Source organism: Harpegnathos saltator, unplaced genomic scaffold (assembly GCF_003227715.2).
Source record: "Harpegnathos saltator strain DR-91 unplaced genomic scaffold, Hsal_v8.6 scaffold93, whole genome shotgun sequence".
NCBI classification, from domain to species: Eukaryota; Metazoa; Arthropoda; class Insecta; order Hymenoptera; family Formicidae; genus Harpegnathos; species Harpegnathos saltator.
In genome coordinates, this window is record NW_020230721.1 from 1,872,505 (window position 1) to 1,941,918 (window position 69,414).

Below are 69,414 nucleotides of genomic sequence, written 5' to 3' on the forward strand. Positions count from 1 at the left end.
ATTCGACTCGCGAACACCGAAAGCGCGGCGCTCGGAATGCGCCGTTTTCGCGCGCGACGACACGACGATTCGCACAGCTCCTTCGCGCGTACGCAACAGCGCAACATTTTCTGTTTACGAACGCATTCACCTCAGCAGCAGCAGTAGCACGTGACTCAGCCAGTTCCCCGCGATTCGTCGGTGTAAAAAAATAATTTTGTCCTTCGCGCGCGAGCGAACTTTCGCAGGGACTCGAGACTTCGTGCGAGTCGGCGGCAGGCAAGCTCTCCTCGCGTCGAAAGCGCAGTGTGCGCTAACGTCAATATGCCTTCCCGTAACGCACGCTGGTGACTCAAAGCGGGAAAGGGAGCGCGTAGTCATACAAAGGGCCGGGTAAAGGGCGAGGGTGGAAAGCCCAGGAGGGGTTCGCCGGAGTAGTAGACGCGGCAATCGATAATAAAACGGCACGGCGACGCGCAGCATCCGTGGCGCTACGACGGAGGCGCCGGACGTTTGAGGCTCGCTGGATTGCGCCCTTTTAGCGAAAGCGCGCAGAAAATACGAGCGAGAAGAATCTCTCAGACGTTGGCGCAAGAGTGCAATTTGCGAGAACATGCGAGAACACGACTCTCTCTCTCTCTCTCTCTCTGCAAATTGAGCCTTCGGGAAAATACGTCTCTTATAAATGGCGGAGACGCAATGTTTCGCGGAAGCGGAGATTAGGGACGGATCGAATGAAGCGGACAAGACGAGACACACGCGGAATTGAAGCTCTCCGCTGAAAATTGCACCTCTTGTCTGGGATAAACAGGGAGGCGCAGGAGACCCTCACAATTATCGTAAGTGCCGTCCCACGAGGCAGACGACGAGAGAGAGAGAGAGAGAGAGAGAGAGAGAGAGAGCTTTGTCTCGGTCGTCGGACGCACGTCGTGTTGCACGCGAAATTACGAATTGTTCTCTGCGAATCGTTAAGCGATTCGATGCCGTTCGTAGAGCGTTTAATGAGTCGAGGTAGCGGAGCGACAGTGATCGTCTTTAATTTGCTCGAAACGATCGGTGGACACACCCATGTCAATCGTCATTACATGTCTCGATGTTCTCGATGTTAGGTGTGACCGATTGTCCGTGCGAGACAATCCGCCGCTGCGCGCGACGGAGAAAGAGACGGAGAAAGAGAGGGATATCGCCTTACCGTTAATTTTACGACAAGCGGCTAATGGACCAAATCGTCGTGGTCCCGATCGTCCAATCGTTCGTGCCTTATTGGCTCAACCGGCGCGAGCTGTCCGCAATGTCAAAAAAAGCCCGCCTCAATTAGCAGTCGTCGCCATCCTCCCCCGATTGTTTTTGCACTAACGTAAACGAGCGTGTGCGCGTTACTTTATAAGGGCCAGCACGGAAATTACGAAGGCGCTATTTTTAAGGCGGTTGCGCTCTTCTCTGCGAGAAAGAAATATCACACACACACACACACACACACACACAAGTGACACACGCGCGAAGCCAACTATTCAGACAATTCGAATCAAGAGACACAGTTATCGCATCGTGTATTATAATTGCAAATGACGACAGACGCGCAACAGCGGTTGACCCGCTGTCCTTTGCGGTCCTTTCAGGTACGCCGCAAGAGTAACACATGCGACATGAAAATCATCCGCGCGAACCGGAACGATAATCTCAGAATTACTGCCTGTCGAGCGTCAACGCTCGTTGAAAATCTAAATTACCTTTGTAATTAAACAAGACAAGTTTCGCGCGACGACAATCGATACGTGCGATCTAAATGTGGATGAAAAGCGAGAAAGAGAGGGAGCGAGAGAGATAGAGATAGAGATAGAGAGAGAGAGAGAGAGAGAGAGAGAGAGAGAGAGAGAGAGAGAGAGAGAGAGAGAGAGAAGCACATGCGTGAATGCGTACGTGCGTGCGAGATTGCGTGATTGTGTCTCACAACGTGAGAGCGTCGAATCCGACGGCTTTAAACAGGTAACGGTCTACCGGTCTACACGCCAAGAATAGCGACGTGTCACCTTTTCGTTATTCACCGACTAATTTCCGACGAGATGCATTATAAATATAGTGTCCTGTTTGCTAGCCGCGCGACACGTCTTCTGTCCGTCTCTCACGTCTCCCCGAGCGCTGTTTACGCCGCGATTTTTCCACCGACAATTCCATTAGACCGCCGCGCCGCATATCGCATATACGCTACGAAAACATAATTGGAATGTTGGGAGAAGGTTCGAGGGAAAAATGGAGCAACCTCGACACGCCTCGTCAGAAGCGGCTTTCCCAGCTACAGATTCTCACAAACGCAGCGCGTTGGTCATATAATTAATCCTTGAACGCCCGACTTTTTTATAATTGTTTTAAGAATAAAATTTGAGTTTTTTTTTAACTGAGACTATAAGTAGTGATAACCAAAAAAAATATATTAGAATTTTATATTGGTTTTTTTATCGTTCATTTTTTGTTTATTGATAAATATGACTTGGATCCTAAAAGCATATACGAAATGAGCGACTGAAAGTTTCCTATATTTGTGTGAGTGAAGTTTATCATTCAGAGCGTCAAGCTTATTATTTCAGAAGAATATCTCATAGATCAGCATTTAGATAGTCAATCGTCCCTACATTTTTTCGCCGCATAAAAAACTGTAGGTCACCAGATTTCACGAAAATAAGTTGATTTCTTGATTTTCGTGTCCACCATATTGGATTGACCATTTTGAATTTCTATATTCTTTTAATTTCACATTTTGCATCTGAGAAAGCTTCCACATGTATAAAATTATAACAAATACCAATCTATTCATTTGTAGCGCACTTCTAGATGTCAGTAACAATGTTAACTATATGCCTACTTGAAATTTGACAAAACATGTTATCATTAAAACTGAGCTAAAAACAGACTACATACGATCGATCTATATACCATTTTTTAGAAGAGGAATTCACCTTTACAGTGCGGGTGCAAAGAAAACGAAAATATCTCCTTTTGACTAAATTATGGATTCTTAGATGCATTTCTGGTAACTGCAGTTACCAGTAGGCGTTAAAGGGTTAAACATCGAGCTGACATGTTGAGATTGCATATGCATCGAACTAATGTATAAAATAAGCGCAACAACATCAACGGAACGATTAAATTTTGTGACGCTAGTACGACAACGGCGTAAATATGCGCGGTCGACCTTTTTCACGACGTTACGCACGTTGACATTATGTGAACGATAAGCGCGTATTTGGTCGCGTCGACAGATAACAGACTACGCTCACGAGTTTGTTATTATTCCGCGGCAGGCGATTATGCGCTGAAAATCGTCACGCACGGGCAGACGTTTAACGCGCGAATTTTTCGAGGACGATTATAAAATCGTCACATGTCGGGGGGTATAAAAAGATCACGGTCGCAGGAATCGCCGCTCCGGGTATTTGTGGAAGCGATCTGCCGTGCTTTCGCGACGACTTGAAAATCCGACCGACTTATCTTGCCTATCGGAAGGGGATTTTTTACTCGTTGAGCGTGGTGCGAAGGTGGTAATCGTCATTAGTGCCTCGCCTTGCGGGGAACGTCCAAAATATACGATACGACATGGAGAGTAACGTTGTATAAAATTGTCGGGTGTACCGATATTTTCCGAGGTGAAAAAAGCGAGAGAGCTGAAATATCGCGCGATATTCAGATTTGTTGATCCGCTCAGGGAAGCCCAAGCGCGGAGATATCAATTTTGCAGTCTGCCTTTGGCTTACCATGTAATGAATATCAATAGCAAGCTTTCTAGCTGTGCTGCGTCCGCAAGGGTAAAAGACGGCCGAGACTATCGATTCTCATCGATACGAGAGAGGGAGAGAGAGAGAGAGAGAGAGAGAGAGAGAGAGAGAGAGTGTGTCCGTTGGTTTAAGAGGGAGGGGACCTTGCGGGGCTTCCATCGGGGTAGATTAACGCTCTTCGAGTGAACACAAGTCTACGGCACACGGCGAACACACGACGAGACGCTTTCCTTCGGTTATTCTCACTTCTCGAGGCAAATTCAATATCCAGAGCGCGCACGTCTCAGCGAAACTACGCTCGGGAAAAATTCCGGGCGCCATTAGGGAGAAGCGTTCGTCTAATTGAAACGTGAGATCGATGAAGACACTTGGTCTACCGCGAGATACGCCTAATTGTTGCGTCGATTATTATCGCGGTACATTCGCGTCGTAATGAGCACGCATGGCAGTTAACCCTTTCACTGTTGTTAGTGGGAAGTATACTTCCCATCTTATCTCGATTGAATTTTGCGTTGCAAATCGCATAATTTTGAAGAACTAATCGAAGATTTGAGTTCTCCAGATAACTGAATAGTTGTTCAACGCACTTCAATAGGTTTCTACACACAATTATTCACTTGTGATTATTTGTGATAACAAATCAAAGTTGAGAAAAATGCTTTTTTTTAGGGAAAAATCGATTCCTCGGGGAGCATTGAATGTAGAGGTCTGAAATTTTCACCAAATATTTTTCTAATGTTGCACAAAAATATATCTTTTTTCCGTATCTTTTGCAGGTCAGATTTTTTCTTTATAAACAAATATTTCTACAAAAAACGGCCGAAATTTGATTTTTCTGCACCTTTTAGCTCTATTTTCCTAGTTTTTTCGTTCTGTATCTCCATCTTATCTATACTATCAATATTATTTTACTCAGGAATGAATGTTTAATCTCTAGCAAGCATAAATATGCAGTATTGAACATTTTCCCATATAAATTTTTCGCAGCTCGATCGAGCTCCATCGTCTAGAATCATATGTTCTTATTACGACCTGGTCATTATATCCAATAATAATTGGAATTTTCATTAATTTTGTACATCATGATCGCCATATTGAGTCCGCCATTTTGAATTTTGCAAATCTGACTTTAGATCCGAGAATCAGCGACCCGAAAAACGTAGGACTACCAAATATTTTAATAATTTTCTCAAGAGAAGTTAATTCAGCAGTAAAAGGGTTAATGGCACACGTTGCATAAAATGCGTTCTCCATCAGCGTAACAAAGCTACAAAAAGCATAATCGAATTAGACGTTTCCAAGAGAGGTCAATATTATTTCCCGCTTGAAAATAGATGTGGCGTCGAGTACCTTTGGGGAAATGTGTCATCACGCGTTTACCGAGCGTTTGCCCGGCGCTAGTCGTATCGCACCGATACTCCAGGTAACTCACAGGTATCACGCGCGCGGAAGCTCTTGATACGCGAAAGCTCTGCTGTAAAAGCTCCGTCGGTATCGCGCCACCTGTTCTGCTCGGCTGGTATACGTTTTAAATATTTAAACTCGCCGCGAGCCGAGCTTTCCTACCGAAGCACAGTTAGAAAGTTCCCTATTGACCCGGCTTCGCCCCGACTGTACGCTAACAATACCGTGCGTGGATCTCGCAGGTGAAGCATCGTCGCGAGAAATCAATTGCCTTCGTGAGAGGAAACGTTAAAAAAAACATTCACTTTGGAGCGCATGAATATTAATGATCAAACTCTTTCATTTTCCCTACGGCCGGCACGCAAGGTCAATTATCAGATTCAGCAGCCTTGTAGGTTTTGCGTTTCTCACAAATATACGTATTTATTGTTAAGTGCGCCACATAAATTACAGTCTCGTCGCGACTCGGTAAATAAATTTCCAGTTTATTCCAGTCCGGCTACGAGAGGAGCCACGAGATCACTCGGAAATTACTTGAACGGAGATTTGCGATCGTCACGAAAGCTTTCGTCGAATTCTCCAAATGTGCTTCCGCTTTATTTCCGTTCTTTTGCGTTTCTTGCTATCCGCGCTATCGCTAATTGCTAACGATCGATCTGACGTGACAAGATGGTGCAAACCGACAGTGGAAACTCCAGTCGATCGTTCATCCTGACGACGCTCACTGTCATGCAACTGACAAGGGCCAAATTGTTCGCACATAGCGGAACTTTTGCTCTTCCAATGTATATCGCAGGCAGGCACGAATTGTTATTTATAATCGTTATTTATAACAGAGGTCGGTCCCATGGGACTCTTCAAGATATATATATATATATATATACTATTTCCTACCGATACGTTATCGCGCAGAATCGAGAAATCAATTTCTCGATGCGTCCGATAAACATCCCTCGTGCTACTTTTAACGAAACATTTGGTTTATCACTGAAAACTGAAGTTTGGTTTGGTAAAATGTGCTTGGAACGCTTGGACTGTTTGTCGAAATCTTGGAAGACAAAATGCCTCTTGGCGAGGTCAACACATATCTTTGTACACAATATATATATATATATATATATATATATATATATATATATGCGCGAGGGAAATTACGAATGTGTGAATTCCCGATGTGTCACTAGGTCACTATTACTATATACTATGTACCATCGTGTGAGAGTAAACGATTTTCTCCGTGTTAGCGTTCTCACTTCTGTCGTGCGCCCGGCATCGATTTCTTAACCACGACATTAACATCATTCCAATTTCGCACGGCGCTTAACAGCCGTCAACTAGCTGCGTTCTCGCGCGCGATTTTACCGCTCGGCTTTACTGCGACTCGCAGTCACCTTACGTGCCACTTTCGCGTTCGCGTTATCACCGACATCAGCACAGCCGACTCTGATAGTAAGAGAGAAAATTTCTTTTTTTCCAGGTAAGACGAGCAAGCCGGTTAGCCGACTTCCTTCGGTCGGATGTACGTCACCGCGCGCGAACACCGAAGCAAAGTCTCGACTTCCTCTCTTTCTCTGTCTCTCCCTCCCGACGAGACGAGAAAAGAGAGGAAAAGAGGGAGAGGCAGAGAAACAGATAAACGTGTCTCGTGGTGGAGAGGAAACGCCGGCGGATCGATCTCTCGCCACGTTCCGCCGACGAGATGTGGCGACTCCAAGACGCGACTGCACTGGCAAGTCCGCCCGACGATAGCATCGTAGCTGAGGCAACCACGGCGAGGGTTGGAAGGCCGAATGAATGGCTGGATTGTCCTCGTGCGGAGAAAAGTTTGGCCTCCATACGCGAATACCGACCTGTCGCGCGATAACGCACAACGACGAGGTAATATGGCGCGATGCAAGATCGGCGGGGCGGCTCGGACGTCGTCCCGCGTCGATGTCGAAAGACCTCAACAAGCATCATCGATGCTTGATCGCTGACGATGGAAGCTCTCTACCCCCCCACGCAGTCACGCAGTCCGCTCTTGGCTGAGAATTAGCGTGTCTGCGTAATCGTGTTCTTAGGATAACGTTGCTTCCGAGGAGGTTTGAAGATGGAACGATTATTATTTAATAATAGACTCGATGGAGAGAGGCGACGGTGTAAAAGTGCCATTATATTCCTTGCGTCTGAAACGTTTCAATATCTGGATGAGGCGCTTCTTCGGATGCGAAGAGACAGAACTTTCCGGAGGAAAAGATTTGCTTGAACCACGACGTGACAATGAACGAACGAAATTCAAGCTTCAGTCGAAAGAAACAGAATCTTCCCAGTTTTTAAGACTGAACCGCATTTGGCTGACAAGAGTCGGAAATTCTGTCCCCCGTCGGACGAAATGCGCTTGATTCGTTTATTGCCGCGTTAATCCGACCAATCCTTCCATCTTTTCATCAATTGAGAGTGACAAACTTGGCGCGGAGCAAGATTCTAATTAACTTTCTTTCAAATTATTCTCCGCGAGGCACGGAAATATTACAAGTTAATCGTAATACAAAGCACGTTCTTTTTCCGTAAAGACGGAGAGGAAGCAGAGAGTGTTTCGGATTAATGCGGACGCGAGTAAACGCGAGCCGTTTCAGCGGGTGGAAAATTCCGCTCCCCCAGCCGGATACAATTCGTAGGAGGCCGAGATTGCGAATCAAAACGCGCCTGGTTCGTTCGTCGCCACGCCGAGTCACTCTTCCTCGGGCGCGATTGTCAAAAATTAAATCGCGTTAAATCGCTCTCGATCGGAGCTCGCCTGCGGGAAGAAGCCTCGTTGTGCTCCGGTAACGACCTCGCCAGTTAAATCGCTCGTCGTAACAACGCTCGCGAAGACGCGAAGGCGCGCAATTTTTCCGGCCATCTCCGTGCCGCGTTCGAGCTCCTCCCACCTAGAAGGAGATCGGACGGAGGCGACCGTGCCCGACGCATTAAGGTAATAACATCGGAATTGAAGTGGCCGCGCGAGGGTGGGTCTCTGACTTCATTCACGCCAGCAAATATCACTCGCTATTACTCGCGGGAGATAAGCGGCCGGCAAGCGAGCCTGCCTCGGAAGAACGGAAGAGCTCGGCCGCTAATTGAAGACCCGGTGAGAGTTGGCCGTTTCCGGAGCGGACAATTCCGCCGCCGCAGCCCGGCGCCGGAGCGCGGCGCCCGTAGATGCTGGTGAATGTCCTCGGAGGGGGCGGGCGGAGGGGCACGGCACGCGGAGACTCTGTGCAATCGCGAGGAGGAGAGACGTTCCTGAGGCTGTCCGTTTCATGGGACTCCCTCGCGTCTACGCAACGCCGCGGTGCCCGTGGTGTCTTTGCGCATGCGACGCCCTATTGTACAAATGAAGACTCATGCAAGGGCTGCAATATAAATAGTGTCTCCGACGACGACGACGACGACGGCGGCGGCGTCAGAAATCGTCCATCTCTTCTTCGAGACGACGGGTATCGCGGAACGGATCGCTGCCGTTGTTGCGCCGCGCGACCCTCGCAGGACCGTCTCGCCGGCCGTCTCTCATTTCGGAGAGAGAGAGAGAGAGAGAGAGAGAGAGAGAGAGAGAGAGAGAGAGTCGTCTCGCGTGAAAAGCCGGATCTCGGCGGCGCGGGCGGGGAGACGGAGGGGACGAAGGCACGCCGCGAGAAGGTACATAATTTATCGATAGATTGTCTCTCCCGCTGGAGAAGGCCGCCGCGCCGCCAGTCCGGCCTGGCTGGCTATACAGCGGATCCGCCGTGTCGAGTGCGCAGGGTAAGGTTGAGTCTGGCTGGGCGTTGGAGCGCAGGAGCGGAGCACGGCAGGACAAACGGACGGCAACGGGCCGAACGTGTGCCGAGCGAGAGCGACGCACCTCGCCGAGGAAGCTCCTCCGGGCTGTTACGCGAAGCTTTTAGTGAGTCACGAGCCGACGTAGGTCGTGGAGGCTCTCGACCAGCGGGAGGAGAGAGACCGACGTGGCCGACGTGGTCGTCCAGGTGAGTCGACTTTCCCGACGGGACCAGGCCGCGACGTCATCGACGAAATCCAAAAGTCTCGTTCCAGAGATCGCGCCCGGATCGTTCCCTCGCGGCTCCTTCGCGTCTTCTTCGCGTCCGACTCGCGCGCGACTTCGGGCCACGTTAGAAACCTCGGCTCTGTCCTTCCCGGCTCAACCAACGCCGCACTGCGAGTCCCTTCCTGATCCTCCTTCCGACGTGCAGAAGCGCGGCCTAGTTCAGCTGAGAAGAATAGATTGAGAACGTGCGTCGAGGACGTGGCCGGGACGAGGCGAGTCGGGACCGTCTCGACGAAGTCGGCAAATCGCTCGCGCGACGAGCGAAGCTCCGTCTCGCCGCTTCGCTCTTCCTCTCTTCCTCCCCCACGACGGAACTCTCCGGGCTCGGAAAAATCGGACGCTCGATCTGTAGCGCTGGTGAAACGCGCATGAGACGCGCGATACCCCCGGCTGACGGTGTGATGACGTGATCATTAAGAGCTGTGGCTTCGAAAGCGGGACGGACGACGTGCGCGAAGCACGTCGCGAGAGCGGCGAGAGCGTAATTGTCCGCTCCGCGACGAGGCTAATCGACGCAGATGACCTCTTGGCCGTGTCCAAAAATTGAGCCGGGGCGGCTCGTGGACGGCGTATTAGACGCCACGCGTGCACACGTAGGCACACCACGTATTAGAGCTTGTTATGCGCGCGAGAGCAGGAAGTAGTCGCCTCCGCTGAGAGCTAACTAACGTCAGAGAGCGAGCGAGAACCGCGCGCGCGCGCACGTTCGATCAGAGCGCGGCGGCCGTCGCGATGATCGATGCCGTTTTCTCGCGGAGAAAACTCCACCGCGGAGAAGCTGCACACGCGACTCGCAAATAGCAATTCCCCGGCGATCAACCGCGCCGTCAGATTGACGCCCCGGTCTCGCCCACCGTAGCGACGATCCTCCTAGACACGCTGCGCACCACGTAGAGGACATTTGGCGCATTGACGTACCGCCACAGATGGGCCATTGTCGTCGGGAACGTCGGCATTGTTAGCGACTAACAGGCACTTTTCCTTCCCTCCCACGCTCTCTCGCGAAATCCCATCGGCCGGTCTCCGCTGGCTGGTCTAGCCCAGCCAGCGCTTATTCGAGTAGATTCCGTGCGGAATACGCGAATCTTCGCGTGCCTCGCGAGATTGGCGTGGACAATCGATACGCCTTTCGTCTCATTCCCAGTCGCTTAATTATGCATTCGCGCACTGCAACCATCGCCGTATCGGCAATGGCGATAAGCGTCCGGCAGGCGCGATCAGGAGGTCTCTCCGAGACGCGACATGGAGGTCACACACACACACACACACACACACACATACACAGCGGTTGGGAGAGCAAGTCGTAATTCCGAAAGTGGCGAAAGTGCAGCTGCCAACCCTCTCGCCTCTTCACGCACCCGTGCGCCTTCGGCGACGTAACGGTGCGTAAAACCGGCCGACACCGCGCGACGATCGCGCGTCGGCTTCCCGAAATAATATCATCTGACGATTGTGCGCGCGGCAACGTGTATGCGTAACGCATACGCGCAATAACGTTGAAACAGGATGTGTATCCACGGCTCGAGGTAGCCGTTGGTGTGCTATACGATCGTCGAGACCGCGGGGCGACAATCGTAAAGTCTAGGGATTCGACGACGCTGCTGGGCGCCGAGCCCGTCGATTCCGCGGCCCAACGAGGTGCCGTTCGATAAGCCGTTCTAAACGATCCGAGAGAGGCGCCGCCGAAGAGCCCTGTACCAGCTGTACCTACGAGCAGAATTGACTCGGCAGGCCGATCATCATCGATTATCGACCGTACCAGTCTCCCTGTTGGCACTCGAAGCCTTTTCAACCCGGCGCTTCTTCCGTGACTCCGCCGCCGCCGCCGCCGCCGGTTCGTGGATAGTATTATTACCCCATCGGCCTGCCGTTAATCCCCGCGCGGCGGCCGCCCTCCCCCCCCCGCCCCCCGCGCGCTTTGTTTTTGATCGAGAACGAAATTGTGTCACGCCCCGAAGAGCGCGCATCGAGCAGGAGAACGTCAGCGTTGGCGTCTCGCGGGACTGATCAATCATGGAAGATTCCGATCGCCGGCTGCGTTTTATTATTATTGCACTCGTCCCGCGTATGTTCCTCCCCTGAGCTGAGTCCCCCCTCGCCCCTGTTTACAGCCCCGCCGCGTTGTCCAGGTGTGATTTCCGAGTCTAACGTGTCGTCCTGGCGATTCTTTCTCTTTTTCCGGAATACGTCAGCTTGTGAAACTTTCATGCACTGCGCGCACGCTCCTATCCGCTACGCGGATCTCATTGGCGAAACGCTCGTAAGCTCGGTAAATGGGTTAACATCCAGGAAGTGTTGCTACACTATCGATAAACCGCCGACAAACACGCACACACACACACACACACACACACGTGTGACAATTGCACGTCGCCGCGGCAGGTGATTCGAAGATGCTGCTGAGCGATAAGTCGACGTCGCTCGCGATAAACCATACCTGATGCATCATCCCCACCGTTGCCGTCGTCGTCGTCGTCGTCCTCGTAGTCGTCGTCGTCGTCGTCGTCGTTATCTGTCGTTAACCCCGATCAGCCTTTTCGTTTCGACAAGAGACACCGCCTCGTAAATTCCAGCGATACACGCGATCAATTGGAATCCGCACGGGCGGAGACGGCCGCGAGAATCGAAAACGGCATCTCGCTCGGCGCGACCGAAATACATTTCGTGATAGCAACGAATCGCCGGTAACGCCGCTTCTATCACGAGATACCGCGTGTATGGCCGACCGCAAGCAAAGAAAGCAAACGAATTTAATTAAATCGACTGTCCGCCGTGCGTGCGACTCGTAGCGCGTAGCGCGCGATTCGACTCCTCGCGGTGGAACGAGAACGCGGCGCGTCGCTTGTTACATAATCGCGCCCGCGGTATCTTCGCGTATATCGCCGTGCGTCACTTTTTCCCTGAATTAGATGTAATTTGTTAATTCAAATTACACGCCCCCGTCTCTCTCCGCGCATTGATCGCGCGCGCGCGGCGTTATCTCGGGTTCTATTTATACGAGCCAGGCATCGGGCGACGTAACAGCGACGCGCGATAACGAAGAGTTTTACTTTTTTTCTTTGCGCATCGTTAGCGGCAATTAGAGTCACGAGCCCCGACACTGCGCGATGACACAGCGATGTGACCGAAAGTGCATTTGCAAAGAGTGACTCGGCGCTCGAATTTGCTTCGCGGCGAGCGAATTTGCGCTCGGGCAAAATTCTCCTCTTTCTTCGTTCTCTTCTCGCCGCCGCCGCGGCAGGAAGCCTCGTCGTTGTGAAAATTGCATCGCGTTACTTACGGGTGCGATTCGATGACCTGAATGTAGGTCCCTCAGAATTACATGCGTTGCGTGAGCTCGCCATCGATCGCGTGCAATCGACAAAAAATCAAAATTAGCGCATGCATGTCTGTCGCACGCGCGAGCGCGATACGTCCTCCCCCTGCGCGGAAAGAGAGGAAAAAGGGGGAGCGCGCGACGTGTCGCTAATAAATGAATGATTTCGTGCCCGACATTCCCTGGAATTAACCAGACCAATCCATCTCACATCTTATTATCAGTCGAACGTGCAGCAAAATTATCCAGTGTTCCCGCGGGACTCTCCTCCTGACGGCACTCGTGACGTCGCGATTCACAACGCGCCGGCGGCAGCATTCGTGTTCTTCGATCTGCATCTCGCTAATTTATTACCATCGATCAATAATGAGCGCCCCAACGAGAACACAGATCGATTTATTTTATTCATTTTTTTAAACATGATTTTACAAATTGAAAAAAGTTTAATTTTCGATACGTTTCTTTTTTTTCGTACAGTCATTATTCTTCGAAACTTGGTTCCGATAACGTATTTGAAGTGAATTATTCGGACGAGGATAAATCGAAATTCGGTCGTGCGTAAATAGGCATTTCGCTTAGATTTATATCTTTAGATTTTCAAATTAGCTCGGATGAGAATAAGATGAAACGTGTAAGTTCCTCTTAGCACCAACGCAAATTCACGTCTACGACGTGAAAGCAAATAGTTCAACGTCTCACGCATCTGCAGCGATGATCTGCGGACGTCACCCTGGAGAATTTTGCAAAGATAACAATCTTTTCCAAGACGTAGATGAAGATAATGTGTCTGTATATCCGGATGAATGATATATCTCGTATTATCCGGATGAACATACGTTAAGGAGGGAATCATATGCAGAAGGCCGTAAGGCTATTCCTTTCAGGCTTTCAAGGCTATTTTTACGGATTTTTTTAACAGAAACGATAGGAGCAATGAACTTGAGATTTTCACAGTGTATTCGTTAATGTACAAAACAAAATAAATTTTATTGAATCACGATAACCGATCCAATTTGTAATTATAGTAATTATAGTAATTTGTAATTATAGATAAAAATGCAATCATCCGTTTGCGAGCTCTGTGTTTGCTGTCGACATAATTCCGGACTTCTCACTACTCTGAAACCAAAAGCTGAGAAGGATTTTTTAAATATACGGCTGCCATTATAGCTCGTACTAAAGTGAAGGCAATGAAGCCAAGTTTGGAAAAATAATGACTGTACAAAAGAAAAGTATCGAAAATGAAACTTTCTTCAACTTGTAATCATGTTTAAAAAAATGAATAAAACAAAATATAACTGTGTTCGAGGTAGGGGCAAAAATTATGTCTACTACATATCGTGTAAAAATTTCAAGTTATTCGGTTTAGTAGTTTTTGCGTAATCGTGTCGACAGTTTAATGAGAAAATGGTGTTTCCACACACTGAGAAAAATATCCGAAATATCCGATTGTTAATTTCGTTATCCGATCAAATGTCCGGTATGTATTTAATCGAATATGTATTTGATCGGATAACAAAATTAACAATATTTCTGATCTTTTTCTCCGTGCAGATAAACGTTTAAAAAGTTTTATGTGTATTTTCTATATAGATGGAACAAATTTATTTTATACTTTAAACATTAATGAACACACTATGAAAATTTCAAGTCTATTGATCCCACCGTTAAAAAAATTCATAAAAATACCCTTGAAAACGGCCTGCTCTGCATATAATTCCCCCCTTAATGTCGGAACTTTATCTGAACGATCATTTGTCGATAATTTTATCCGGATAAGAGCGGAGCGCATAAACTCCCAAAGTTTCCGCTCGAACCAACGCCGAGTCCAACATTCACGGCCGGTACTCGCAAATTCCTCATCGCGGGCTCTCCGTTCCAACTCGTACGATTAATCGCTCCGACATCGACGCGACCGATGTGTCATCGATCAGTTCGACGACTAATTAGTGCGGCGCGTCAGACACACACACACACACATACACATACGCAACCTTCCACCTTTAATAGAATCTCATTTTCCTCAACTTGCTGCTAACGGGGAGATCGTCTCGATTACTTCGTATCGCAGCCGCGACCGCTCCTTTAATTAGAAGCCGGCCAAAGCTGCGCTCCCTCAAAATCCAAGTCGAGGCTGGCCACTCAGGGTGTCGACGGCGCGCTCGGCTTCTCCTCGGAGCAGGCTGCTGTCGGCGCTCATTAAACGCGTCAACTTGGCCACGTTCTATGACGCACCCATGTCGCGCTCACGTGAACGATAGAGTCGAACACGCTCAGCGGGTCGGATCAATAACGCCGGGCATGGCTAGTCGCCGGCTCGCGGCAGCCGCGTGCCGCCGTGTGCAGCTCGTTTCTGCTCTTCCTGTCGGAAACGAAAGCGGAAGTGGCCGGGGCGCTCAGGAGTTCCAGCCAGACGTGCCCCCGCGACACCTTTCGCGCGCGCGCGCGCGTTTGCTCCCTGGAAAAGCAGCCACTGGGTCGACTCCGTGTCGCGAAAATTCTCACATGGCCGGACAATTCCCTCCTCGCTTCTAAATCGCGCCTCGCAAAACGGCAGGATGTGGTAGCCTAATATTCAGGGAGGGATCCTCGATAAAATAGGGCTGGTCGTTTGAAAAAGCGCGCGACTCCCCGCGATGAGCCGCTGACCCGGTTGATTGTCGCGCACGCGATGATCAAGATTGTCAGCGGCGAAAACGGGGCCTGCAATCCGCCGGAACGAATTGCCTTCGCCGGTGCAGTTAGTTCCAACGATCCGATGTTATTACTCCCGGCCATGTGTTCGTCGCGATAGAGTCCGCGCGAAGTTCCCACCGTCTAGATATTCCTGGCCGGAGAGAGACGGCAATACGGGCGAGCGTGGGCGCGCGCGAAGGTATAACGAACGGAGGATATTTCCTCGGGAGCTCCTTCGCTTCGACGCGAGGAAAAAAAACAGGACGATATAGGACTACGCGGCGTGCCGGTCGTAATGCCGAAACGTCTGGAGGTTGCCAGAAGGTTAAAAACGCGACTGGAAGCCCTGCGTGTACGCGCAGTGACCGCTTTAATCCCCGTCTCTCACGGCGAGCGCGATATCGCCCGGGCCACTCGGGGGGTGGAGGGGGGAGGGGGGGGGGACTGTCGTGTGTACTTGCGATGCGTGCGAGTCGTTACTTTCAGGCTTATTTCGTGTCTCCGGGGCTTAATCGTGGCGAGCCGGGGTGACGTGACCCACCGCGACTAATCCGAGCGGCACCCTCCGAGTCGCATGGCATAAATTGAAAGTGAAATTCGTAGCCGCATTCCGCGAAAGTCCTTATCTCGCTCGGCGAATTAGCCCGGGGCGGAGGAGGGAGGGCGGAGAGGGGAGAAGGAGGCGCCTTTTCAGCGGGAACTGGCGACTCGCGAGTCGCCGCATCGCCATCCGTCCACCGCGCGCTCATTCATCATCGGGGAATTGGGTCTCCTTAGATCTCGCGGAACTTCGGAACGGACATGTTTGTGGGCACAATTAATTTCACCGCGCGACACACGCCGCTTGCTTTCGCGGGACGTGCCGCGCACGTACACACGTATAGGCGGCGAGTGTGTTTGTGCGTCGGGACGGATGAAAACATGCGGCACGGGAAAAAGGTCAATGCCGAGTCCGAATGCAAATTCAACGCTGACGTTGCACGCTGACGATGTCACAGCGCAATGATTAATGGACGAAAGCAAGAAAATTGCGGCGGATCTCGCGCGGAGTCCCCAAGAAGGATCGATGCGCTTTCGATCGCTAGGTGAAGCGAGCGGCTGACGTCGTCGGGCCTCTTCGGGACGCGGAGCGTTGCTCCTTCGTTCATCGTTCCGGGGTGCCTTTTGTTGTCGCACGACAATCCAAGGTTAATCGCCGGCGATACACGCTAATACGATCTCCGTCTCGTCGTCTCCCATGCCGGTTATCATCTCGTTCGCGTGTCTTCCATCGTTTGCATTCAACTCTCTCTCTCTCTCTCTCTCTCTCTCTCTGTCTCTCTCTCTCTCTCTCTCTCTTTCGCGGCTGCTTTTACCTTCCAGCTCTTTCATGTTAGTCTACGGACGTGGCGCGCTGTATGGCTCCGAAAGTTCGGAGCTTTACTCGCAAAAGCTGCCGAAAGTTCTCATAACGTTTGGTCTCATAATGTAGAATCCTCCAGCGAAGCGAGCCAGGATCACGCGAGTCAGTGCGACAGCCCAGCCTCCTTGATATCGTAATGATTTCCTCGATCTCGCAATCTCGACGTTCCATAACGCAGTTTCTCATTCTTCAATTTGCCGAGCGGGGAGCTAACTCAATTCGACGAATCCGCTTTCTCCGGAGGCGACGCAACACCGACGGAGTCTGAACTCCGCTGTCTGAAATCCAGCTGTGAACCGCTCTTTCTTTCTTTCTTCCTTTTGGATCACGCGAGACTAGAAATATGAAATACGATACTGGTCTCGCGTCGAGCAAAGCGAAATATTTGTCATTCTCACTTCCGCAATGTCCTCCGTCTTCCGCATCTTCCTGTCTTTCATCTTCCAATGCGTTTCAGCTGAATCCTGAATCCAAAACTCGCGACGCATCGTTGCTGACCTCTGAAATTGGACGATTTAGACTCTAGACGATCCCGCGCGCGCGCGCGCGCACACCTCTGGCTGTTCACCAGTAGAGTACTCGCACCTGTAAAACCTGTCGTTAGTAATTATTGCCGGTATTTGATTGCTGTAATCTCGCTGTCGTCGGCACGTAATCTCTGTACGGCACGTAGAGCGCGCGGAAATAAATCGTAATTGAAGGTTTCCATCATTGTGCACGCACCGTAGGATTATACCAAAGTAAGCACAGCTGTAAAGGCATATCGTATTTCGGTCATGAATTATTCACGGCGCATCAATGTCCCGGCCATTCCGATGACTCGCGGCTGCTACTTTGAGCGAGTCCGCGAGTCTCGCTATGAGCCGCTCGACGGAGCGCTCGTTCAACGACGAACGCGAGGAGGGCATAATAGATTACAAGGGCGGTAAACAACGCGAGCGCGCACAACGGTAATCAACGGTTCGCGAAGGCGCAGCGCGTTCATTTACCGTTCAGTGTCTTGCAATAACGAACAAGCGAGCAAGCTTCTCGTGAAGTGCCGTAATTGCAATTACCGTTCGCAGACTTCGTGAGTGAAATTTCGATGTACAGTCACGGCACAACACAGTATATATATACGACACGAATTCCATTCAAAATTAAACAGCGAGGGAGGGGGTGGGTATGGGGTGAAGGGGAGAGCCAAATACTTCGGGTCGCTTCGCCGCTCGTGCGAAACGCACGCGTGTCCTTCGATGCTCCTCTCGTCGCTTGGACCACGCGCGCAGCACCGCAATGGGCGATGCGTCTCCTCCTCGTAGCGCTTACCGGGGTAGTCTTGGTCGCCACATTGTCCGACACGCTGCGACACTCATTCACCACGTAGAGAGCAGCGGCGCATCCACGTCAATCGCTTCGTTCATGCGCGCGCCCAGCCGCGCTTCCTTCAGCAACAGTCGTTTGCTCACATGTTTACGCAACAGGTTTACGGGGAACCATATTGTCCGAGGGGACGGGTTGTGACGTATGCCGTAGGGCTGTCATACGAGAGAAATCTGTATGGATTCGCAGGAAACCGCAAACAATATGGCCGAGCCTGCTTCGGGCCACGGAGAGACGGTAAGCAACAAGCTTGACGAGCGTAGAATAGAAGAGCGCTGTCTGTCGCCCTTCTGTTTTTCTTTCTCCCATTCGCCTTTCTTTTCGATGATTCCGCGCGACGTCCACACACCGTGCAACGTCTATAAATCATCCGCGAGTCCTCCGGGAAAACGCGTAACGCCGCGCCACGTCGTCGCTGAGGGCCTCGCGCGCGCGAGGTGAAGCGCGCGTCGGAAGAAGTGGGATGATGATACCGCGAGTGATTCGTGGCTCGATCCCATAAGCGGGCCGAAAGTAAGACGGTGGCAGGCACGGTAGAAGCGGCACGACCAGACGTCACCGACCCGCATTATCGAAAGATCGATAAATTCAGGGTCACTATCGCGGATTTCGGCTGCCCCGCCGCGCCGGGGCTCCGCGTTTCCGCGTGGCGTCTCGTGGAAATCGCCGCGCCGCGAGCTTCGCCAACGGCGACGCAGGCCCCGGTGGGTCGCGCGTCCACCACGGCGACACCAGGATGTCACGAATGTTTCCTCCAACGTGAGCTCGTGAAGAGTGAGGCCGAAAGTCTGCCGACTAGCGGAAATATCCATTTTTCACGAGCTTGCTTCAGAGGAAGCAGACCGCCTCCCCCGCAGCGTCCTGTTCCGCGCGTCTCTATCGAACGCCAAATATGACTCCTCCTGATTCTCTGGGAAGCAAGAACGTAGCTGAAGCGACGTGCGAGAAAGCCGGCTGATCGGAAGGGCGTACTTAGCGCTCGCTACGCGTCCGGAACAGGTTCCCTGTAGGAAGCACGACTGCGGGCAATGCGACCCGCAAATCGGAATCGCGACGCGACGGAAAGATCGATGGGGTCAAGGTGAAGGTTAATATTGTCGATCGCAATTTGCCACGTTGCGCCCCGCGACGACCTGCGGCTTCGTGTGCGCTCCGCATGCCAATGTCGCTCGATATTAGGAATCGGATCCGCGACGTAATCGCCTTCGTCGTCGTCGTCGTCGTCGTCGTCGGGAGCGCTTTCGGCGGCGCGATATTGTGTGTCTGTGTGTGTGTGTGTGTGTGTGTGTATGTGTGTATGTGTATGTGACAACGAGAGCACACACGTCGAATTAAGGTATCATGACTCACGCGGCTAAACTGAGCCGATGGTAAATTTGCTCGGCTGCGAACGCAAGATAGGATCGTCAACGCGTCTCGCGTCTCATCATCAAAGTCGACCGATCTAAATTGCTCCGCGCAACATCGCCGGCCCGGTGGCCCTGCTACTATCTCCACCAGGTGGAAACTGTAGACGGTAATGGCCCCGGCGAGTCGCGAACTTCGTTGCGCTACGGGGATCGTCTCGACGGGATTCGTGACGGGATGCGCGGCCATCAGCTGTTCTCCGTGCTTGCAGCGTCGGCGATTGCCTGGCCCGCGGCGGAATGACACCGAAATTGGAAGCCAACCCCGTTGTTGTGCTTCGAACCGCGAGTTTACCACGCGAACATTTGACATTTGACGTGCTCGTGCTCGCGCGCGTACCAGAAGATCCGTCCTCGGCCAGGACGATCAAGCGAAAAGCATTCTCGAGATCACGGGCGAGTCCACGCGACGTAGAACGAACGTGCAAAAGATGCGGGGGGGGGGTTGCGAAAGTCGCTCGCCTCCCCCAACGTGCGATTTGCGAATCGCGTCGAAGCGTCCCCCCATCACCCTCGAGGTCGCCTTCTTGCGCGAGTATACGCAACATGAGCTGTTCTTCCGCAGGTGAAGCCAAACGCTCCTTCACCGCCGCAGGGCTTTCAGACGCGACCGCAGGGTCCCCCTCTGTCCCCTCGAAATTCGATAAATAATGGTCCCATAGGCGCGCCTCGACCAGGACCGCCGCTGCGCCGACTGGACAGTCGTTCTTCCCTGGGCCCGCCAGCTGCGGGTCAATTCGTACAGCTCCGGCCTTACGGTCCGCCGCGGCCGCCGGGAGGATCATTCCCTCCGAGATCGCCGCAGCCCGGCCAGCTGCCGCCGCAGAACCCGCTGCACCCTGCGAGTCAACGTTTCGCGTATTCCCCGGGGATCCGAGGCCCCCCGCCGCAGGCAGGCGGTCAGAGGCCGCCGTTCGTCGGCAACTATCAGCTGCAGCAACAGCAGCAGCAACCGCGGTTTCAGCGCCCGGACATCGCGGCCCAAAACGGACCGCCGCGGAGCACCGCGGAGGCCGCCCAGTACCGGCCCGGTAGCCAGGACGCCGCTTTCCCCAGGCATCTGCTGCGAAATGACTCCTTGCTGAACCTGCAGCGTCAGCACCTTTTGTCCAACGAGGAGATCAAGCAGCCGACGCGACCGCGTATAGTCATCGAGAGGATGGCGGACGTGAACGAGGGCAGCGGCGACGTCGCCAAGCTAGCCGAGGGCTACCCGCAGAAGAAGAAGCCGGAGGCGCGGGAGAACGGCGAGAACGACGACGACGACGACGACGACGTCGTGATGGACAGCGAGAAGTCGCCGCGGCACGACGCCAACGGTCTTCCCACCGAGGCGCTGCTCAACGGCTCCAAGTCGACGCCGTCGACGCCCAGGAAGCACGAAGACACCGCCGCCAGCCGGCCGGCCACCGCCGAAAGACAGGATGTGCCGTCCAGGCCGGTTTCGGCCACGAACGACGACAAGCCGAAGACGAACCTGGCCGATGACGATTCGGCGCCGGTCACTACCCAGCGCAGACCTTCCTCCGCGGCGGCGAGCGGCGACCAGGACGAAGGGAGGGAGGAGAAGCCGCCCAGCAGACCTCAGTCTAGCAAAGAAGCCGACGTCGTGAAGGAGTCCTCGGGAGAATCCACGAAGAGCGACACCGGCGCAACCTCGCCGCCCGTGGACGACTCGAAGGTGGACGGCAAGGCGTCTCCTCGTCCGCCGAGCAGCACGTCTATAGCCGAGGCGGCGGAGGAAGCGGAACAGCCGCCCGCAAGTCCATACAGCAACGAAGCGCTCGGGAACGCGGAGGCTAGTCTGAAGGCTCCCTCGAGGTTGTCGGACAATTCGCGGTCCAGCACTCCTTCGTACCTGGAGACGCCCCAGAACGCGGAGCAGACAGCGAGGACGCCGTCCTCCAGGAGTTCGGATAAGTCGCGCTCCAGCACTCCGGCCGGGCTGGCGGAGCCGGAATCGAGGACGCCGGTGAAGACTCCGGACAAGTCGCGCTCCAGCACTCCGGCCGGATTGGCGGAACCGACCGGCGCCGCGGAGCCGGAATCGAAGACGCCGATGAAGACTCCGGACAAGTCGCGTTCCAGCACTCCGGCCGGGCTGGCGGAGCCGGAATCGAGGACGCCGGTGAAGACTCCGGACAAGTCGCGCTCCAGCACTCCGGCCGGATTGACGGAACCGACCGGCGCCGCGGAGCCGGAATCGAGGACGCCGGTGAAGACTCCGGACAAGTCGCGCTCCAGCACTCCGGCCGGACCACTAGAGCCGCCTCAGAGCGCGGGGCGGGAGTCTAGGCCGCCGTCCAAGAGTCCGGATAAATCGCGCACGAGCACCCCGGCCGAGCAGACGCCTCCGCCGCGCGCGGAGAGGGAGTCGTCGGCGACCCCGGCGACTAAAACGCCGGACAGGTCGCGCTCCGCCACGCCGGTTGCCGGCTCTGGAACAGAGCCAAGCAACGAAGTCGAGAAGCCTCCGGAGAGCCTGCAGCGCGACAAGTCGCGAGATGAAGACACTCTGCAAGTGCTGAGGGACCCCAGCAGGCCGGCGTCATCCTTGGGCTCGTTGGAGAAAGACAGCAAGTCGCCGAGATCGCCCACGACCCCGGATAGTCAGGGCAAATTGTCAGTGCCGGGGTCGCTGACGACTCCGCCGAGGTCGCCCGAGGAGACCGTCAAGGGCTTCGATAATGGCCGCCAACGGTCCTTGTCGTCGAGGACGTCCGCCAGCGGCAGTCCCCGGTCGCCGAGCTCGCCCAAGTCGCCCGCCGGCAGCGTGAAGCAGCCCGACGGCGAGAAAAAGCGAACGTCCTTCGCCGAGGACACGACTGTCGTGAAGAAAGCGACGGAGAAGACGCCGTGCCCGACGACGGCTACGTCCCCGTCGAAGCCTACCACCCCCGCGGCTAAGATTCCAAGAACGGCCACACCGGCGAAGCTCGGCCACGAGAGAGCGGAGCTCAAGTCCTCGGAGAAAAAAGGTCCTCGCGCTCCGCGAATTAAGGCTGATTCTCGTTATGGCCGTCGAGCCCTTCGTCAATCCTTCCTCGAGACATTCTTCTTCTGGTTCTGCATTGCTCGCGGTGTCCGTCGCACCGTCGCGTCTTCAATCGGGATTCAGGCCTTATTTTTCGCCTAAACTGTTTAACATGTTTCAATCCTAGAGGATCAATGGAGATTTAATTTACGCATTTAGGAACGGAAGTCACTGTTGTAGGCTCTTAAGAGGACGAAGAGCTGTAGATTAAAGTAGAATCAAAGTAGGTCGACGTTGTTGGCGTTAAGTGGATTATTGAGGTCGAAAATAGGGTCGAAGTTTCGATTCGAGATATTAATCGTTTCAATCGAGAAACGTTCGAAGAATATTTCGACGGAGGGAATTGACGGGCTGCTGCTGACGGGAAGAGGATTGCTTGCATCAGCGCGACGATGAACGAAGCAAACGCGTGTTGCTGAAGAGAGACGGAATTTCTTGGAGCCGAATTTGGCTCGTGAGAAACGGAAATTCTCTTGGCTCCAAAACTTGCTTCGTTCACTGTCGCGTTAATCCAAGCGATCTTCTCTCTCCGAGTATCCGCCGACGGAGAATCAATCTTTAGGCGAAGAGCCTGTCGAACGCTGTCGATTTCTTCGCTTCGCGAACATTTGCTCAATTTTCTTGTGTAACATTTCCGACTGTTCGGAGGCACTATTTTGAATTTGCAGCCCGGCCAGCCGGAGTTCGTCGCGAGAATAAAATTCTTATGGACCAAATTCGGTCCCAGGAACCAGATATTGCGCTTCCACGCGCAACGTAAATTTTACAGCAAGAAAGTGCTCGCTCCTTCTGTCGATGCAGATTTCAAATTCACTCTCTAATCTTTCCAAGACAGACGCGGGCAACTTGCCGTAATTGGGACGCTTCGTTAATAAATCGGTTTGCAAAGTTGAGCCGTGTGTATGTATGTGTGCGTGTATGTGCGCGTGTATGCGTGTTAAAATTTTCATACTCGAGACTTTGCTTTCGGTACGACGCGTATCTGCGAATCTGAATCATTATAATTCATCAATAAATTCTGCTTCCACAGCGGTCCAAAACGGCAGCGCGAGCGAGTCGCAAGCTAATGCGGTGAGTAGCCAGCGTGTTACACATCCGTGTCCTCTCTCCACTCTCTTTCGTATGCATTAACCTCTTAGGCACGGCTGAATTTTGCGCGGGGCTGTTTTTCCGTACGGCAGAGTTCGACGCGAATTACGCGTAAACGAGTATATACAGCGCTGCAATGTGTGACGGACAATGCTGTTCTCTACGCGAGCACATCGGAATCTTCTGATTCGGACGAACTTAGTATTCTCAATTTTTTTACATTCTTCCTACCACGCATGTTTTTGTTTATGTCATTTTCGATTTCCGAGTCTGTTTCTGAATTGTAGCAAATTGCTCTTCGTTTTCTATTTTGAAGCGACATTTTGAGGTTAAAGATTCTAAAAGATTACAAGGATACGGATCGGCATGTTGAAAAGAGCAAATGGTATACCAGGTGTGTCGGTAATTCCTTTCCGGTTTTTTCGCTAAAGAAAACACGGTATTTATTTAAATGAAAAGCAACAATTCATACCTGACACCTGGCGTGTCAAAAACAAAGACTTGTATATTCTGTCTGTCTGTTATTGTTAACACTGTTATAAAACGTTGCGAAGGCAAAAAAAGTGTGAAACAAGACACATGAAAACGATCAGTTAATTCAAACGGTGAGCGCGAGTGAGTCACTAGAGTGAGCCACTATAGTGGCGCGTCGTAATATAAGATGACATCCGCGAAAGCCACTATAGTGGCGCATCGTGCCTAAGAGGTTAAGAACACGCTTTACCCGATTCGATGAACTGAAATCGCCCGAACGAAAACAGGTGCCGACTACAAACGGAGTCGCGGAGTCGCCAACTAAAAAGTCTCCCTCTAAGTCCAAAGATTCCGACAAGAGGTCGACCGCTGGATCGCCCACGAAATCACCTAGCAAATCCTCCAAGTCGCTACCACGAACACCCGAGACGCCTTTGTCGACTGCCCAGGAGAAAAAGAGTAAGTGCTTTTCGTTAATTCATAAATAATAAGGCTCGCGCATATCGTGTCGCTTCCCCGCCCGACTTCCCGCCTTTTTCGCGCGGCCATTTTCTACGTTGGAGGCGCAATAAAGTTCAATTCGACTCAAGGGTCGTACCGATCTCTTTGAATGACTCGCATCTTGAGCGAGCCAAATTTATAACGCAACCGAGAGTAAGCTGTTTGATCAATATCCCCGCGATATATTTCCAACTTCTTCTTCCGTTTCCGTACAAACACGACTTCGCGTCCTTCGCAAGCGTCTGGAGTGGAGCTCAGCGCGTCGCGAAAAAGAAGAACGAGAACGTCGAAGTAATCTCTCTTTGTAAAAATCACACGACGTCGACGTGGCGCTTGCTCAAACGAAATTTGTGTCTTCTGAACGTACAGAGGTGCCGATGAATAAAGTGCAAGTCGGCGCGGCGCCCTCGCCGAACCTGAAGACCGTACGGTCGAAGATCGGTTCTCTAGACAACGCGAGCTACAAACCGGGCGGCGGCAAGGTGAAGATAGAAAACAGGAAGCTGGACTTCAGCAAAGCGCAACCGAAGATCGCCGCGAAGAACGAGAAGTATACGCCCAGCGGCGGCGACAAAAAGGTTCATCTCTTTCGACTTCGCTGTTGATTTATTTTTCTTTTATCATTATATTGCGATATTGCGTTGTCGCGTTTCTCCTCGAGAGAGGAGCCGCCGCGCTCTTCTCCGTACGCGACGCGTTTGCCAAACATTAGCCAGGAGCTAACGAGACTCGCCACACCGTGCCATATTACAAGCGTCGTCTTCGAACTTCGGCCGTAGATCTCCCAGGTGAAGCTCCAATGGAACGCCAAGCCCAAAGTGGGCTCCTTGGAGAATGCCACTTACAAACCGGGCGGCGGCGACAAGAAGATCGAGACGGTGAAGCTCGATTTCAAGGACAAGGCGAAGCCAAAAGTCGGATCCAAAGAAAACGCGAAGCACGTGCCCGGCGGCGGCGCCGTCAAGGTGAGCGAAACCCGGCGAGAAGTCTACCGGTCTTATTACGTATCTGCAACTCGTAGATTGTCAAACCGAGCGACCAGTTGTTCGACAAACCTCCTATCTTGTCAGTCAGTTCTTTGCTCACACGTATCGCCGATTGACGGCGTCCCCAGCTGATCGATAGCTCTCTCCAGTTAACACGCGAAGAGTGTCTCTCTTTCTCTTTTCCTCAGTCTTTAATGATTTTGGCCTTTCTGCCGTTCGCGGCCGGATTCGATTTCCTGGTCTAGACGGGCGGATGGAGTCGTCGTTCCGTAGAATTTGTTTTTGAATGGGAATAATCGAGAGGCGAGTTGGCGGGTTGGCGTGGATGTTCCGACGCAAAAACGTCGAGGATTCGATAGAATCCATAGAAAAGTATACACTGTCTCTGAATAAGTCTGTTTCGAGTACTTTCATGAGTTCATCGAAAGCATCAGAATACATCTTGAATCCTAGCAAATTCGTTTAACGTTTTCATCAGGGATATTAGACGAAAACGAGAATGCTGAATTAAAACAAACGCTCGCTTTGCTTTCGATACAGTATGTCCTAATTTAAATGGATACACTGGATTATTTCTTAGAAAATTAAAGATACAAAAAGAATTGTTTAAACAAAAGTTGTTTGATTTGTAGGAGGATATAAGACAGCGATAGCATTTTGTTTACAGATGGCGCCACTTTCGAGATATTCACTGATCCTCAATTTTCTTAAATGGAAATCCCAACTTTTCATTACGTCATCTTTTTCTACCAATTAATTTGACAACTTTTGTCTGAAACATTTTTTTATTTGCCCAATATTTTTTTAGATATTTAAGGATAACTTGGTAACTTTTTCAACATTTAACTTACGACATCTCGCTATTTACCTCGAAAGAAAAAATGGTGTTAGACTTTTTTACTCTTTTTGACGTCAAGAACATATTGTATATGTATTGTAAGAATATATTGTGTATTATCTGCAAACAAAATGCTATCGCTCTCTTATGTCTCCCTTCAAATCAAACAACTTTTGTTTAAACAATTTTTTGTATCTTTAATTTTCTAAGAAATAATCAAGCGTATCTACTTAAATCACTCGCGCTCTGCCTACCGCGTAGGCAGAGCGCGAGTTTTATAATATTCTTGAAAAGAGGATAAATTTTTTTCTCAGTACATGACAATGAGAGTTTTCCCAAAGTTTGTAATTTTATTGTGAGGAAAAAACACTCTTTGCTGGAAGTACAAGTACAATTACTTAAAAAAGCGGACGCAAATGCTTCTCCCAGCAGCGGAATGATCCGCCTTGCCCTGTGCGCGCCTGCCGCCACCTAGACCGATCGTGAGGATTCGACCTTGATTAGCGAGATTAGCATGAAAGTGTTACTTTCTTCTGCATCATGCCCGAACTAATCCCGCAGGCGACCTAACGTATGCATTTACATGTATCCATTTGCGTATACATTTTAGTCGTTAGTACTTGTTTAATAATTACTCGGATAAGGGACAAACGATACACGCAACTCTCTCCTTCTTTATGTGTGTTTAACTCAAAGAACTATTACATATAATACGAGGGCAGCCTGAAAAGTTCTCGGCCTAACAATGAAAGAAAATTCTTTTTGCCGTGAAATATGTTTTACTTTTCAATATAATCTCCTGAAACTTCAATACATTTATTCCAACGTTTTTTTTCCCAATAATTCAATACCATCATTAAAGTGTGATTCCGGAAGGCTCTTTTCGCTCTGATGGTATAGTGGTGGATCCAAGTTTCATCAACAGTTATGAAACGACGCTTGAAATCCATTTTATTTCGCTTAAAACGATCCAAACACGCTTGAGAAATACGCATTCGAACGCGTTTTTGGTCAATTAGGTTAGCAAATGCGGCACCCGTCTCTGCACAAAGCTTTTTCAACTGGTGCTACTACTCGAATGACTTGACTAGATCGAATAAAATTTTACATGGGTTTATATCAGGGATGCCACTTTCCAATACGATTATAGTTTGACAGTTTCTAATGCCATGTGCGTGTCAGGTCGAGAACTTTCCAGACTGCCTACGTATATATGCATATACATATATATACATAAATTTTCATCTATTTACACAGATACTATCGCCTCGTAACTCGCAGCTGGCTGACTCGACGGCAGAAGCTTAACTGCGTTTAGCATTTATTTCATCGGTAGAACCCGTTACGAATGCAATATCCTCGCTTCGTTCTCCATTGTGTATCCGCAAAGTATCCGAAATAATTATACTTTCACAATTATGCGCTACTTCGAATTTTATTGAACGATTGCATGCGGAATGTGCTGGCGTAGTCGTACGATAGTGCGAACGGAGTTGTCACTTTTAAGTCGTAAGAATGGCGACGCGGGGGGCAGTGCTTTGAGCACACCGACGTGTCGCGGAGTGAAGTCGACGATTCCAGTTTCGGATCGCGCGACCTGGCATGGCTGATTTCACTTCGCAGTCGTCGAGACTCCGAGACGCGTCGATTACACGAATATGCGCATTAATTTCCCTCAAAGTCCGAAGGGCAAATATGTGTGACGCATTGCCGCATCACGGGAACGTCACGGGGGCCAATTGTGTGCAGCTAATTCGTTTACGCATGTGTCGTATCTCGTCATTATTAACAAGCCATTGTTATTTCTTGGTGTTCAGTCCGCGACTCCACCTAAGACACCGCAGGAAGCGAAGAACGACGTAAGTATATGCCCATATCAGCTAATGAAAACTTCAGACTCTCCAAGTCGAGCGTGATACATATACGTCGCTTCTCTCTTTCCTCTTCTTCTCCCTCACTTTTTCACTCTTTTTCTGCTCCGTCCGATCCGTCGTCCGGCCGTGACGTAGAGTCGTCCCGTCGTGCGGGACGAAATTAATTCCTCGAGTCTCCGCGGAGTCGAGATCGTGGGGGTGAAACACGCGAGAGCGCGGCGATCGCGCATATAACATGCAATAACCCTCCACTCTGGAAATCACTATTTACAATCGGATCGAATCCGCCCCGCCTCCACGATTTACGAGATTCGCGAGAAAAGGTGCTTATCGACACTTTGTAAATCGCTAAAGTTGTTCCATATCGCGCTCTATATCTGGACGTAAGTACGTAAAGTGTACATTGGACGAAATCAATTATCTCAGCATGGTTCTGCATGTCTCAAAATTTACATAGATTCTACTAGAGAGAGAGAGAGAGAGAGAGAGAGAGAGAGAGAGAGAGAGAGAGAGAGAGAGAGAGATCTACGCGAATCGAGGACTCTCTGTGTCGAGTCGAATTCAATCGCATCGAATCGACGAAATCCCTTCATCCGAATCGGACCGAATCGTTGAGATTTAATTTGCAATCAACAACGTCGTTGATAAAACAAGGCTCCTGTAGGAGTCAGTCGTCGGATATCATTGCGAGTCATTACAAGTTCCAGAGGGATAAGAATAAGAGATAAATCAACCGACCTCGGTTACTGTCTCGGCCAGGAATCGATCCTGAATCGAAGCTCCCCACTTGCCGAGTCTCAAGCGCGTTTAAATTTCCACAATTCGAGTAGAGTTCAAGTAGAGTTGGAATGCCAACGATAAAGATTCGATTCGATTCGATTCGAATAGCTCGCATGTCTCATCGGCATCGAGCGAATTGCGATACTACGCAGTATACTTGCGACCAATTTTGTAGCGCTGCCTATTCGCGGGAATGAAATTCGTGAGAAAGAAACGTGAGAGAGAGAGAGAGAGAGAGGGAGAGGGAGAGAGAGAGAGAGAGAAAAAAAGACCTGTCCTTTCAGCTCCTTCACCTCTATTCTCTTTCTCTGCTTGCTTCACCGACTGCGACTTCACTGACCGATGGCTGACACGAAGTATCGTTTCTCTTTCCAGATTCCGACGCAAAAGATGGATATCAAGGCCGAAAGCAAGATTGGCTCGTTGGATAACATGAAGCACAAGCCGGGCGGTGGCGACAAAAAGATCTTCAACGACAGAGACTATCTCCGACAGACGAGTTCCAACGTGGAGAGCTTGAACGGTAGCGGGTCCCAGGTATGTTCGCGATATGAAGAAGCCTTGATAATCAATCGCGTCGTTTCCCAATCGTGCACGGCAGAGGCTCCAGCGCGGTCTCCTCGCGATCTCATCGACGATGAAGAATCCCACAGAATCCGACGAGCCGGCCACACTTCTCGAGATTTGTCGCATTTAATATACGCACCGAGTGCTTAATCACGCGTTTGTGCATGAGTCTTGGAGATGCCACATGCAGCACGTAAACTAAACTTGGCTCGCACCTACAGATATGTTGTAGGAGGGGGGCGGGGTAGTGTCTAACAAGCAAGTACACGACTAGAAAAAGCCGTAGAGCATCGCGCTGAAAATTGCCTCGCTTCGGTGAAACGTCGAGATTTCTTCGCGAAAAATCCCCTCGACGAAATTGGCGGTCGAATTTGCCGAACTTTCCTGCCGAATGTTTCGCAACATTCTCACAGGACTAAGAAAGCACTCGAAGGGGGTGTTATAACGCAACAGAAAGAGAGAAAGGGAGATAACGTCGTTCGTTGAGCAGACTGATTCTCCGCATTGCCCGAATCCGAACTTCTCCGGGAACGCGCTTTCTCCAACGCCTCTTCTTCCACCTCGCAGATCACTTTCTATTCTGTTCTATCGAGTTTCTGCTGGTTCTTACCTTCGCAAAAAAACGCGTCTACCGCCGTGCGTAACTGAGATTAAGGGCCGCTTCCTTCGCCGTTGATTAAATTACGTGACCGCAGTATGAGCTCCCATCTCCCTTCGTCCCTTCTCGGATTTCGTCTCTGAGGAGACGGGGAGGAAGAGAGACGCAGAGGGGCGCGAACGGAAATTTGCGGAAGTGACCACTCTGGGTGGAAACTTCACGTGCGGCGAATTCATCGATGCGAAAGATTATTCCTCAAATAATAGATCCACTTTCGAAGTTTGTCCGCGCGTTGCGATGGCTTCCATTCAACGCACGCACTGAGAGAAAAGTATATGATATTTGGAACTATAATGATATAGTAACTAAATTATTGTCCGAAATATCATATTTATAGTAAGTATTACCATAATATCGGTAATAATTACGATATAGGCATAGTGTAACCAAACATATAATATTTTTACTGAGAATTATAGTAAGTTAAACGAAAATTATTGTATGAATACAAATATAAAATGGTAGGTAAAGTAACTCTTTTATATAGTCAATATTACCAGAATATTTGCTAAACGATGACAGATGTAACTATATGAATATTAAATCTCACTATATTTGTGAATGAGAAATTACCATATATGTGGTAAAAGTAACTAAACAATTATTTAAGACAATCATTGACTATATATTTGTGTTTATTCTACTATATTTTGCAAGTTCCACGAACTATAAAAATATGGTTGACGCCAAAATGAACTATAAAATATAGTGAGATTATAGTTAAATTCAACTATATTTTTCTATCAGTGCGAGAGTCCTCTTTCAGTACCGACGATAACATAATTTACATATTGTCGTGTATATTAGCACAAAAAGGATGATTAAAAAATTGGTCCGGTAAGAATAATTCATTTCCAACGTCCGAGGACTTTAGTCGACGTCGAAGGAACCAGGCCGCGATCAAGGAACAAACGCGATACCATCACGGACTGTGCGCATTAACCCTTTGTTGCACGTTTTCTTCTAATGAATATAATTTTGTGGAACTTGTTACTCGGGAGTTTTTAGGGTCGCTGAGTACAAATTCGGTGTGAAAAATACGACATTCAAAATGGCGTATCCAATATGGCAGACGAAATTCTCAAAATCAGCCAGATTCGCTTGAAATTTGTTATTTAAGGGTTTTCGAAGTTGCTAATTACAAATTCGTTATCGAAAGTTCGAAATGCCAGAGCTATGACGGATGTATACGACAAGGTTCGGTTGACATTAACATTTTCAAATTGAATTGTTTTACTTCTATGATTATGTTCGCCATATGAGACCCGTCATTTTGAATTTTTATTTTTCACACCGGATTCGCATTCAGAGACTTCAAAAACCCCCTAGTAACTAGTTTCAAGCGAATTCGGCTGATTTAAAAATTCCGTCCGCCATATTGGGTCCGCCATTTGGAATTTTGTATTTTTCACACCGGATTTGTATTCAGCGATCGCAAAAACCCCCAGATAATGACTTTGAAGGGTACGTTATTACTTAAAATTTCATGTAAACGAATTTATTCTCTAAAAACGACAATTTTGCTCACAGTATATGCTTATTAATAACAAATTACTTATTTGAAATGACTCTAGAAGCTGATGTATTAGTTAGAGAAACATTTTAGTAGTCCAACAATACCAGATATGCTAAAGAGATATGTGAAAAATTTAAATTATTGGAGAAACAAGCCTGGATGATAGATGGCACTCTGGGAGGACCACTATGCAGCAAAGGGTTAAACAGGGCAAAGCGCACAAACTGGCCCTTCCTCCGCTCGGGAGATCGCTCTGATCGAATCGTGAGAACAATGATTGATAACTGCATCGCGCGGTGGTGTGAGATGCTAGCTTGCCACACGCGGTCGCCTCCGCGAAAGGGATGAACGCGCGTTGAAAGAAGGACATTTATTTGTTGAATTTGCTCAGCTCGCGCAAGGGTTGATGCGCAGGCTTAATCCTGATACCGTGTCTTGTGCCCGCAGAGCCCCGTGCCTTCCGGCGCGATCACCGACGGCAAGAACGGCCTGCCAGCCTCGGACGAGAACCTGAACCAGGAATGCTAGGTCACGAAAAGTCGGCCGATAGACCCGCTTTACTATACCATTTGCATATGATTAATCACGTTTACCTATCACCCCCTCCCCGAACCCCAACCCCCGGAGGACAAACGAGCGCGATCGAAAGAGCCAGAGAGGGAGAGAGAGAGAGAGAGAGAGAGAGAAAGAACGATATATACCGTTGAGACACACGGCGCACGGAATTCTCCTCGAAAAAAAAAAAGAGAAAGAGTACCGGAAAAAGAGAGAGGGAAAGAGAGAGAGAGAGAGAGAGAGAGAGAGAGAGAGAGAGAGAGAGATGGGGAAAGAGAGAAAGAGAGGGGAAGCAAGGAGCGTCGCGATCGATAAACGTACCGCGAATGACGAGATTTGCGCGACGGGCGAGCTCTTAGCTGACGAACGCAGCAATACGTTTTTATCGCAACTGATTTGTCGTCGAGTCGAAAAATGCGAGAAGGGGAGAACTCCGAGAAACTCCACCCTGCGTTTACAGCGACCCCGTTTCCGTTGCCCTTCGAGAGAGAAACGAGCGCGCGATTATTACGTTCATCGTGAGCCGCACGCATAAAAGACACCCTCGAACGCACGTGACGATATCCAAATCACGCGACACCGTCGAGAGGAGTAACAAGAGGACTGAGAAAAATATTTCATTTTTTATCGATATACAACAGTAAAAAAAACAGAGAGAGAGAGAGAGAGAGAGAGAGAGAGAGAGAGAGAGGAACGCAGAAGAAGAAGGGTGAGGACAATGATTTGAGAGACGGCTTTCACGCGCGCATGAAAGTTCCTGATCTTTTTAAGCGATGACTTTCTTATCGGCAGCCGCGTTCCTCTGCGTCGTAGTTACTCCTTGCGATCATTCGAATCATTGCAATCGGCGTGCCCTCGCTCCGCGTGCACACTCGCATGTTGCCGACTTATCGATTTTTGATACGTATTTGTGCCATAATCCCGACGTCGTCGCGAGAGCCACGCTCGTCTACGCGACCCACACGCGCGTCCATTCAAGCGACTGCAAAACGCATCGCGCGTAGTGCGGCTTAATCGCTTAAGAGGTTCCAAGGATAACGAACGTGCTCGTCCCCGAGTCGCCGCGCTGTCGCGAACGACTGTTGCCTCGTAATTGCAATTTCGAGCCTTCTTTTGTCGTTCCGCGGAAGACGAACACACCTGCCGCGTTCATCGCTTCACTCACGGCGGTGAGTTTCACTCGACCAAGTATCGCTGACCGCGAGCACCCGGTTTCCTGGCGACGTCGACGCCATTCCACCGTTCGTTCAAGCGAGCGCACAGCTAGCGTTGTTAGTCCTTTCAATCACTCTCGCGTAGACGCATTCGCGACAAATTCTGACGAGGATACGCCACCACCACCACCACAATACACACCCGTGCGTCGTTGTAGCGTGTGAGAGAGAGAGAGAGAGAGAGAGAGAGAGAGAGAGAGAGAGAGAGAGAGAGAGAAAAAGCACGTCCTCTTCAGGGGAGAAGGAATAGACGTTAGAAGCGCTCGTATATTAATTTCCGTGCGAGGAGGTCTCGACACCCGACAGTCCCAAATGTCGTGCGGCACGTTGCGCATTTCGTCGGCGCGATTTCCGCGTCGTCGTCTCGACCGACCGTTCCGGGGGGTGGCGAGCGGAGCGCGAGCATAAACACCGAGGAGGACCGCACTCACGGTGGAACGACGGTGCGTTAGTTACCTGTTCGCGTATTCGTAGTCTTCGTTCGACGTGGTCCGTCCGATGCGATCGCGAGTGCGAGTCGGAGGTTCCGGAGGAGGAAAGCCGAGCGACTGCTCGGGGAACGAGAGCCGAGATCGACGTGGACGGTTTCAGGCAGCCGCCTCGGTTGCGCCAGCATCGATCATAGTCGCGGAGGGGAAGCTTGCTCTTGTGCTCTCTGTCTGCATTACGAATATAGAGAAAGAGAGAAAAAGAGAGAGAGAGAGAGGAGAGAGAGTCGCGAGAGTGAGTGTCGTCATCGACACGGCGATCACATCGGTGCGCAATGGGACAACGGGGAGTTTCGGAGACGAGACGAGAGAGAGAGAGAGAGAGAGATGCGCCAGAGGTGACCGCACTCGCGTTGACTTGAGATTGAGCTTAGGCACGACAAGGTGTAGGTACTTGCGAGGTATTCGTGTAAACGTGTTTCACTGTAGATACGTCGTAGACCGATCGCGCTGATAATCGCTCGTTGCCACGTGAAAACGCGCGGTAAAACGCGGCGAGAGTTCGTCGACGGGAAAGGAGGGATCGATAATGATGATGGTGATGATGATGATATGATGATGATGATGATGATGACGACGACAATGATGGTGATGATGAGGAAAGAGGAAGATGTTCGGATCGTGCGACCACGCCAAAAAGTAAAAAAAGAAAAAGAAGGAAGAGTCTCTCACTTACGTCACACTTACCTTAGGTACCTCGTGCAATTTACACGTCGCTAGAGAAAGATATGTAAACGACACATTATTTACACACTGTATTGCTTCCACAATGGATTATTAAGGATATACTTTTGATTCAACTTAACATTGCGATATCTCACGGAATACAGAATGATGAATAATTAACGTTAGACCCTCGTAATTGTCACACAAGTTACCACTTCGTACGAACGCAATAGTGTAACTACCATCCGGCGTATGTCCTCCCGAGGATCGCCGGACGGGCATTATAATAATATTTTTGTTTTTAAATTTACATTGGCTCCATTTTTTTATCTGCGAACACGCCCCAAGCGCATCCCCCTCCCCAGTTCCCTCGCCCCGAGGGAGAGACAATGGCGTCCTCTTTCCCCTCGTCACTGTGAAGACTCGCGATCGCTTCTTCACCCGAACTGTCATCCTTTTAAGAACAGTGTGCACATCCACGAGAGAAAAAGAAATACTAAGGAGTCGTCATTACGCGATCGGTAACATCCAGGAGCGAAATCTTACGACCCTTCAATTTAGCCCTTTGCCGCGAATAATTCGTAATTCCGCGCGCAACGAGGGAGATTCTCGCGAAAGATGGGCGAATTAAAGGGCGACTATTGATAAACAGAGATTACGTCCTTGCAAAATCGCGCGCAATCGGATCCTCTAATTGGACTGAAGATTCATTAGAGCGAATTTCCCGTCCCCTCTGCACATTCGGCCTAATGAATTCAGTCATAATAACCGCAGCTCGAGCCCGAAGATTGGGGATCCAGTTTTGCAAGAGTAAAAACCTGTCAGAGTGCCTTTAAATTCGACCGCTTCGTGCAAGACTTATATCACGCATACAACGAGACCCGACATCAACGTAGCCACAGTCCTGATACCAATCCCCGCTGCAGTTTGGCACGAACGGTACCGGCGAACACGAATCACCCGTCAGCCCTCCTCTTCCTTAACGATGTCTCTACTAGACGTAATTAGACAAAACTCGCCACCTTAAGGATAATACGCACCGCGTGTGCAACTCACTCTCACGTGCAATTCTCACGTCGGTCCCCAATAAAGCATCGCCACCATTCACCACCGCCTGCCGAGTCAAGGTCAGTCTCAGCACACGCTATGTAATTCAACGTGATAATAACAGCGTCGTAACAACGGGGTGCATCGAGTGCGCGCTGATCGGGGTCGGTGAGCAGTACTAGATGCGCCCCAGCCGCATACACGTACACATGATCGTTGCGTCAAGTACATAATCGAAGTGAACTGTCACCGCGATTCCAGGCTGAGACGCCGTTGGAGGACAACCGTCAGCCGCCGAGCGACTCGAAGAGCAACGCCACCGAGATACCGCAGCCTCAGCCGCCACCGTCGACGCCAACGCGCGCCCGCAACGTCGCGTCACCCTCGTCCACCGTCGTGACGCCCCGGGCGGTGAGGAACGGTTTGGCCAAGTCTCCGGATGCCACGACACCCAGGAGGCAGCTCGCGCATGAGACGGACGGACGCGCGTCGAAAACACCGTCGCCGGACGCGACGGAGGGTGGAATCGCAGCGAAGGGCCGATCGCCGAGGTCGCCGCGCCCACCCAGCAGCCTGCGCGTCAAGTCCGCCACCGAGAGATCCTCACCCGCCACACCTCGCGCGTCCCCTAACACGCCCCCCAAAACATCCCCCGGCACACCGAGGAAAGCGTCCGCCAGGGAGCTGCGTCTTCCGAAGCTCGCGTCGTCGCCGGCACCGCCGCAGGAAGCAAGTCCGGCACCCGACAGCCATTCAAAGATCACCTTGCCCAAGCTGATCGAGCCGTCTTCGCAGGCCGCCCGGATGGCGTATTGAGAGTCCGAGAACGGTCTTTGTAGCGTTTAGCGCGCGCCTAGGCGCTTCCGCTCGCCTTACTTCCGCGCGCGCTTTCTCTCGTATCCGCGGCTCCTCCGCTTGCTTTCGCAGTAGATCGTTCCGTCTATCGGCGAACGTTTCTTCGGATTTGTTTCCGTCCTGGTGATTTTTCGTGCCACTTGCGTAATCTCACGCTGTGCTGTGCTTTCCCGAAGAGTTATCACACGGAAATAATAGCCCGAGGTGCATAGGGAAAGATTTTTTTTGTTCTAAATATTAGTACTCGATAGTTAATGATTATACGTGAGGAAAATTATTAACTCTCGAATACTAATATTTAAAAAAAAAAAAATTCTCTAATATTCGAAAAATATTAGTATTAGAAAAATTTTCCTCGTGTATAATTGTTCCGAGGGGAGGGAGGAACTGTTACTCCGAAGAATCGGTAAACATCTAATTTTCTCAATTTTCTATAAGTAGAGAGATTCGGTGTTTCGATACTTTTTCCAAAGGAATATCTACTCGAAATTTACGCACAGGAGCTCACATACGGAAGAGAGCGCGAGACATGAAGCACCTTGTATAGTCGGCGGCTGAAGCATAGCAACGCGTTTTCTTCGGTGTGTTTTGAGACAGACGGAAATCGCCGGAGCCCCATCAGACGATTTTCACCTGTTTTGAATCTCGTTAAATTGTCAAAGTGTCGCAACCTTCACGCCGTCGATTATGCATCTCACAAAGAACACGCAGAATTAGTAATAACTTAGAAGGAACAAGGCTAGAAAATTATAACAAATCGCACATTTTACAACAGATATCTTCCTTCTATTAATGTGCAGTTACGAGTAGAGTTGAGCGATGACCGATCGATGAATCGACTTTTCTTCTGTCAAAAGATCAACTACCCTTCCAGTGTTCTTTTCCAAGTTTTTCTTTTCAATTAATTTCTACGTGGAGACAACGTTTCAGATTAGATATTACTTTTTAACAGTATGATCCATCGCTGAGTTGAGAGAAATGTTTCTTGCTGTTAAATAGAGACAAAAGCTAAATCTTTCTCCACACCACATGTTCCTAGCTCCAAGTGGAGATAAACTTTTTTATTGTAAAAATAATCTCTCTGTCATGAAGTAAGAATAATTCGATTTGAAAATAAGTTGAAGAACCGAGACGAAACGGAATAGGGGCTTGATCCTTTCTCGCAAGTCCTACTTTTCCAACCAAATCATGTAATTTCCAACCCCGTGTCTTCCTCTGTGTGGAAGATTGACTTTTAACGGGCGTCGGAAACAAGAGCGTCGTTCGGCATCAATTGACGTTAGCAAATTATTAACAATATTAATTCGATGTTATGAATTAAGTTGCAATATTCTAAACTCCGTCCTTCCTAGCTGTCTTATATAACAAAATTGGTCGAAACTAGATTTTTTACAAGGCGTTTCTAACAACTCGCATCACTTAACGCCGGAGAGCAGCATTTTCAAAAATAAATTTAAGATATATATGATATACTTGAAACGCGATACCACGGGCGCACGTTCGTGCGTCAGAGTAGTAAAAAGAGTGACAATTTGAGAAAGGATATGGGAGATAATATGAGAAATTGCGAATAACATACGCAAGATATATAGAAGTAAAAATATATAATGTATTTAGACATGTATATTCAGATAATATAACGTTGTAGTATAAATGAACACACTTTCATTAGTCCAGTGTTAGGAGCTCTTTCTGGAAATATGTTACGCAAAATCAAGTTTTATATAAAAACCTATGAAAAATATATATATGTATATATATATATATGTGTGTATATATACATATATATATATATATATATATATATATATATACCGGTCAGCCATAAATCTACGGTCAGTTTTTCTTTGGCAGTGGTGGTGGAACTAATTTAACTCCCTTAAAGTAAGGATGAGTTAATCCTTTCTTTGCGGTTATCCTCTGGTTGGGATCATACGTCAGCAGTTTCTACGAACAAAAGAAGAAAAACTCATAAACACACGTCATGAATCCCTGCGTCACAGCGAAGAAGTACACTAATAGCTATTTGTTGTGTTTCCGTTCCTTTCTATCTTGTTCCTTACCGAGAGTAAATCTTTGGCGTCGTCGTCGAAGGACGGTAAAACGTTGCCTACTTCGGTCCCTTCCCATTTCGGAAATCTCGAGGTGTAATCGGACAGTTGCGAGACTCCCGGCCAGATCGTTTCATCCGGTGTGCCGAGTATACGGAATATCCTAAACAACTGGTCTATCTCGGAGTCGCCGGGGAACAGGGCTCTCCTGGTAGCCTACAAGGAAAGATAGCATGTCCTAAGAAGTTTACCTTTGACAACAGTTTTGATAACAGTTCGAGATAACAGCTCGAGTGAATATTTGTACCTCACAGAAACCCCGACATTTCGCGATCCCGCGACAGATTCGCGGGACGGGACGCTTTTCGCATGATTCACGTACCATTTCCGCGAATATGCAGCCGAGACTCCATATGTCCAACGCGCAGGTGTACAATTTGGTCCCTAGAAGTACTTCTGGCGCACGATACCAAAGCGTTACAACCTCGTGCGTATATGTGCGCACGGGTACACCGATCATCCTGGCTAAGCCGAAATCGGCCAGCTTGATGTGGCCTTCGCGGTCTATCAAGAGATTTTGCGGTTTTAAGTCTCTATGCAATATACAACGGAGGTGGCAGAAGGCGATCGCCTTCAGCAACTGGTGGAGGTAACTCTGCAACAGTGAGAAGCGTCTCATCTTAAGTCACGGGCACTTTTAGTTACCGCACGGGATGTAACCGTGATCTTGTGATACCTTCACGAGCGCCTCGTCCAAGCCTCCTTTAACGGAGTCGAGCAACTTTTTGAGATCCTGCTGCAGAAATTCAAACACAAGATAGAGATGCTTGTCACCGTCTACGACGTCGTACAATTGTATGATGTTCGGATGAGCGAGGTCTTTCAATAAGGATATCTCTCGGATGGCGGTGGAAGGGACGCCTTCCCTCTCCCTGATTCAAAGCAATGTTATTATTTAAAGAAGGATGCGCATATCGTGCGCGGTATTAAATAACATCTCCTCGTACTCCGTGTGTAGAAGAGATTCGTCTTCTCCTGTTCGAGAACTTGACCAATTCTCAAATTATCGAGAGAAAAATTGTTCGTTTACAAAAGTTCCTCACAAACATGTGCACATGGATGACAAAATACTCAAAACATCGAGATCACATCAATGAAGGACAAGTATGCAAGCAACTCTGTTAATTCCTGTATGTACCCGAGGAGAGATGTTACGTCTCTGGTGAAGGAGAAAAAAAAAACGAGGATCGCAATTGGTACGGATTGCGATAGACGGTAGACGGTAGACGCTAGAGTTCGTTCTTATCCCAAAAATAATCCTGACGAATCCAGTCTTATTAAAAAACGAATAATATCACACAGTGTATTAAATAAAACAAAAATACCAAATAAAAAACCAGGCGAGCATGGCATAATGGGACAAGCTGAATAATGTGGTGCTACGAAAATTAGTGTAACGTGGCCCCCGCAGATTCAGCTGACCCCAATATGCGGGTTGTTAGCAGTGTGTTAGCAGTGTGCACAAGCAAAAGCCCAGCTGACATTGCAGTTCTGCAAACTGATAATTTTCAACATATACATGTGGGTAAAGGCCGAATTCAGTTTTGTAGGATCAGTTAAGAGCGCATATGACTTATATATTATTATCCAGATATATTCAGACATCTAGTTGCTAATGAACTTATAAGGGTGCATTCCTCACGATATCAAGAACGTCTCGGTTTCAGCACGATTGATAGCCCGTAGAAAAGAGCACAGTGATTAAAAAAAACAAGTCTGTTTTTAAGTCAGCAAATATAACTTCCCATGGTGGTATCGCAAGTACTCTTGTGCTTACAATTTTCTCAGTAGGTGTTTTTATATACATACTACTCGTAAGTAGAGAATGTAAAATAGAATATTTTACAGAGCTGTCATTCGTATCAAGCATCAAACAAAATAGAAATTAATGATGTAGCTGTGGAACCCAGTTTCCACGCTAGATTAATAAAAGCTTGATGATCGTATGTTATATGGGTCTGCGTGTAAATAAATCAAAGAACGTTGTAAAAAGAAATCTGTACTTTCCTCCAAGAAGCAATTAGTCGAATTAAAGGAGTTAGTAATATTATTGTAATCATTCATTGTGATTAAAGAGGAAAGAGTATTCTTTTGTATGTTTATGTCTAACTCATCTTTATGACTCAATACGACCAATGACGGGAAACTCAAGGATGCCACATAACAAACTTCTTGAAACACAAGTATAATTAACTGAACGATAATTCCCTGTCTGTTTACTTGTTTACATCATTCTCCACATCCAGACATAAATACTGATCAAGTCAAGTCAAAGTATCCAACATTTGCTCAAATAGTTCCATCAAGATGTATTCTGCACAGATACTCGTGGGTGAGAAACACCCGACTTGAACTATCGCATGAAAACAATTTCCACCTACGTTCAGAATGACCCAGGTATGTACACGATCAAAGTAACGTCCAACGTTAGGCGTGACTCACTGGCGAATAACGAATAATATCATGTTTTAGTGCGCACTTGTACATGTAAATTGGCGTGTGCGAAATATACACGCCGCTGCTGCATTTCTCGCGACGGGTGTGCGCATGTAAATATTCAAGTACACGCCAAGTGAACGCTTATTACACAATACACCAACAAACACACACGTCGTTATTCGCCCAACGCTAGAGTGGCACTCCTAACGTCAAGGAAGCGCGCAAGATGACAGGTGCGATGACAATCTCGCGATATTACGTACGTCTCTAGGCGAATCTTCTTCAGTGCCACCAGCTTGCCGGTCAGCTTGTCCTTGGCCTTGTACACCACCCCGTAAGTCCCCTCTCCAATCTTTTCGATCTTGACAAAGTTATCCATAACCTCAACGGTATACTCGCCGTTAACCCGTGGACGTTGTCTCTCGGCCGCCGCCGCCACCGCTGTCGCGCCTTCCCTTGCCGGCTCCGTGATCGACGCCGTCCTTGTTGCCAAATAAAGACGCGAGGACGATATTCTGTCCGCACAGCGTTACATAGACGACGATAACCAGCCACCCTCGACGATGCCGTAACAGCAAACTTGTTTATCAACACCGACGCACTACGATTGTCGGCGGGCCGCGATGCGCCGTAACGTGCCGCAGCGGCCTCTCTCTCTCTCTCTCTCTCTCTCCCTCTCCCTCTCTTTCTCTCTCGATACTGCCTCCAGGTGTCTAACGAGACGAAATCCCCAGCGCCATTGTTCGATGAATATAATTAGAAGTAGAGTTTGGTTAAATATCACTGTATGCCGCAGCGGCCATTTTTCTTTCTTTCTCTGTCTCTTTCTCTCTCTCTCTCCCTCCCTCTTCTGGTTCCAATTTTAGAACACGTACCGCCCGAGCAAGTACACCATCTTTTTTCCTTTTTTAGAGGGGATAAAAAGAATCGATAGTGCGAATCGATGAGCGCCGCTTGCGAGATCGATCGTTGTTACGCGCGGGATATTACGTAACGAGCGGGTAAATGAACTCCGCCCCGGTGAAGGATGTGTCATAAGTGTATTCTTATCGAGCGTTCATCGACTCGATCGATTATGGAAAAACAAATGATCGCGGAAATTTTTATCACACGCTTGGCGGCATTTCTGCTGACGCATCAAAGCTGAGCCTCTGCTAAGATACATTGCGACGTCGAATGAGACTGATTCATTTATATCACAATCGCTATGCGTGAAGAGCTCTGACGGTTGACTTGGATAGATTCGATCGCTTTGTCTGCTCGACACACACATTTTATCGAAGTCCCTACGATTATATAATTGAATCTTCTTTTCATCTTTTTCTGAACTCTGCGCCCCTGCATATTTGAGACTCTACTTCCAGTTAGATTTTATATTTAAAATCATTTCCAGTTCATTTTCGGATGCTGTGTTCGGATCGTTTTATTAGTTGCGAAGCGTCTGAAGACAAACTTGAGCGATCTCAAGTGGAAGATCCAATTGTGAAAGTGCCACTCTATCTTTCGTAGGATCGTACGAATACGAATGCGCGAGGTTGAATGCTCGCGAGATTCGATTTATCTCGAAGTGCAATAAGATAAGGCGCGTGATCCCCCCTCGAGTTCCCGCGCATCACCGCGCAAAGGATACATGCAGGATCAATGCAATTTGTGACGTGCGTCAGGGCATAAATCGAGTATAATTCGTACATCATCCGTGACAACGTCTACATGACTCCCACCACCTAGGATTGTCGATATTTAAATCCTCGCGCACGCATCAGGTTTTGATTTCGAAGCATCCGTCTCACACACATATTACATGAATGATACACATAGTATGATCGCGCGACTAATTTCGACCGGCTACGCTCCGATTGCGGAAAAGCGCAAATCGCTCTGTGATATGTAGCCTCGATTCGTCGAAGTCGTCTCGATTGTTCGCAGCTCCTCAGGGATGTATACATTAGTGGTTTAGGGCTAATTACGAATATACTGATTACGGTACGTATTTAGGTAAAAATATCTATAGGAATTACGCTACCGTATATATCTCGCGTGTACGCTGCGCGCGCGACACGAGCCCTATTCCGTACATACAAAATATATGCACGTTTCTACCGAAGCTAGGCGGAGGTGCGTAAAAATATCGGAATGTCGGCGAGATCTCGTTCGTTACGCTCGTCGGAAGATACGTTCGCTAGTTACTCGACTAACAACCGTCGCGAATCACCGCCGTAATCGCGAGAATTTCTTCAGAGAGAATCAAACACTCCTTCAAATATTGAAAGAATCTTCACGCGCGCATCTCACGATACGTCAAACTATATAATTTCATCGTCCAATAACGAATTCCGCGCGAATCTCGTTCTTATGCGTTTAATTCTTACGTCACAATTGTCAAGCTCTAATTGATCTTACCGGAGCGCGTAGCAACGAGTTCGATTCGTTATTGAACTGCGAGAAGACGACTATATTTCAATAGCCTCTCTTTGATATGAAACTTCGCATAAAAAACAAAAAAGGCAGAAAAGGAAACAAAGTTAACGACATTAACAAAATCAACAGCGATAATCACATCTCATCTACGTCTCACGTCGATAGGATTGGATAGAAAATATGCTATATTTTCTAATGTCTAGAACGGGCACGAGATGTAAACGTACAATATTTTCATGCACATTGAATTCATGTTCCTCGTAGAGACACAATTTTGTTATATCGCACGAGAAAGACCTGGCAGGATATTACTTCGCGAGAGATTAATCTTTCGATGATTAATTCTTCTCTTTGATTAAAATGCAATCTTCATCATTTTTAAACTTATGTGATTATAACTCAAGTTATAAGCCAGCAAAGTGGCTCGGATATATTCATTTATGACTGCGAAAAATTAAAAATCACCAAGAACCCATTGAGAATCCTACATTATGCAAGGAAGTGAGACTTGCAAAGTTCATCGATAACTTCCTACCAGGTCTCTTAGGACATCTTACAATCGGCTTATTATTTGTAAATTTTATAGTACACAATCAGAGTTTGCCTCAAGCAAAGCACTCGTACTGAATATTATTTGGTGCATGAAATTTGAAATATGGTAAATTTTATATTATCACGGATGGCATTACCATACACAATAAGATTTAATATATATGTTTACTTATATTTTATGTAGTTTCGTAATATTTTTCTCGCATAGTACCTATATAATAAGCAAACACAAATAAAAACAAATATTAAAACGTAAATGTAATTATAAATCTGTAACGGCTATCAAGAAGATACAAGTCAAGCTTCATCCAAGTTTCGAAAATGAGTGTAGGAATACACTAGAGTCCCCTTTGATTATTTTGATTACAACTTCTCGTATAAAAACAAATGCGTATTTAGCGCTATAGAAAATTTGAAACGTATAAAGTAATCAATACGATATCCTCGGATACATAAAAATACTATAAAGTCATCCAAAAGATACTCAAAGACAATACGACACGATGTGTTTTGTTCGGGAAGATATAAATTTCTAGATATTATATCATTGAATAGTTACGTATATGTGTAGTAATGATAATGTTATTCATACAAGAAAAATATGATCACGAACACGATCATCGATGTTATCATCTACGATGTTACCATGGTAAACTATACTCTTCCATAAAAAAATATTAAAAGGAAATTTAATTTGCACATTTTTCTCACTCCATTTATACCGTCGTCTCATGATTAGATCATGTGTGATGTGTCCGGATTGTCGAACTAAACAGTATAATTGTGTCGTTATATTAAATTGTCATTTCCATTTCTATTGACGTATCATTGGAAGCAAAATGATGAAGAAACTTAATAGAGATATACTTACGTGGTTTTGTTTTCTTCGTTTCTAGACTACAAGGCGCATTGAGGCTTAGTATGAGTGTTCTAAGTGTATGACTAGAGCACACATTTCAGTTATTATTTGTCTAACTCGATCTAAAATCTACAATTGCCCGATCGAAAAAAAAAAAAAAAAAAAGGAAATATTAATTTCTATCTCTGTTGAGCATTACGCGTGTACAACGTTGCAGCACATTAGAGAACTTAAATTTCAGCCTTTAAGGAATGACATGACGAGACATAATACATTCGGGCAATCGAAAATGATCTTGATAAAATGGCGATGACATCTTTATCCTTCTGAGACTCGATAAGAGTATCACGTCAACTGCACGGGAAGAAAAGAAAGATTAAATATTTTGTTGCGATTGCATCACCGCATCAGTACAAATAATCATGCTGCGGGAAAATGGCTCTTGCAGCCCTTTCTTTCGGATCTAATTGATTTCGATAACGTCTCGCCAAGAAAGCTGCAATCACCTGGAAATATTTAAATTTTAATTTCTAAATGTGATTTTCTCTAAATCTGAAGAAAAAGTTTGTAAGATATATATGTACCCCGAGGAAAAAAAACATCATATTATCAGGTATTATCAAGATCCTTATCACACAAACTGCAGCGCGTTATATTACATGTAATCTACAGATTCCTCAGAACATTGTGAATGAATATTAGCGTATGGATATCTGAACAACGAATGCTACAATGCCGAGAAAAAAATCAAAAGACCACAACCAGAATTGTGCAAGCACCCACCATCTGTTAGGAGGATCATAAGTGACAGAGGACATGGCGATGGTGTTAGACTAGAGGAAAGCACTAGGATTAGCTCGTGGATCTTTCTGGTTCCTGTAGCGCACGGTCAACCATACACCAACAAACTGTAATCGGGCACACATGTTAGCATCAGCAATATGAGAGCACTTTCATTGTGCTATGGTCAGTGTGCATGTATAATATATATTGCATTTATAGCTCGACAAAACTCCTAAATAAAAAAAAAAAATATATATATATATATATACATAAGTAATCAAATGTAATCTCTTACATTCTGCAAAAAGAGTATATTCTTCATTATCTCAAAAATATTTACAATTTGAGTATGTACAAATTAAGTGTAAATTGTGCAATATGTGTAGGTGAGGAATGATGTAACATTATTTACAGAATCTTACCTCTGTAAAGCTGAAGAATAATCCTATACTGCCACACAACTTGAAAGCGTAATCAATGGTAGATTGCAGTTTGTGCATACACGTGGGACACGGTGAACAAGACGTTGGATCAACATCGGCTGTTGGACAACAAATTTTCTGCAAGAGATACCAACAGTTAGATTGTGAAACACATATGATATTTATTGCTACTACGTACATTGACTTCATCGCAAGATACTGGATTAAGTACTGCTGAAGTACTGTTGAATCCGCAACAATTAAAAGTGTTTTGGACTTTGGTCTTTAAGTCATTGTCGACATGTAGCCAACCCTGAAAATACATTGTCACATTATATCCGCTGTGAATCAAATAAATGTTAATACAATTGCAATTCTGTTTCAGTGTAAAACATACCTGCTCTGCAAGCTGTTCCTGCTGTTTAGTGTTGACAGCTAGACAAGCACAAGCAATGCTGAATTGAATGAGGAACAAAAGGAATAAGATAAGCATGTACTATGACACAATTAAGGAATTATACGCTCATTTCTTTATTCTTTATAATATTCTATATTATATTAATCAATGAAGTATTTCGTGTATGAAATATACATTTATAATGAGAAGAAAAATAAAAATACTCGACAAGTTTGATACTTGCTTGAAAATAAGATAAATATTGAACAAAGTTGTTTCTTTACCACAGATGCAAATGTATCAATATAGCTGTAAAGATAAGCCAAATTGAGACATTAATTCTTGCTTTCCAAGCTTAATTGAGATCCGACTGCAAACAGGAAAGGATACAAAGAACAGTAAAACCTGATGGTGTTTAACAGCACCAATCAGGCCCAATATGGAAATAAGAATCAGGATCACTCCGCATGCTAGAATACCGCCGATAATAGGGAGATTTGTAACTAAGGCCGACGCTTTCCCATATACAGCAACTCCTATTAGTATAAAGGCAACAACCTGCAAGGAAAATAATTATTGGTGACGTGAGATACATGTGTACACTTATTACTGACATGTATATGTAACGTGGTGCGAAACCAGCACATTTTGTATTACAATCATGAAATAATCTTAGGAGACAAAGACGATACATTAGACTTGCCCACACATAATCTGAATACCAATCACCAGCTGCAGCTTACAGTTCCCACTCGTGATAACTAATCACTCTTGCAAATACACAAGTGTTCAAGAAAAGAATAACAAATTCGACAGAAGACACCGTTTCTCGGTTACCGTGGAGCGTTCGCAGTAGCTCCTAATGCAATTATCTAATGATCAATGTGACAGCAACGTCAGCGAGCGCACTAACACGTTTAAGTTAATAATCCCTGCTTTTCGTGTGTATCGCGTACGTACGTGGTCAAAGTTAAGCGTATGTAATCCAAGGTGAGAGGAGGAGGGCGACTAATCAGTCAATATGTACTCAAAATTGGTTAAACATTGATGTAACTGCGCTACGCGTAGATACCTCCCCCAGGTTCGTGTCAACATCCAACGAGACGGAGAAACGAGAACGAGATGGCGAGGAGGAGGAGGAGGAGGAGGAGAAGGAGGAAGAGGAGGAGGAGAGCCGCGGACCTCCCGGGCCAAAAGTCGACGCGACAACGTCCACTTACGATATAAAGAATGTTGAGCGCTGTCAGAGCATTTTTCGAGCAGGTAAAGCCGCCGCACATCTTCGGCTGCGCTCGTCTGTCCTCTGCCCTCGTCGAATCTCTGGAGGTCGGAAACTCCCGTCGCGACGACTCGCGCGCGCGACGCAACGCGTGAAAAGCACCGAGAGGTTTTGATCGGGCGAAGAGAGGAGACGCGAGCGGTCGATGCGTGGGTCACAGCAGGAATCGCGGGCTCTTTCTCACACAAATACACACAAACCTTCTACCTAGCCGACGTCCCCGCAACGGCAGACGGCTCGCTACTGCCCGAAGCAGCGCGATGGCGGCGATCGATGCGCTTGAAAGATTGCGACTATCGCGCGCGAAACACAAACTCGCACGTACGCGCCACGTGCGGCGTGCACGCCCGAGAAAATCGAAGAATGAAGATTGTTGTTGCGTGACAGCTGAGGTAAATGTCGATGCTGCATACGCGCGCGCGAATCTGTGGATTAATGTAAAGCAAAGTCAAATGAGAGAGAATCATTCTTCTGTATCTGTAATATTTGTGATGTAAAACGTCCGATCGCGACTACAAAACGCTTGCCGAAGCGTCTGAGGCGTCGTGTGAGATAGCAACGAGCAAACTATAGCGATAACTTTGAGCAGAGAGCAAAGGTCAAGTAAAAATGGTCGTTCGTTTAATGAACAATGTCGTTGGTATTTACGCAGATCGCCGCAATAGCTCTCTGACACGTGAAGCTATTAAAATTTCCCATAAGAAATTTATCACGCATACTGGAAGAGCGCCAACTTCAGCGCGTTAAGGCTGTTTCACCCGGCCTGTGTATACACGCGAGATACACGATAGTGTTATCAATTTATTTTTACCGAACGTACCGAACGTTGATTACCCGCTTCCCTTCGTTCTCGTTCGTTGGGAAAGCCTAGCAGCAGAGAATAGAAGCCGATGAAATATTTTGTCCCGTCTCTCGAAGAGAACCTCGCCGGCAACCGGCGACAAAATATCCGCATTCGTTTCTCACGCGAATGCACGTATCTCGCTCGCGGAGTCGCTCGGTGAGTCGTAAATGTGTCACGTCGAATCCCTCACGGATTAAATGTAATGGCGTGAGCGCTTGGCCCAGATAACGCGTAAACATTTTCTGTTCATTCGAATGCAGTTTCCTACCTACCTACTACCATACCCGGCCGTTTGCATTCTGCATCTTTCGCATTCCATTAAAAAAAAAACGCTCTAGCTTTATCCGCTTTGTACGCCGCGAGCGCGATGAAAACAGCATTACGCGTACGCGATAAAGTAGCGTGATCTCGTTTCTCCTAACGAGAACGCCGCGAAAAGAGCCAACTCTCCCGATTCATATTCAATTGCGAGAGAAGCTGGTAGGTAAATAATAATATACACGATCCTTTGGCTGCTTCTTTCGCAATTCCGGGGAATTACGCGCAATCGATCTGTGTGTAATAAATATGTTGATTTTAATAGCCGCAGCAACAACCAATTAATCGGTTGTAAATAGCCGCAGCAACGGCCAATTAATCGGTCGTAAATAAATAAAATTTAATGCCCTTATCAGACGCACTGATCGCGCATGCAGACGCAATTATATATTCATCACTTTCATTCACACGTCGATACATATTATCGATTTATTGTTGTTACAATTGCCGTTGTATAATTTAAGCTGTAATACGCGTATCTCTCCTCTGACTCGGCATTCGCGTGTGAAGTTTGAAGGTGCCGTTGAAGACGAGGCTTTTCCACTTAACGGCATCTACGCAGCGAAACGTCCGCTGTGTTTTCCGAGGATTTACACACACAGCCGTTAACGTATTACATGCGTTTTTGAAAATCGGTAGCGCGCTGCACGAATGCATGCTAAGTGCATGCGAATGTATTTGCAGCGGCAGATAATGCCCCAAGGCGCGATAACTGTTGCCGTGTACACACATCTGACTCGAAGGTGGCCGGGGAAAAATCCCGCGGAGGAAGAGAGAGTTTACAAACAATGATTATCAAAAATACGCTGCCGCGCGAGCCGCTCGGAAAGCGCGGCATATATTTTACGCGCTCACCATGCGCGATTATAATAACAGTCCCTTTGCGCGATAATAAGCAGGCGATGATCGCGAACCGATGTCTAATAACCTCAGGCGATACCAGTCGCCTGGTGGATGATCGTTGCAGCTGCGCAGGTTTCCTGAGGGGGGGAAGAGAGGCCGAGGCTGTGAAAGGGGAAGATCAAAGGGACGAGATGGAATATAAATACAAGCATAAATATTGCGGCGTTTCATGAATCCGATGATGTCTGCTGCTTCAATTAATATCCAGGAGTCTTTATTTAAGAGATACCTTATACTCTTCTCTCGCTTAAATGGAATGTAAATGACAGCTTAATGAGCGCGCGTTGAAAGAGTGAATAATTATACTCTTTTTATTCCTCGATTAATGTCCATCGCGGCCGGCATAATTTATGGCACGAACGTTGTTTACCGGCGGGACCGTTACATCATGGCTGTGGATGTTGTAAAATGATTAATTACTAATACGTATATAATATCTGCGTGTTTGTCGCCGTTAATCAGCGGCGTGTGACGAGAAGGTAGCGCTATTTGCGAATTAATTCCGAGAATATATGTATATTCCGCGCTAGATTGTCTTTAAATTGATTTAAAAATATCAATATTATCCGTAGCACAATGAAGCCATGTGTGATGTTTGTTTTCCCGATTTCATGGAATTCATCTCGTATTAACTCTCAATATTTGGCGGAATTAAGCGACATTAAGCGTTTGGATGGTATATCTGATCTCAACATGTCGTACAAATCGTCACAACGTTTGAAGTGGCTTACACAACGGTAAAATATCGATAATAATAAAAATCGGCGTCCCGCGACGAATGCGGCGAAAATTCTCTCGCACTCCCGACAATCCTCATCCTTGGAAGCCGTCCAACGCGCAAGAGTGTCGCATAATTTTTCGCGAGTAACGCAAAGTATCGCATGTCGGTATGTATACCGAGTGTTATATTTTGCGAATCCCGCGATCTTGCGAAGCGGAAGAAGGGAAGAAGCTGGTGCTTTCTGATACGATCAGAGTCAACCGTCGGAAGGTTTCTCGCGCGAGACTTGCCACCGAGCAGGTTCCAGGAAACACGAGCGGGCGAGCACCGCCGGAGATAAATAAACGCTCGTGAATTTTTCTCAACTCGCAAATGAATCCCGTGACTCTTTCGGTGTGTGTTTTGTCACTTCCACACATACAACTTCGGCGCGTGTGTACGTGTGTACGTTGATTGGACATGACGTAAGATCTGTTACCTTCTGCAGCGAAACACGCTCATTCGCTCAGACGCGGTGTGTACACACACATGTATGAATATCGTTTGATATTCATTCGTTCGCCCTTCTTCGGCTGAAACTAAAAGTAGTAGGCAAACATCTTCGTCGGGTGGGGGACAGATGACAGATTCGGCATTGATAAGGAAAGCGCTCTGATAAAGGAACGTATAAAATCAACGGCGCCATAAATAAGGCGTCGCTCCATGCGTAACTCGTCGAAATCCGGGCGCCGTTAAGTTCGTGCCGTGAAGACCCGTGCTTCCTGGTAGCATTAGAGTGTTTCATCGCTATCTCTGTAAGCATAACGTCGAATTAAAATGTAACGGACACTCGCACGCGAGAGACTTTCGCGAGGGCAAAACGAGCCCTTCGACTTGTCGCGCTCGCCCGCGCGGAGGCTGCGCCTCCGAACGAGCCGTTCGGTAGAAATTATGACGTTACGCAGATAACGTTGATAAATCCCTGGGCGCACTTCCGCAAACCCTGCAAACTTCCTCGTCAACTTGCACGCGTTGAAGCCTCGCCCAGCTCTCGACGTTGTCGCATATTTTAACGACGCTGTAATCGCGCATTGCATTCTCTTATTCTTTCTCAATAATGCATCTCTCTCTCTCTCTCGTTCTCTCAGTCCTGTAATAAGAAGAAATAAGAGATGGACCAGTCCCGTGTCAAACGACGGCCTCAATATTTAGCAGCGATCACGGGTAAGTGAAATTTAAGCTTAAAATCTTCATTTTGCGAGATGCACCATGACCAACAGACGGATCGAGTAAAGCGTGCGCGCTTCGCAACGGCGTGCCACTTTGAAGTGTCCCGCTGTGTGAATATTTACAATTTTAGCGATATGTACAGCAAGCGTCCCGGAATTACGCCACGCGGTGTATCGAGAGCCGAAGCGATCTCGTCTCTGTCTCTCGTTTTCGACAGATACCAGCCGCGCAGATAATGACGGCACGATAATCAGCGATTAGGAAGTGGGACGTTGCGCTCATATGAAGTATGCGCGAAAATCACTCGAAAGACTCGAAGACGTCCGACTCGAAGAAGTCCGAAATATCGGATCGGCCGGATCGGAAGGGTGGGGGAGGGGGGGGGGAGGTGTTTATCTCGCGGTTTATTGCTCCAGCGTCGCTTTTCCGCGTAAATATCGCGCGACGAGTAAATTGCTTCCGCGCCGCGAGAGAGCTTCGTATCCGCGCCGTTTCGGGCCGTAAATAATTAGCCCGACTGCTCATTTCTCATGCGGAACCTCGCATACAATTAATCCCCTGAAATGGCCCCTGCTCGCGAGCCGCCGTGCTGCTTAGCGTATCTCATTCCGCTCGTAATCACGCGCAACTTCGGAATCCGACGGCGACGGCGAGAATACTCCGTCCTCCTGAGCTTGCCGGGAAGCTCAGCGAGCGGATGCGACGCAACGGACGTATCGGTCGAACGAACGACACGCCAACGTCACGCCGTTAGGCGACCCTCAATTAGTTTCAACAATGCACACACACACACACACACACACACACAGCCTCCCAGAGTGCGGGAGGATCGAGCGCTTATCTCAGCTCACTTCACCTACGAGCGCTCCGCTCCGAACATCTTTGACTCGACGATAGCAAGCAAGCGAGTCGAGGGAGAAAGAGAGACTGATTTTGGAAATTTGCAGCCACCATATCGCTGGCAATTACCGGGTCTCACATAGGCTGGACGTCACCCATCTTACCGATACTGAAATCGACCGAGTCCCACGTGCCGATAACGTCCGACGACGCCTCCTGGATCGCGTCGTTTTATCTGCTGGGCACCATACCCGGCTGCGTCCTAGCGGCTTTCATAGTCGATTGGCTCGGTCGGAAGACGAGCCTGCTGATAGCCGGCGTGCCATTGACCGTCGGCTGGTTGTTGATCGTCATCGCGTGGAATCCGTATGTCCTCTACACGTCGCGCTTTATCAGCGGCATCGGCCAGGGCGTCGTGTACGTCGTCTGTCCGATGTACATCGGCGAGATCGCCGATAAGGAGATCAGAGGCTCCCTCGGCTCCTTCATCAAGCTGATGGTGACGTTCGGGGAATTGTACGCCCACGCGGTCGGCCCGTTCGTCTCCTACGACTGCCTCGCTTACGTCTGCCTGCTCATCCCGTTGGCCTTCTTCCTGACCTTCGCGTGGATGCCCGAGTCGCCGTACTTCCTGCTAATGAGGAACCGCAACGAGTGCGCGATGGCGAGCCTGAGGACCCTGAAGCGCAACGCCTCCGAGGACCAGCTGGAGGAGGAGCTGGAACAGATGCAGAAGACGGTGATCCGCGACCTCAGCGATCAGGGTCGCTTCCGGGACCTCTTCAGCACGCCCGGCAACAGACGCGCCGTCATCATCAGCTTCGGCCTGCAGCTGATTCTCCAGTTTAGCGGCATATGCGCGATCGAGTCGTACACCCAAGAGATCCTCGAGGAAGGAGAGGCCGGTCTGCCGGCGAGCATCGCGGTCATCCTCCTGAGCTTGTTTCAGTTGGTCGCCGGTGTCGGTGCGGCGGTTCTGGTCGACAGGCTCGGCAGGCGACCGTTGCTCTTGAGCACCACGTTGTTGGGCGGGATCTCGTTGACCATCGCTGGCACCTTCTACCTGCTGAAAACCGAGCTGGCGATAGACACGGCCGGCTACGGCTGGATACTGCACGCCTCCGTCATATTCTACGAGCTGATCATCGCGCTCGGGCTGAACCCGCTACCCTACATGATGCTGGGCGAGCTGTTCCCGACCAACGTCAAGGGCGCAGCCGTGTCGTTGGCTAATCTGGTCTCCTCCTTGTTGGCTTTTATCGTTTCCAAGATGTATCAGGTGATCTCCGACTTTTGCGGGGTGTACGCGGCCTTCGGCTGGTTCGCCATCAGCTGCTTCCTCGGGGTGATCTTCATCGTCTTCGTCGTGCCGGAGACCAAGGGCAAGTCGCTGCTGGAGATTCAGGAGGAGCTCCATTGCAAGAAGAAGAGCAAGAGGACGGGGCAAGAGCAGAAGTTGAAGAACGAGCATATCCAAATAAGTACGATAGCTTAGGCCGGGCGAAAGTAACGCGTCGCGATGCTTGCGTTCACGTCGACGATTCACGCACGATACTTTTCGAATGATAGAAATTAGAAGCGACACGCGTATCTTGGATTACGGGACCTTCGGCAGGGAACTAACCTCAGGCCGGCTACGACCAGGGCCGATCGTAAAGAGGAGACCTCACGAGCAACGGTAAGATCAATTGTGATACTCGGATAAAGTCGGATTGATCCTTGACGCTGCGAGATTTCAATCTCGTTCCGTTGGAACGAAATTCCGCAATATTGCCGCTTTACTCGAATTGTTCGCGCGAGACAATTCGAGAGAGAGAAAGCATTTCCTGCCGAAAGTCGGCGACCAATTTACGCGCGCGCGCGCGTCAACGCGCGGAGGTAGATTTCGAAATTTGAGAGGAAATTCTGAGAATCTCTATACGTTGCTAGTTGCAAAGTCCTTTGCATTTCAATTAGGATCGATTAAAAAAGTCGCGGGAATATTCGTCCTCCTTCGTGTTTCGCTAGCGACGTGAAAACGCGAGATGAAACTGTGAAACTCCGAACGAGATCTAAATTTATCAAGTATTAGAATTCGAAGATTCGTTAGTTGCAAGGTTAGATCGTAAGGTTACTTAGCGCTTAAGGAAGGGCCCTTATATTCCATTTGAGAAGGCGCTTCGATCGAAGTAACGAGCTCGTCCAAAGAGCCAAATTTCCGATCGAGATAGCATCAGTGTCACGGCTAGGGGAAAGACTCGCACTCGAGATAAATTAAGATGCCGGGTACGAGCAAACTTTAGGCTCGGGCGCAAACAAGGCGCCCGTCACCTGTGCAAACGCACATCTTAATTAAAAACAAAAGAGAAAACGACGCGACGTCGTTTCGTGCTACGTAGAAGCAAGGGAGGAGGGATAGATAACGGTGTAAATTTAGCCGTCGCTGTTTGTCGACACACTCGTCGAGCGAGTTAGCGAATCAATCCTTTCATTCGCGAGGCGAAGGCACGAGTCATTCACACAGCGGCACAAGCCGTGCGCGCGCGCGAGTGCGAACGAGCGTAAAGATATCTTTGTCGCCCGATTACCGCCTCGCTCTCTGATTGCATCGATTCGGGAACGACGACGACGACGACGTTAACTCGATCGGGCAGAAGCTCATGGGCGAACTCGCGGCCGAGAACAATGCGAATTTACAGTGTGTCGGTGGTTTCCGGGAAAATTGTTCCAGGGAGGAACCACGTCCCACGGCGCGGAATCCATCGTACATCCAACGTGCGTTAGCTAGGGCACCGATCACGGTAGAGCAAACTCGCATGACCAGCTTTTTTCCCCTTTTAGGCAGGGTTAAATACGGAAGTTTCTGAGACTGATAGCTTTTAGTTAATCGTAAAGTATTTATTCATCGTCTTGGGCGAGTACCGAACAGGCGGCGAGGAAGGAAGAAGGAGACGACGAAGATTCGACATTGTCAGTCCGGTTGTCGTTTTTTTTTTTTCTTCTTCTTTTTTTTTCGAGGCGACTCTTGATACATTTCCCCGGGTCTTCGTCAACTCTGCTCTCTGGATTTCTCGGTGTGAAGTTCCGCTCGGCGAGCGAACATTCCTCCCGATGAAGTTTCCGGCGCGTCGGATCAGCCGCGAGCGATCGCAAGCCGCTGTTTACGAATTTGCACAATAATCGATTTCAACGGCGAAGCGAACGACAAAAATGTGAGCGGCGGCGAAACACTCGCTTTATTTGCGATCTCTCTCTCTCTCTCTCTCTCTCTCTCTCTCTCTCTCTATCTCTATCTATCTCTCTCTCTCTCTCTCTCTCTCTCTCTCTCTCTCTCGCAGCGAGACTCCACGCTGAGAAATCCGCGCGGAGAGCAGCGTCACCGCGGTTTCCGCAGCCCTCGGCGGAGGCAGGAGGAGAACGGCGATCCTGTTCGGTGCGGCGCCTCACGGCGATTAGAAACATCTTTCTTATCCCTTTCAGGCAGGGTGCAAAACAGTCGTCCAACATGATATAACGCTTACGATTAAACGTTATTGAAGAGTAGCGCGTGCGAGGCGCGTAGCTCACAGCGGCGGAGCTACCGCCGCACGCCTACAGCCCTGATGCAAGAAGGATTTAGACGAGCACTGTGGCATGACTACCTTATATTTCCCTTTCAGGCAGGGTGAGACACGATTAATACGATTTTATAAGAATAGCGGCGTAGAATATAACTGGCCCGAATTAGAGTTAAAGAAACCACGTGTTCACGTGCTAGAAACTTACCGGGGTGCCGGACAAGCGCTCTCGCAGCTGACACCTCGCCCCCGCGTTCCTTAATGGGCGCGCTCGCTCCTCCAAAATAATATCTCACGCGGGGAGATATTAATTTGGCGACGAGCTCTCCGCGTCGTTCACAAGGCGCTACGCTCGGCGAGCGAACAGCCGAAAGCGAGCGTGAAGCAGAAGAGCCGGAACGCCGTCGGTGACTCGGCCGACGTTATTGTGCGCAGCCAGGTTGTCGCGCGAGAGCGCATTATATTTTAATAAGCTACACCTTAACTCGAGTGTCAAGTATGTTCACGCTATTGCACGACTCTCTACATGTCCCTTTGAGGCAGGGTTTAAGACTAATCGAATTCGCACTTCGGCATATATCGAGATTTCTACAGTGTAGAAGTTTGCAATATACGTTGACAATAAAGACTCACCGTTTTGGAACCGTAACTATATACAACTCGACAGAGTGTCGACTTCTCCTCGCCGCATGTCCCTCCCTCCCCGGCCGCGACTCCTTCGCGGTGACTCGCGCTCCGCTCGCGGAGCTGTCAGGAGCGCTCCGGGAACTCGAGAGCCACTCCAGCACCTTGAACGCTAGAACTATCAGAGCGGTCGAGAGAGCGACTGGCTTGTGATAAACTTGTGGAAACTTATTAGACGGTGCGCGTTTCTCACGCCCGTCAGTCGACGTCGAGCGAAAACCAGCCAGAGGAAACGACCACCACTTTTCTGTCGTTCGTGAAAATGTCTCGTCAGTCGATGACTGATCCGACGGTAGTGACGGTAGACGGTAGACGGTAGTTCGCGGCGTTAGCGAATCAATGAAGACGAGAGACTCCGCAAACCGGACAACTAGTATGTATATTTTTTGCATTATAATAACCGTTATTACATAAACGTTATTACAATATAGAAACATAAATTTTTATAATATCTCATCCATTAACATCTCACAACGCCTCGCTATGGTACACACACCTCTCGTGGTCGAGATTATTATTACTACTACTGCTACAATCCCTGGCGTGAAATCTCGTCAGCGTGCCCGGAATACGTCATTCGCGTGACTCTCTCCTTGAATAAAACCCACGCGTGCCTCGCGTGCCACGCGAGCGACAAGACTTGCGAGACTAGCACGGGGCTTTTTATTCCGCTGACGTTCGCCGTCGCGTCGTCCGATGTTGCCGAAAACCGCGGCTGCGTTCGTTGGAGTGTATATTTTACAGCCGTATCCGTGGCGAAGCCTGCGTTCGACACGTATCGCCTTGAATATCGAACGAGGAACACATTCGTTCGTTTAATAGGAAAATCAGAGGATCGAACCTTGTGATGTTTGTTTTGCACACCTCAAGGTGCGCTCGAGAATTCAAGTCTGACGCCGTGGCTGTGAAAAGTCGACGTGAGATTGCCTCTCTTTTCTACGAAGAGTATGTAATTTTTATGGATAAAATAACTGAAATGCTTAATTTTTATACATGAAGTCTAAGAACAAAATCATTTGGTCCAGAGAACAAAGCGGCAAAATATATTTAGTTGAGACAACTAAATATTTTGTTATGTAAAACAAGATATTTGGTTGCCATTAAAAAATGCCTCGACTAAACTAAAGTTTTGTCAGAGATACTAAATTTTTTTTCCCAGCGAAACGGCGCATAACTCGGCCAGATCTAAACAAAACGAAATGCCCTGCAAAAATTCATATTTCTTCATTAAATATGTGTAAAATTCACTCCCTCTAAAACTTCAATTTAATCGGAGTTACAGTTTTGTAGAAAAAAATTCCTAAATTTACCTTATTTCTGGGCGCTCTAAACTGTAATGTCCCCTTGACTCGCACCTTAGAACTCATCGGCGCCCCGGGATGTTCTCCGCGACGGACGTATATTTCCGATGACACGGAACGCGACGATTACAGAATGAAGAAGGCAATATCGGACAATCTCGCGCGATCGGTGACAAGAGAACGATCCGTTTATTCCCGTTGAGAGAGCCGCCGCTCGTCGCTCGCGTAACGACGCCGCGTGCAACTCTTCACGAGGAAAATGTCCGTTTCTTCTCTCTCTCTCTCTCTCTCTCTCTCTCTCTCTCTCTCTCTCTCTCTTTCACACTCTCGTAAAAACACACACAAGCGATCGTACTCACACCGGCACTATGATTGTCGAAAGGAAACTGTAGCGCGCCGTCGTATACACGCACACTCGCGCAGCTTTGGCACACGCGTCTCGTACAATCCGATGCTTAAGTCCTAAGAGTGCAATGTTGTAACCTCGATAAAAGGAGCGCCGCCGTTTGAAAATGTCCGCGCGATGCCAAACGACTTCCCGACATTTCTCGGGCTTGCATCCGCGGTGGCATCGTAATGCCGTAGAAATGAAGACGCGACCAGCGCGGATATCTGTCTCCTCCCTCGTCATTATTCCGCTTAAATGTTCCCGCCGGTGACCGAACGTCACCCGATAACGCCCGTCGAACTCGACCCGCTCGCGGGACCTTTGCGGGGGCTTCCGGAAGCGGAAGCGCGCGCCCGAGGGGGTGCTAAAGCTACGTTTTGTTAGCTCGCTTATTCCGCGACGCGAGCTCGTCGCGTTAGGCCAAGTGATCTCGGAGCGTACGCGAGAAAGGACGCGAAAGGGACGAGGGCTTTCGTCGTAGTCGCCCGGAGAAAGACGCGCTGAAAGCGGATCGCCGCAGACTAGGACGCTAATAAACATCCCCTAGCTCGAGGGTGTCTAGAAGTTAGTAAATTACAGGTAGAAAAGGGAGATGGAATACAGGTAGAAAAGGGACTCGCGCGCGCGAGAGCACGGCCGACAATTTCTCTTTCTTTTTTCTCTCTCTCTCTCTCTCTCTCCTCTTGTGCGCCGAGAGGTTCGCGAGCGCGAGTCGATTAATTAACGATTTACGTTAAGAACGAACTTATCAGCGGAGTATAGCCGCAACGATTGTCTCGGAGCACGGTCGACGATCTCCAGCGTCGGTCTTACGCGAGAAGGAAGAAATTCGCCCGATCCTTCGTTCGTTTCTAGCCTAGGTCCTTATGCGGTAGCGATCGTCTCGCGAGAGATCGGCGATTTCGTTTGCCGAATATGATTGTGCGACGCGAACGGGCCTCATCCGCCAAACTGATCGTCGTCTCCTCTCCTGGACGACGAGCGTCCTCGTCTAACAAGCGCGGTGATCGAGTCGGCCAGATCGATCGAAGCCGCAGAATCCGCAGGATCCGCAGCTTCGTAGGCGCAAAGCAGACGAAGCGAGCACGTACGGCGAGTACTTTCGTCTCTTACCCTCTGCTCTTTTCCTCTCAGCGAAACGCAATTCTCAGGACGGTTATACATCTTTAGAATAGACAGCGAAAACGGAGGAACGCGCCGAGGCGCGTCGTTATAAAATTCGACGTCGAGGACAGAAATTGACGAGTCGGAAGATTGGTCGAATAGACATGGAGAGAGGCTGCCTCCTCTCTGTCGCTCCTTCCTCGTTAGTCGGAGCTACCAGCAGCTCGCCTGCGCGATCGCGAGCGTCTGAAAAGTGTCTCGCGGCCGCGACGTACGCGTTACGAGAGTCCTCAGCCATATCAGCCGTAATCGTAGGAATCCTGATCCGGCCTTTTTCGAAAAAAGCGTCCGACGGAACGACATCAGGAAACGACTGGTTGTATAGCTACACATGCATGCGTGTAAACTCCGACTGTCCTAGACTCGTAGACGTTATCTCGGGTAGAAAAGTGCCGCCGCGTTGACCGCGCAATCGCGAGCCTCCTCGAAAGCGCGATCCTCGTTAAAGCGTTGACGCTTTAACGCTGAAATTAACGTTTTGCCGCATAGCGCCCCACCATATTTTTTCGCAATTTTTGCATACTTTTCGTATCGTTATATTCCTAAAACTTGTACATGCACATGAATAATATAAATATGTAACCATTTTTCCGTCTTTTGGCTCTACTGAAAATTTCTATTATAAATTCATCTCTATTCTTTGTGTATATATGTGCAGAATTTCATTTCAATTTTATTTCAAATTTATTTCTAAGGAAACTAGTAAAAATGAAAAAGTTAAAAGATTTTCTAAATCGACGAATTAAATAAAGTGCTAAACAATATGAGAAAATTTTTTCAAATAAAATACATAGAACTAGAATCTCGCCGCATGCTTGTCGATAGATTAAGAAAGGCTTTTTTTCATTTAAAAGTAGCAAAAATTTCTCCGATGTTGAATTCATCATTTGCTATTCTCAAATTTTTTTAAATTAAAAGAACTGCTTAATTGTTTTTCAATCTGGCTGCCCTATTATTGAATCTGCCGCAGTAATTTTTTAAATTTAAATTTCAGATTTGCAGTTAGCGGACAACACCCTTAACACTCGTATATGCTAAAATTCCGTAAAATATGCTCGATGGAAAAATTCATGCAACAAAGTGTTAATTTGCAGGATCGCTGTTCACTTTTATCGATTACTCGCGCGAAGGGATTGACGAACGACGAACGAGGAGGGGAAAATCCCGCGCGGAGAATGTATACACACTCTCTGTATTTCTCGCGGAAAAAGAGAGATGTAACAAACGTCTCGTGCTTTGAGAGAAATAACGCTCGTTATTGATCCGAACGGCGTAAAGCGAAAACTCTCCTGGACGAACGCGATCTTCGCGAAATTTCCTCGCAGATTCCCGATCTTAAGCGCCATCGGAGCTCGCCATTGTCGTGTCGCTCGGGAATTATGTCGCCGAATGTGTCGCTTATTTTTCAATGTAAGCCGGATCGTGCCTGTCGAACGCGTAGACGTTAACGCGCGCGCGCGCGTTTATCTTTATCGCAGGAGCTGTATTTTATTCCATTGATATATCAACCGCGAACAAGAGAAAATTTCCGTGGATGTGAAACGTCGTTTGTCTCAGAGACGACCTTGATTCTTGATATCAAATTTTTAATTTCAATTCGTGATTTACTTTTTAATGACGAATTTGAGAGTTTTCACGAGTGAAACGAGTGAAAAGATGCAAAGTTCATGCGACAAAACACGCGCGATTGGGGTTTTCAGTCGCAGCGCAACGATGACACGCAACGTGTGAACGCAGCGGACGTTTCTTACGAGAAGAAAAAATCCTGCGACACGAGACAACGCGCGGCTATCAAAATTACGATATATATATGTATATATATATATATAGAGATCGCTCAATTGGAAAATACAAGATTCATATGGCCGAGTGTCGCAGCACTCGCCATGTATAACAATATCCGCGCTCGCGCAAAGGGCTCGAGCTGTGTATGAACGTGTATCGGAAAAAAGTTCTCGGAATCGCCATCATCGCGGCGAAAAATGTCCGATAAAAGTTTGAAGCAATTAGTCAAGCGAGGAGCGAAATGGGAAATTGCACGGGGAGCAGCGGTATGGAACGAATAAAAATACTTTTTGGCCGTTTCCTCATGGTAGCACGAACCATCTGTTCTTGCATGTATAGCGCGCGCACGCGCACACACACACACACACACACACACACACGCACACTATTACGAGATTAATCGTATAATCGACTCATCAATGGCGCCTCATTCCTCCTCATTTATTTCCCCGCGGCTTTGCATCGTACAACCTTGGCGTCGACGAGCGTCTTCTACATATTGATAGTTTATCTCACAATTGACAACAACAATTTGGCCCTTATCCCGACTATAACCTCTCGACGTGTACACAACTACAAACGATTGTTAATAACGAATATTCTTATGTACAATTTCTCTTTACAATTGTTGCACGCACGCGCAAAGTGAAAAAACGCGTGCGAGGCCGTCGTCGTCGGCGTCGACGAGAGAGAAACGGCGTCGGCTGACAAGACCCCCCGTCATCCGGGGGCTCGTCCCCCTCGCGTCCTGGAAGACATATGAAAAAGCACGGACAGCCACCCCCGTCGCGCGCGTCGCACCCGTCCCCGGCGGCGGCGGCGGCGGCGGCGGCGGCGGCAGCGGCACGATCTTCGCGAGTCCGTTCCGCGCGGCGCGTGTGAAGCTCGTAGCTCGTACTCGCGCGCGTACGTCGCGACGACGCGCGGATCGATACTTTATCACGTGCCGATTCGGCTCGTGTACGACGTACGCGCGCACACTCGACCAAGTGAACAGGCTTGTCGGGAGGACGTCGCGCGGGCGCGCGCCGATTCCTTCGCCGACGTGTGACGGCCTCGCGGCCTTATCGCCCGCCGTCTATGGCACACCGCGTGTCTCTCACCGCGTTAAATCGTTCTTTGTTGACATTCGTTGTTGACATTTCGGTGCGCGACCTACAGTCCTCCTGCTGGCTCTCGCATTAAACTGTGCGACTTGCGCCGGAAAGCGCGCTCCTCAAAATTACGGCCCGTTTCGACGCAGATTAGGCACCCTCGGCCGCTCGGCTGTGGCTAATCTGTTATCTCGCTTAGATTAAACCGGCTAGATTATTACTCGTATTATTTGTACGCTTCGAAAGTGTGATAAGATGAACAAAGTCGAAAATAATGTCAAGCGCGCCAAATTGATCCTGCTGGAATTCTGCTGCTATTTCTTTCTAGCTTACGGAAGAGATTTAGTTTGCTTATAACGCTCTCTCTCTCTCTCTCTCTCTCTCTCTCTCGGGAACGACTCAGGTGTGGCATTTAGTGCCGCGATATACAGTTTATTTTTGTTCTCTCGTTGACGCGATTTAGGTTGGAAGGAATCGCTAAATAACTGCGCGGATCTAACAGATAGATCACCCAAAAAATTGTATTCTATTTGTAAAGTGGTTTTTCCCGTGGTTTCATACTCTAAGCGAAGCCTTTCGCAAAAAAAAGGATTCCTCTTTCGATAAAACGATTAAAGCGAAGCATTCATCTAAAATTTATTAGATATTATTCTGTTTTCCTCTTATTTCAAAAGGATTTCCTCTTATATTAATTAATTTTCCTCTTGTATGAAGAGAAATATGTTGATTTGCCTTCTTTTGTCCAGTCATGCTCTCTACCTCCAGACATGAACGAAAAAATAACTATATGCTCATGGATGAGAATATTTAGAACGCTTTTTAAAGCGGGTATATGTACTGCTGTAATATATAACGAAAATAATTTACTCATATTTGGTCAGGTACAGTTTATAATCTATTGCAAGAAGTTGAATACTATATTCTTTCTTTTAACTATGTTTCATATAATTGGTTATGATGAACATCTTTGTAGCTATGGAATCCATAACAAAACTGATTGGAAATTAATTTGTTATGGTGATCTTATTTTATTCGTGCCTACTTATTGTAGAACTAAAGTCAGAGGTACATCTATATATATATATATATATATATATATATATATATATATATATATATATATTACTTTTCGTTATATACATTGTAATAATTTTTTCAAATTAACTAGTATAATCAGTAAAAATAAAATACAATAAGAATAAATAATAATCCTCTTAGAAAAAGATTAAATAATTTGTGTATAAGAGGAAATTTATATTAAAATCAATTAGATTTGCATTGTATATATAAGATATAATCCCTCTATTTTAGACTTTTTAAGAATAATGTGTTTATAACATTTTCCTCTTAATCTTAGAGGAATCCTCTTGAGGCCATACATAAGAATAAAATCCTCTAAAATTGAGATGATTCCGTCTTGTTCTGAAATTATTATTCTTTTTTTTGGGTGATATTTGGTATCAACTATCAACTTCGCGAAAACGTCGGCGAATAATTGTTTGAACTTTTGCCGCTGTCGTCAGCGGTACGCTTGCAATATCGTGACGATTCGGTTATTTAACCGTGACTCTTCGACTTCACTTGTTCGAAGTTTGTTGCGACCGACGATATACAAAATTCACTCGGGTAAGAACACACGTTTGCGATAACACGCGTATCCGTATCGGCCGATTTATCGAGGAAAAGACGGATGCAATTTTGACAAATTGCAACACTACCGCTAATTGGTGCATTCCCCTCGCGGGAAACTATTTCGCGTATGGTATAAATTTTCGTACATCGTCCGATAAAAATTTCTCCCCCGTCTACATTGAGACAACGCCGTCCAGTCGCCGGCGGACAACGCGCGATTATAGCATCTGCATTGAAAAAAGGGGAGCCTCGATATACATTCGTCGAAATGAGACGCGGCCGTTAGACGCTTCATTTTGCCGTACCTCATCAATAATTCAGGCTGAACTGTTCGTCTGCTCCTTCTGTTCGGAGTGAGCTCTTATTGGCAAAGCGTGTGCTCGAATCGAGGGCACCCAGTCTGTATCGAGACGAGATATCAACGCGCGGCGTTTCCGAATGCGGCCGACAATGCAACCGACGACGCGCATGGTCGAACGTCGTGATCGGATTTTTTCACGACATGCCGGAGACGCGATTACACCGCTTACGTTCTAATTAGCATGCTGCCAATCCGAGATCCGTTCGAGACACGCCGGAACTGCCGAGCTTTATTCTCTCTTTCTCTTCTTCTTCGCGCGCGCACACACACACACGCACACACACGCACGCACACACACACATACCACACACCACACACCACACACCACAACACACACACACACACACACACACACACACACGTACGCACGCACGCACGCACGCACGCACGCACACACACACACACACACACACACACTCTCTCTCTCTCTCTCTCTCTCTCTCTCTCTCTCTCTCTCTCTCTCTCTCTCTCTCTTTCTTTCTCTCTCTCTCTCTCTCTCTCTCTCTCTCTCTCTCTCTCTCTCACCGTGGTCTCGTCTGGCAATTTGTCCCCCGAATGACCCGGACGTCTCTCGCCCGTTGGTCTCGTGAGACGAAACGCGACTTCCTGCGACGTGGGTCCTTACGACGTCGTCGTGAGGCACCCTGGTTGTGCCCTCCGCCGCGATAGAGAGTCGCGTGTCGTGACGGCCGGAAGCGGAACGGGAACGACGGACGAGAACGAAGCACTTCCGTCCACGGAGGTTTCCGCTCTAGGGCGGCGCCGTAACGTTCTCGGGCACGGAGTTGTCCCTGTTGAGGGAGTTCAGCAGCTCCTCGTTCTCCTTCCGCACTGAAAAAACGACAATAGCGTCGGATGAGCGGGACGGAGGGACTCGTCGGTGTCAATCGCCGTAATGTTCGGATTTTCCATAATAGAGCCCCGCGATAGACGCAAGAATTTGTGCCCCATCCTTCTCTCTCTCTCTCTCTCTCTCTCTCTCTCTCTCTCTCTCTCTCTCTCTCTCTCTCTCTCTCTCTCTCTCTCTCTCTCTGCCTCTCACCGTACTTTCTCCGCGACAGATTTTTCCTAACTTTCGACGGGCAACTTTAACCGCTCATGAATGAGAAGCGGCGCAAACTTAAATCATTCGCCGCCGAGCGAGCGGTATGAGCTCTCCGTCGAGGAATCCGGCCGCTCAATACAACAGCACTGCGAGAACTCTGCCAAGCGAGTTGGCCAATGAAATTAGCCGCAGGGAGAGGCGTGCTCTTAAACTCGGAATGAGAGGCGGCGAGCAAGCGCGCGCGAAATGAAGACGACGTTGTTACGAAGTTAAACCAGAGCGACCTTCGGCAAGGCCCGGCATTCGACAAGACGCGGCTACCTGGCCTGCAACGCGGGGTTAATATCGACGCGCTTTCATCAAGTATCGCAGATTTACATTGCGCTCTGTACTCCGTCAGCTCCTTCGAGCCCACCACAGGACTGAGGAAACTGCTGTGCGTCAAGGTGACCACCACCGCCAGCACCGACGCCACCAGCAGGAAGATGAAGGTCCCGACGACGACCGTGGCGATTCGTCGGTGACGCCTCGCCTGCTCAGGGTCGCGAGCGTCGTCCTCCATCATCTTCCGCGTCTGCTGAACGTCCGTCTTGGTGGGCCGAACGGAATCTCGCCGGGCGCTCACGGTGCTCGCCCGTCGCGGCCTGCTTTTCTTGCAAACACTGGCTCGCCTATCATCTCCTGAAGTTTACGTCGTCATACGCATTAATGTTAAGGGCCCATCGATTCATCGATCGATTTTTTCGCGGGCGATAATCGGCCCGCGGACGCGCGATGACTCGCGATGAATCGCGGAGTCACGAGCGAGATATGCGATGATGCGTCGGTGGTATCGCTAAATCGATACGGTAATACCTGTGCACGCCAAGACACCCGACGAAGAATCTTCTATCTTCGCGGGATATCGAGGGGATGGAGCGGGGGGGGGGGGAGGGAATGCATCGTCGGCTGCGTAAATTCTCGTCGTGGGTGGAATCCCGTTTGGAAAGTACAGGCGCCGAGTCCTTCAAGTTCGCGTGACTTTTCATTCGCGCAAAGTGAATTTGCCGCTCCGGAAATGCGTCCGGTGGGAAGACGCTCTTACTCGGAGTTCTACGGTGAATTTATGACCGTGGTCCACCGAGCGGCGTGGGAACTCGCGCGATTCGCTCCGATCGATCGGAACGTTCGCCAGCGTTCGCGCGTCAATACTTCCGCCAGCGGCGTGTTTGGCCCGTCGCAGTGGGACGTTTGTAAACGAAAAAGTTGGCCAAAATTACTGTTTGACGAATTTCAGTTGAAAGCGTGCTACTAATTATATGTATGATCGTTATAAAGATTATCATTATAAGATAAGTATTTCATGAAATAAAGTGCAAATATATATGTAAGAATATTTTAATAATTAAGAAAGCATAATATTGCGCATCAATAAGTGCTCAACTAGACAGACTCCAAATTTCTTCACCCAATGAGAGTGTATTCCATCCTCAGAATCAACATCATTTTCATCTATTGAAATATCTCCTCTTCTTGGCGTGCGGTCAGTGTGAGAAGAAACATATCCGATGTTTCCTTTAAAAATGGTTTAGATTTCTCTCTTGGTCTCGAGTCTCATATTTGTTAGTAACGGATCAGAATTTAGTAAAAATCTGTCGATTATGTTTCATATTACAAAAGGAAACGAAAAAAAAAGAAACAAAAAGAAACAAAAGGAAACTTCATGTCTAAATAACCTTTGGGCAAAACCTAATTTACGTTTAAGGAAACAAAAGTGATTACTAAAACTACATCCGCGCTTTTCCACGCGCTAATTCTTTTTGATATTTTATCGGAGAGATTACTCTTTCACACCCTGAAGTATATTCTTCGAGTTTGACATCGAGAACGCAAAAAGATACATTATTGAATGCTATTTTCAAAATCATACGTCCACGTGAATAACCATTTAATTGTAATAAATATAGTCTAAGACGTTTTTTCATACCTTCCTCGAAACAATCCATAACGAAAAATTCCGCGCTGCCACTTCCTTAAAATTCTGATCGAAGATCGTCTGTTAGATAAAGAGCTAAGAATTGATGCGTGCAATACGAATAACGTCCCAATTCCGACTAACCAAACCACTTCGTGTTGTCGCGGATGGACAAAACCATAGCGCCCCGTTATTCCGCAGATATTCAACTGTCCAGGACAGTCACTCACGTAGAGCAAGAATGATTTTAAGAAAATCGACTTTTGGCCAGCTTGTCAGGCCAAACATCCCACGGTGAGTCGCGCAAAACACTCAATTTGTCTATTTATCGATTTTCTTATTCACCCGCTCACTTATTTACGGCCCGATCCGCCCACAACCGGCAACAATGCACCGGGTGAAGATACAATCCGGGATAAAGTCTCAGAAGGTCGGGAACGAAACAACGAGAGGAAACGCTGCACGGAGGGAGCGCGAGGCTACTAAAAATATAACACGGACTATGCAGCGAGCGACTCTTTCCAAGCACGCGCGATGGCGAGCGTGTTAAGGACCCACGCGGTTTGTCCAAAATTCACCCTTGTCACTGCCGACGGCGACATTACTTTCGCGAGCCGCTCGAGTGAACTCTCCGCTCACTTCGCGAGCGAGATTTCACTCCGCGAGAGAGAAGTTCAGGGAGCAGCGCGAGGCGTGAACAGTCTCGAGTGGCGACAACGTTGCGACAAAATTGTCCGAGCTGCTAATTGTGCTACTTTCTTCTCGAGTGATTAGACTCGACATGCCGGGACCAGCGGGAGATATTCCCCCGCTGATCAACGGCCGCCGTTCACGTGATCTCGCCGTGATCTCCTACCTAAAGGGGTCGGTCTGCTGCAGCTGTTGGTCCTCGAGCGGCTCGACTGGACGCTGGAGCGTCTGCTGGAGCGTTGATCGACGTCTAAATTGGACCTCGAGCGTCTCGGGGCGTTGGTCGGAGGGCACAGCGGATTAGGGCAAGGCAGCCTCTCGCCGGAATTCGGAGGATAAAGGGCGGAACGATCGCCCAGCTGGAAGCCGAGCGGACTGTCGGGGCTGGGCGGGTACAGGCTGGAACGGCGACCCGGCCGCGGGCCGTCCGGCTCGGACAACACGTAAACATCCGCGGGAACTCGGCCGTAGAGTTCCGGCGACAGGTCCTGCCCGGTCGCCGCCGCAAAGTCCTCCACGTAGAGGATTATCCTCTCGAAGGACGCGGCGCTCGGACTACGGTCGTCTCTGCCGCGATTAACGTCGGACATCGCGGAGACGTCGGCCGAGCGAAACTTGAAAATCGCACCGCGAAACCCGGCCTGTTTCCCCACGTTACGTTCGAGCTTCAACGTCGATCATTCTCGGCTCGATCCGTCAACTCGACGCGCAGCCGGCCGGGTCTCGAAGTTCCGAAAGTCCCGGCACTTACGAGCCGATTGATCTCCCCCGGCGCTCCGTCGTATCATCGACGACGCGCGCCGCGCCTCCCGAGATCGCATTATCCATCACTTCTCCTCGCTGCAAATTCGGAAATTCACTTCGTTACGAAGTGCCGAAGCGCCGGACGCGATCGCTCGCCGGGAGGGACGAATCGAAAATTCGCCCTGGAGAAACTCGGGCCGTCTACTCCGCGGCGGGGAGGGACTTTTATGGCGGCTAGACGATAAATAACGGTAAATATATAGAAAAGGGTACACCTCACCGATTTTTTTTTCATTTTGAAATATGTTATAAAGGATGAAATTCTGAGTGACTTTTCCTAATACAATTATATGGGGGTCGCTTGTAGTTTCCGAGATATTTGATTTTAAAGTTTTGGAATTTTGATTATCTTGGAATT

The 69,414-nt window shown here is 48.4% G+C and overlaps 6 protein-coding genes across 14 annotated transcripts in view; 3 read left to right on the forward strand and 3 right to left on the reverse strand.

The window, feature by feature from the left end:
• The first annotated feature begins 18,137 nt into the window (after positions 1-18,137).
• tau (microtubule-associated protein tau) lies at positions 18,138-32,378 on the forward strand. 5 transcript variants are annotated; one of them, XM_025307739.1, is made up of 10 exons: positions 18,138-18,212; positions 19,947-21,346; positions 21,590-22,359; positions 23,446-23,486; positions 24,266-24,437; positions 24,849-25,057; positions 25,259-25,444; positions 28,121-28,162; positions 29,333-29,494; positions 32,146-32,378. In XM_025307739.1, exons 1-10 carry the CDS (start codon positions 18,153-18,155, stop codon positions 32,224-32,226), a joined length of 3,123 nt encoding a protein of 1,040 aa, XP_025163524.1. In that variant the 5' UTR covers positions 18,138-18,152; the 3' UTR covers positions 32,227-32,378. The 5 variants fall into 5 exon arrangements, with proteins under 5 accessions (XP_025163524.1, XP_019696420.2, XP_025163520.1 ...); XM_019840861.2 differs by having other exon boundaries at positions 19,947-22,359; XM_025307735.1 differs by lacking the exon at positions 28,121-28,162 and having other exon boundaries at positions 19,947-22,359.
• Positions 32,379-35,881: 3,503 nt separating this feature from the next.
• LOC105182069 (proteoglycan 4) lies at positions 35,882-38,177 on the forward strand (the record flags this gene model as incomplete). Its single annotated transcript, XM_025307707.1, has 1 exon — positions 35,882-38,177. A coding segment is annotated over one exon (603 nt), but the record flags the coding sequence as incomplete, so codon positions are not given.
• Positions 38,113-41,894, reverse strand: LOC105182056 (cyclin-dependent kinase 2). The gene is made up of 6 exons (XM_011139201.3): positions 41,337-41,894; positions 39,311-39,506; positions 38,957-39,229; positions 38,587-38,790; positions 38,339-38,470; positions 38,113-38,215 (listed from the first exon to the last, which is right to left on the reverse strand). Exons 1-5 carry the CDS (start codon positions 41,450-41,452, stop codon positions 38,360-38,362), a joined length of 900 nt encoding a protein of 299 aa, XP_011137503.1. The 5' UTR covers positions 41,453-41,894; the 3' UTR covers positions 38,113-38,215; positions 38,339-38,359.
• Positions 41,895-42,732: 838 nt separating this feature from the next.
• On the reverse strand, positions 42,733-48,046 carry Tsp97E (Tetraspanin 97E). 2 transcript variants are annotated; one of them, XM_011139204.3, is made up of 7 exons: positions 47,725-48,043; positions 46,895-47,062; positions 46,505-46,603; positions 46,307-46,420; positions 46,108-46,245; positions 45,686-45,810; positions 42,733-45,408 (listed from the first exon to the last, which is right to left on the reverse strand). In XM_011139204.3, exons 1-6 carry the CDS (start codon positions 47,782-47,784, stop codon positions 45,736-45,738), a joined length of 654 nt encoding a protein of 217 aa, XP_011137506.1. In that variant the 5' UTR covers positions 47,785-48,043; the 3' UTR covers positions 42,733-45,408; positions 45,686-45,735. The 2 variants fall into 2 exon arrangements, with proteins under 2 accessions (XP_011137506.1, XP_011137504.1); XM_011139202.3 differs by lacking the exon at positions 45,686-45,810 and having other exon boundaries at positions 47,725-48,046.
• A 2,785-nt stretch (positions 48,047-50,831) lies between these two features.
• On the forward strand, positions 50,832-57,398 carry LOC105182058 (facilitated trehalose transporter Tret1). Its single transcript, XM_011139205.2, has 4 exons — positions 50,832-51,363; positions 51,697-51,772; positions 52,726-54,099; positions 54,188-57,398. The coding sequence occupies exons 2-4, from the start codon at positions 51,721-51,723 to the stop codon at positions 54,298-54,300; spliced, it is 1,539 nt and encodes a 512-aa protein (XP_011137507.1). The 5' UTR covers positions 50,832-51,363; positions 51,697-51,720; the 3' UTR covers positions 54,301-57,398.
• A 7,660-nt stretch (positions 57,399-65,058) lies between these two features.
• Positions 65,059-69,414, reverse strand: part of LOC105182059 (alpha-protein kinase 1) — a 34,645-nt gene continuing 30,289 nt past the window's right edge. For 3 of the 4 annotated variants that reach the window (XM_025307668.1, XM_025307667.1, XM_025307666.1), the window contains exons 5-6: positions 65,987-66,289; positions 65,059-65,394 (exon numbers count right to left, since the gene is read on the reverse strand). In XM_025307668.1, the coding sequence (XP_025163453.1) occupies positions 65,315-65,394; positions 65,987-66,289 (383 nt within the window). In that variant the 3' untranslated portion in view covers positions 65,059-65,314. The remainder of the gene's footprint in view (positions 65,395-65,986; positions 66,290-69,414) is intronic. The other variant, XM_019840862.2, reaches the window with a different exon arrangement.

Bases quoted from the DNA above. Each gene is read 5' to 3' on its own strand.
- tau (XM_019840861.2), top strand. From the start codon at position 18,153: ATGGATTCGCAGGAAACCGCAAACAATATGGCCGAGCCTGCTTCGGGC. The intron at 22,360-23,445 runs GTCCTCGCGCTC...CTGCTTCCACAG, and splicing joins CAAGTCCTCGGAGAAAAAAG to CGGTCCAAAACGGCAGCGCG. The intron at 28,163-29,332 runs GTAAGTATATGC...TTCTCTTTCCAG, and splicing joins CGCAGGAAGCGAAGAACGAC to ATTCCGACGCAAAAGATGGA.
- Tsp97E (XM_011139202.3), bottom strand. From the start codon at position 47,784: ATGTGCGGCGGCTTTACCTGCTCGAAAAATGCTCTGACAGCGCTCAAC. The intron at 47,063-47,724 runs GTAAGTGGACGT...TTTTCCTTGCAG, and splicing joins CGCTCAACATTCTTTATATC to GTTGTTGCCTTTATACTAAT. The intron at 45,409-46,107 runs GTAAGATTCTGT...AAATATTTCCAG, and splicing joins TATTCTTCAGCTTTACAGAG to GTGATTGCAGCTTTCTTGGC.
- LOC105182056 (XM_011139201.3), bottom strand. From the start codon at position 41,452: ATGGATAACTTTGTCAAGATCGAAAAGATTGGAGAGGGGACTTACGGG. The intron at 39,507-41,336 runs GTACGTAATATC...GCTTTGAATCAG, and splicing joins AAGAAGATTCGCCTAGAGAC to GGAGAGGGAAGGCGTCCCTT. The intron at 38,791-38,956 runs GTACGTGAATCA...CTTTCCTTGTAG, and splicing joins GCTGCATATTCGCGGAAATG to GCTACCAGGAGAGCCCTGTT.
- LOC105182058 (XM_011139205.2), top strand. From the start codon at position 51,721: ATGGACCAGTCCCGTGTCAAACGACGGCCTCAATATTTAGCAGCGATC. The intron at 51,773-52,725 runs GTAAGTGAAATT...GGAAATTTGCAG, and splicing joins ATATTTAGCAGCGATCACGG to CCACCATATCGCTGGCAATT. The intron at 54,100-54,187 runs GTACGATAGCTT...TTCGAATGATAG, and splicing joins GAACGAGCATATCCAAATAA to AAATTAGAAGCGACACGCGT.